Below are 72,089 nucleotides of genomic sequence, written 5' to 3'. Positions count from 1 at the left end.
TTGAATTTTGAAGTGAATCAGTTAAAGTGTTCCACTTTCCAGGTGGGTTCACAATGTCAGATGACAAGTGCTTCTGGGTATGAAGGGTTGTGAAACTTCCTGGGTGAGACTGCTCAGCTGCTTGGTGCCTGTCCTTTTCTCCTAAGAACAAGGCAGGTGGTTTAGACTAGGGAGAGTTTCTATTCTCAGCCAGAGAAAAAACATTTAGCTCCACCACTACAAGGTATCTTTAAACACAGAAGGCAGATTTTGATGAAAAACTGAAATGCCTGATGTTTAAGAATGTTCTTCTGGGTGCTTTTCCAGAGACCAAAGTCCAACCAAAAAAATGAGATCCAGTCCTCGGTGCAGGTCTGCCCCCTATGGGCTAGATTCTTAATTTATGAGGGTCACTAAGTCAGCCTTCAGAATTTTCCACAGCTTGTTGTGATCCACACAGTCAAAGGCATTAGTCAATGAAGCAGATGCTTGTCTGGAATTCTCTTGCTTTTTCTATGATCCAACCGATGTTGGCAATTTGATCTCTGGTCCCTCTGCCTTTCCTAAATTCAGCTTGTACTGGTTCAATTTTTGGTTTCCCAAAATTGGGAAAGGAGTTCGTCAAGGCCGTATATTGTCTCCCTGTTTATTTAACTTATCTGCAGAGGACATCATATGAAATGTCGGGCTGGAATCAAGATTGCCGGGAGAAATATCAATAACCTCAGACCTGCAGATGATACCACAGTAATGGTGGAAAGTGAAGAGGAACTAAAGAGATGATGAAAGTGAAAGAGGAGAGTGAAAAGCTGGCTTAAAACTCAACATTCAAAAAACAAATATCATGGCATCCGGTCCCATCACTTCATGGCAAATAGATGGGGAAACAATGGGACTAGTGACAGACTTTATCTTCTCTCCAAAATCACTGTGGATGGTGACTGCAGCCATGAAATTAAAAGATGCTTGTTCTTTGGAAGAAAAACTATGACAAACCTAGGCAGCATATTAAAAAGCAGAGACATCACTTTGCAGGCAAAGGTGCATATAGTTAAAGCTATGGTTTTTCCAGTAGTCATGTACAGATGTGAGAGCTGGGATCATAAAGAAGGCCGAGCGCTAAAGAATGGACACTTTCAAACTATGGTGCTGGAGAAGACTCTTGAGAGTCCCTTGGACAGCAAGGATATCAAACCAGTCAATCCTAAAGGAAGTCAATCCTGAATATTCACTGGAAGGACTGATGCTGAAGCTGAAGGTGATACTTTGGCCACCTGATGTGAAGAACTGACTCACTGTAACAAATGCTGATGCTGGGAAAGATTGAAGGTGGGAGGAGAAGGGGATGACAGAGGATGAGATGGTTGGATGGCATCACTGACTCTATGGACATGAGTTTGAGCCAACTCCAGGAGATGGTGATGAACAGGGAAGCCTGGCGTGCTGCAGTCCACGGGGTCACAAAAAGTCGGACACAACTGAGCGACTGAACAACAACAAAGTGATGTTGTTTAGTTGCTAAGTCGTGTCTGACTCCTTTGAGACCCTACGGACTGTAGCCCACCAGGTTCCTCTGTCCATGTGATTTCCCAGGCAAGAATACTGGAGTGGGTTGCTATTTACTTTTCCAGGGGACCTTCCACACCCAGGGATGGAACCTGTGTCTCCTGCATTGGCAAGCGGATTCTTTACTACCGAGCCACCAAGGAAGCCCTACTCAGATGGGTCTTTTAAAATTCCCAGGTTCCTGGAGTAAAAATTGCGACGAGCTGTAGCCATGTGAAGGCTTCTAAAGGACTTCCTTCCTTTGCTGGTCCAGGTCTCGGGGATGGCTGGTGCTGGGCTCAGATTGTGGGTTGATGACTGGATAGCTGACCCGGAGTTGCAGCAGGGACTTTAGACTATGAAAGGGGAAGTTTCACCGAGTGTTTTCCTTTCTCCTTCCTGGGGAGCAGGGCCTGTTTCTAGCAAAAGTACTGACACATGGGTTAGCAGTTTCCATTTTTGTCACGTTGGAATCAAACGTGATGAGCAAACTGGGGGATGTCCAGCGGTGAATTTCACGCAGTGGGGAAATCATCGCCTTGCACCAGCTCTGCCTGTAGATGTCCACACTTGGATGTTTGGCATTGGCCAGAGTCCAAGACACGTAACGTAAAAGACCTGTTATCATGATTCCTTAGGAAGTGACCCATGTGTTGCCAACTCGACTCCTGACTGGAAACTGGCACCTCTCTTACCACAACCTGGCACAGGGCAGGAGGGCACTTTAGGTGAAAGGCATCTGTGCTTTGATGCTCCCTTTAAGTGGGTAGCTTCAGGTCTCCTGCTATAAGGCAAGCTTGCAGGTACTAAGACATGTTTAAGGCAAGATGGAGAATGCTGAAGGGGGCGTTATCTTTAAGGTATGCATTCACATTTACTAAGCACTTACTAAGTGCCAGGCACCACATTAAATGTTTTACGTGCATCATCTTATTCATCTCCTCCCAGCAATTCTGTGATGTCAGCATTCGTATCATCCTGCACAAGCTGGGGAGAAGGGACTCGGGGTGGATGAGTGACCTGCGGATGACCACATCCCCCGTGAGCTCAGAGCCAGGACTCCAAGCCAGGACTCCAAGCCAGGCCGTCTGCCTCCAGGTCTGCGCTCCTCACCTCACCCACTCCAGCCACTCGTCTGTGGCACTAAAGGCTGATGAACAGGGCCAAGGCGAGGAGGGTCACGGAGCCCCTTCGCTGAGGACACGGTGCTGAGCCACATGCATACCTGCGTCATCTATGCCTTTACAGGTGGGGCCATACAAATTTTTTCCGTCTCATTTTTTGGGTTTATTATTGGACCATGGATATTTCAGAATAAACGTGCTGTCGATTAAATGTCTAAACATCTGCCATAGAAGCTGAGTGGAAAGAAGCCCAAGTGGTCTTCAGGGCATAGCCTGCTGTGGAATGAAACCAAGAGAAGGGACTGGGAAGGTTCCAGATGCTGAGACTGAAGACACTTATAAGAGGATATGCCTCCGTCCGCTGGGAAAAAATTTTGTTTAAACCTCTACCCCTTAGAAAAACGTAAAAATAAAACACAATATTCTTTGAGAGCAAATCTTTCATAATTTCCCCTACACGTCAATTTAAAAAGAAAAATCTTGAATGTATGTATGAATCTTTAAAAAAATTTGTAATGTATATTTTAAAAAAATATTTTAATTGAAGGATAATTACAATATTGTGATGGTTCTTGCCATACATGGACATGAACTGACCACAGGTATACCTATGCTTCCCCCTCCTGCCTCCCTCCCCACCCCATCCCCCTGGCTTGTCCCAGGGCACTGGCTTCGGGTGCCCTGCTTCATGCGTAGGACTTGCCCTGGTCATCTATATTTTGTATGGCAATGCACATGTTTCAGTGCCATTCTCTCAAGACATCCCGCCCTTGCCTTCTCCCACTGAGTCCAAAAGTCTGGGTTTCTTTGCTGCCCTGCATGTAGGATCGTCAGTACTGTCTTTCTAGACTCCATAATATGTGTTAATATACGGTATTTGTCTTTCTCTTTCTGACTTACTTCACTCTGTATAATAGGCTCCAGGTTCATCCACCTCATTAGAACTGACTCAAATGCATTCCTTTTTATAGCTGAGTAATATTTCATTGTGTATATGTACATCATCTTCCTTTTCCATTCATCTACCAATGGACATGTTGGTTGCGTCCATGTCCTAGCTATTGTAAATGGTGCTGAGATGAACACTGGGGTGCGTGTGTCTCCTTCAATTCTGGTTTCCTCAGGGTGTATATCCAGCCGTGGGATTGCTGGATTGTATGGCAGTTCTATTTATTCCCAGTTTTTTTAAGAATCTCCACACTGTTCTCCATAGTGGCTGTTGTATGTATGAATCCTGAAAGTACATCAAATTTCTCTATTGACTTAAAATTGTCTTTCATGCACATTCTAGAGTCCTATTTTCTGCCTAATATTATTAGTGCGGGCTGCTGTTTGCAATGGAAGATGGTGCCAGTGACTCACTTTCTGGGGGGCTACATCTCTGAGATGCTTCTTTTAGTGGCAAAGGATTTGCATGGTCCAAATTTGGAGGTTGCTGTTCTTTTCTGTATGAAGGCGAATGAGTTATTATGAGGCTCAAGCCTCAGACTCAGCACTGACCCCACGCTGTTTCTAGGTACTAATGGAAACACTGATGACAGTACACTCTGAACCCTAAATGAAATTAGTAGTTTAAAACGCTTACATCATGAAAAGAGATTCATGAAGATTTAATCCTGGGACATTAAAAATCACTTAGTATAGCCTCATATAAAAATATTGGCAGTGACAGCTTTTAGCAAATAAATTTTTTTTTTAAACAGGTGATGATACTAAAGACCAAAGAGGAGTGTGATGTGCTGAAGGTCATTATCACTACTAGGAGATTATCAACTCAGGCCTCACGCTGAAATAACTGGGAGTTTTTTGTTTTAAATACTGATGCTTGGCCCTTAACTTCAAGACAAATTAATCAGTTTCTGGGCCTAGGGCCAGGCCCTGACACTTTTTAAAGCTCACCAGGCAACTCAACTGAAGCCGAAGTTGAGAACCACTGCACCAGACAAGAATCAGGGCCCTAATATTCCAGGGTTATCAAATTCAGGGCAGGCTCTCATTCCTCACCCCCGAGCCCTTGAGAGATTTAACTGATGGAATCTGGAGCTCTTTCTCACTGCATCTAACCTGGCCTCCTTCTCATTAGAGTCTACCACCTGTTCTTCAGCACTGGGAGACAACCTGAAGCCTAGTACACCTGCTTCCTCTAAACAAAGTCATGGAAATGTCTTCAAGTATTATTTTGGTAAAGCCGGGATTGCATATTTTTACAGTCCAGTGTATTTATCAGTTAGTCCACCAGGGCTCTGCTGGGGAATACCAGGGTGAAAGCCCTGGTTACACAACTGAGGTTGCAGCTCATCTTGCAGAAAGCAACTTTTCCTTTCCCTTACACACAGATGCAGAGTGGAGTGGACCAAGGTTCAGATCCTACCCTGCTATTTACAACCTAAGTGATCTGGGGCCAGTTCTTTGTGCCTCGGTTTCCTCATCTGTAAATAAGAATGATGAAACGATCTCTAGAGTCCAGCCTCCTTGCCTCTCCTCTGGTATTGATCTCCAGCAAAACTGAAGCCTAGGCCAGCAGCCTTTCCCAGTCTTCTTTATCTGTTCGAATCTCAATCCTCTCAGGCCCCTGACAACAATTTATTTGGACGAACAAATCCTTGAGGAGAAAGGCCTCGCTCACTAATATTCAGAGTTCCTCTAAACGGTCTTCTGAAGACAATGACTACATTACAACACCTCTTTTCATGGGTACTTTGTACTCTTCTAGCCAGACATGAACTCTGTCGTCCCCTAACAGTGGATTTTATCAGAATCAGTTCTATTCAAATCTAAGAGTAAAGGGTGTAGGCTGCTGACCGGATGCAAGAACAGCAGTCCAGCGGCCTGGGTCATCATCTGAGCCCTGAGCCTATGTCATGCACAGAAACCATCTGGCTTCTAGTTGGAACCAGAGTCGGTTAGATCTGTGAGGCCAGCCAACCCCCAGAGCTCTCTCCCTGTAGTTTTTTTGGGTAGAATATAAGTTCCTTCCAGGCTCTCATCTCAACACTGCTCAACATCTCTAGCCATCCCCTGCTGCCCCACCTCCCAACTACTCTTGCCTCTTGGCCAGCTCCATTTCCCGTGCCTTCTGGAACGTCCATTTTGTGGTGAACTCCACATGCCCTGATACCCTCTTAACAAACATGGCTTTCTTGGGATGCCTCCCTGAGGTCCTTTCATTCTACAAGTTTGAGATGCCATTCTTTTCTGCCTGAGTTCAGATGAGGACGTGCAGTCTTCTGGAGGGACAGGAAAGAGGAATTGTGAACAAAAGCACCACATACAAAGCGTGTGCCACCTGGAAAAAGAGTTCGTCATCTTCTCCCTCAACTGCTGCTTCCAACTGGTACCATTTCTGTCCCATGGGACTACATGGGGCAGGCTCTGAATTCAATCCTACCTCCCCGGTGCAGCCTCAGCTGTTACTACCATTCTCCCACACTTACAGTATAAAGCAAGCCAAGGAAATTTACTTCTAGTTTTTTAAAGGCCACTTAAGAATCATCTACAAGAAGGAAGAGCCTCCTTCCCTCCCACTTGGATTTCAACGCCTGTGCTCTGTAAGAACCCCGACTACTTTTCTCTGAGAGCACTCTAGGTCTCAGCAGTTGGTGGTTCACTTCTTTCCACCACTGACTGAAAGCTCCAAGAGGATTCAGATCATGTGTTTCTGAAACCCCACATCCCTGACCCCAGAATGTGGGCTCTTCCCCACAACACAAACCCCATCTCCCAAAGCATGGCTAGCACAGCACTGTATTCGGAGAGGAACAGGATTCAAGTATCTCAAGTTGGAAGGAAACTCCTGTCAGTCAATGCAACTCTCATTTTAAATCTGAAGCCCAAGACACAGTGGCTTACCTACGGTGCTCCAGGAAGTCAGTGGAACAATGGTCCAGACAGTTTTCCCTGAACTGCTAGGAGTTCCTTTAAAGCCATAAAGAGCTTGAGATAAAATCTCCAAGATGGATACACAACAAGCACACAAAGAATTAAAATACAAGGCATTACATGAGGAATGAAAGCTTGAGAGACGGTGGGAGGGGGAGCAATCACACCGGTAGCCTGGCGTGAGGTGCGGGAAGGGAGGTGATCAAGAGTGTGCATAGCTCTCAACCTGTTTGGTCTCAGGACCCTTTTCCTGCTTTAAAGATGATTGCAAACCCTGAAGAGCTTGTTCTATTTGTGGTTATATCTATTGATATTTATCATATTAGAAGTTAAAACTGAGAACATGAAAAACTTTTTAGTTAACTTAGATCCATTACAAATCACTTGTTCAAGTCACTACTAGTTTCATCTGGAAAGTCATATGCTCAGAGTGGTAGATCCAAGTTTCCCAAAATTCTAATTTTTGCTTAAAGACTTAACATTTTATCATCGGTAACAAATACTGCCAGTTATTTTCCTGGAGGTGACTCACTCTGTTAATTTTTGAGAAAATGTGCACTAAAAAGTCTGAATTTTAGTTTGTCAGTTGTTCAGGCAAAAATGGATTCCATGAAAAAAGTGGTTTGTTCAGCTCACAACTCAACTGCACAAGTGCTTTCTGTGTACCCCCTCCCACTTCAGTCCAGTTGCTCAGTTGTGTCTGACTCCCTGTGACACCATGGACTCCACCATGTCAGGCTTCCCTGTCCATCACCAAATCCCAGAGTCTGCTTAAACTCATGTCCATCGAGTTAGTGATGCCATCCAACCATCTCACCCTCTGTTGTCCCCTTCTCTTACTCTCTTCAGTCTTTCCCAGCATCAGGGTCTTTTCTAATGAGTCAGTTCTTCCCATCAGGTGGCCAAAGTATGGGAGCTTCAGCTTCAGCATCAGTACTTCCAATGAATACTCAGGGCTGATTTTATTTAGGACTGACTGGTTTGACTCCTTGTGGTGTCTCCAACACCACAGTTCAAAAGCATAAATTCTTCGGTGCTCAGCTTTCTTTATGGTCCAACTCTCACTTCCATATATGACTACTGGAAAAAACCACAGCCTTGACTAAACAGACCTTTGTTGGAAAAGTAATGTCTCTGCTTTTTAATATGCTGTCTAGCTTGGTCATAACTTTTCTTCCAAGGAACAAATGTTTTTTTAAATTTCATGGCTGCAGTCACCATCTGCAGTGATTTTGGAGCCCAAGAAAAGAGTCTGTCACTGTTTCCCCATCTATTTGCCATGCAGTGATGGGATAGAATGTCATGATCTCGGTTTTTTGAATGTTGAGTTTTAAGTCAGCTTTTTTACTCTCCTCTTTTACTTTCATCAAGAGGCTCTTTAGTTCTTCTTTGCTTTCTGCCATAAGGGTGCATATCTGAGGTTATTGATATTTCTTCTGGCAATTTTGATTCCAGCTTGTGCTTCATCCAGCTTGGCATTTTGCATGATGTATTCTGCATATAAGTTAAACAAGCAGGGTGACAATATACAGCCTTGATGTACTCCTTTCCCAATTTGGAACCAGTCCGTTGTTCCATGTTGGGTTCTAACTGTTGCTTCTTGACCAGCATACAGGTTTCTCAGGAAGCAGGTAAGGTGGTCTGGTATTCCCATTTCTTGGAAGAATTTTCCACAGTTTGTTGTGATCCACAGTCAAAGGCTTTGGCATAGTCAATAAAGCAGAAGCAGATGTTTTTCTGGAACTCTTTTGCTTTTTCTATGATCCAACGAATGTTGGCAGTTTGATCTCTGGTTCCTCTGCCTCTCCACCACGGTATTAAATGTCAACAAAGTGAAAATGTGAAAAAGCACTAATGTCTTAAGTGTTACAAAAATAGGTCTGACCATGTGGACCCCCTGAAAGACTCCAGGGGACTTCTCTGAGAATGGAAAACACCATGAAAACCACTGACATACAAAATACAGACTTTAAGAAATGAGTCGAATTTTGATAGAATTAGATGAGGGTGAGCAGGAACATTAAGACAGCAAAACATGCAGTAGTCTAAGGAACAGTGGGTGCGCTGTAGCTCTAGTTGGAAGAGGAGGGAGGCAGAAGAAGCCAAAAAGATGCTGTGAAAGGCCTGGGAGGCCTTTATGATGCTCAAATAGGTTTAAAGTAGGAAGAGAAGGCTACAGTGAGTGGGTGTTTTTGAAAGTTATTTCAACTTACATGAAAATAAAGCTAGACATGTTTATATTTACTAAAAATAAGATAAAATGACAGCAGAGTAGGTTTTCACAGATTCAATGTTAGGGAATGAATAAACATGTGATCAAATGCTTTAGTGTAAGAAACATGTGGTACCAATTAATTTAGATAGAAGGAAGAAGAGTGAGAGCATTTATTAAGCACTTATTCTGAACTAAACGCCATACTATGTCATATCATTTTCATATAGTATATAATTTAATCTTCACAACAAGCTTACAAAAGGGATACCATCATGCACAAAGATGAGGCAATAAAGCCCCAAGGTTAAGTAGCTTTCCAAGGGACATGACTTTCAACTCTGATTTTGTAACACTTCATATTGTCACTCATTTGGGGGAAAGTCTGAAAACAAATTTAATTATCAACCATACCTATATATTCCATGTCATACTTTGAAATAGGGTACATTTGGTGTTACAAACCCAAATAAATGTGATATAATATAAAACCTGAAAAGAGATTGTATATTTTGAAATTTTTCATTCCTTTCAGAATTACCTTAATACATAAAGCTAGTATGGTGGCTGATAGAGATTTCGTTAAAAACCTAACATCTGGAAAAAAAATCAGCATTTGAGTTACTATTAAGCTTCATTACAATACTTATTAGATATAAGACCCTTCCTGCCTGCATTTAAAAATATCAGGTAAGAAAAGGAGGGAAAACCATTAAAAATCACAGTTTGATGCATTTCTTTGGCCCAAGGAAAGAAAGGTGTTAAGTGTATGGACATCATCATACGGGTCTGGATGGACACCAACCACTGTATCAACAGGCTCCTTCCTACACGCAGACCTGCCCCTTTAGCTGCCACACTTTCTTACATGTGCACGTACACATACATGCTTACACAGGCACTGAAACTTATGGCATGCTTCTCTTCCTCAATGCAAATAAACACATTCTCTGTTCAATGGGATGGCTCAAAACTTTGTTGACATTTTAAAGGAAATTATCAAAATTATATCACATTAATCCCCATATGAATATTTTATTATAAAACAAAAAAAATACACCTAAATACAGAGTAAAGCTATTTATTATTTATTTACTTTTGGGCAAGATAAAGGTATGAGAGTACAACAAAGTTGCTACCTGGCTTGATTAAAAAACAGACACTTTGGAGTATTACTCAGCCGTTAAAAAGAATTCATTTGATTCAGTTCTGATGAGATGGATCAAACTGGAGCCGATTATACAGAGTGAAGTAAGCCAGAAAGAAAACCACCAATACAGTATACTAACACATATATATGGAATTTAGAAAGATGGCAATGACGACCCTGTATGCAAGACAGGAAAAAAGACACAGCTGTGTATAACGGACTTTTGGACTCAAGAGGGAGAGGGAGAGGGTGGGATGATTTGGGAGAATGGCATTCTATCATGTATACTATCATGTAAGAATTGAATCGCCAGTCTATGTCTGATGCAGGATACAGCATGCTTGGGGCTGGTGCATGGGGATGACCCACAGAGATGTTATGGGGAGGGAGGTGGGAGGGGGGGTTCATGTTTGGGAACACATGTAAGAATTAAAGATTTTAAAATTAAAAAAAATAAAATTAAATTAAAAAAAAAATAAAATAAAAAACAGACACTTGCTGGGACCTTCTTGATGGTCCAGCAGTTAAGAATTCATGCAATGCAGGAGACTCAGGCTTGATCCCTGATCCAGAAACTAAGAGCCCCCATGTTGCCAAGCAACTAAGCCTGTGCACCACAACTACCGAGCCAGCACTAGGGCTCTACAACTAGATAAACAAGTGGGTTTGTTACATACTGTGTTTCAATAAAACTTTAATTAAAAAAAATAAGATACTTGAAGGTAGTAGAAAATTATTATAAATATTGAAAACAAATGGGCAAAACATCTTGAAAGCTTTATAGACTTTGCATTTAAAAATTATAATTGATTACAAGCTACACTCTTCTTCTACATTGACAGTAAAGTAGCTGTGTTTTGGCTAATAAGTTACAACTGGTACTAGTCTACTCATTTGTATATAAACATATACTTTCTACATTTTAGATTAAAAATTATACAATATTAAAAAGCTTATAAGGTAAATTACCAACAAAAATATGAACTCATTTACACATTTCTGACACTGGGGAATTAATTATTATACCTATTATGTTATGGACTGCTACACATGGGCACTATATCTAAGTTACAGAATAGTTATAATGAAATAATAAAAGCAAAAAATTCAAATCCATAATTTAGCAAATTTGCTCATTAAAAAAAAAAAATCACCATTATGACTAAATGTGCCAAATTCCATGAGGTCCTGAATGTGTGGATCTTGCTGCTCTGCTATTTTTCGCAATAGGCAATTCAACCCAGATCCTCCTATGTTTTTGGTAAAATTTTAGGGGATAAAACACTTTTATTGAAAGATAAGATCTGTAAACATATCCTTAATATAAAAATGTGAGCATCTACCAGTGAGATGTATCCTGTTAGAATACTAGACTTACTTACTAGAGCAAGTTACACACGTATGCAAAAGTGTCACGGTTAGCAGAAGGATTTGAATGACCAGATCTTTCTTTGCTTGAGTAAAATGGCTGGAACAGATTCAGTATAAGACTAAACAGATCACAACTGTGTTTGGTTACTCCCTTTAAGGAAGCCTTGTGTCACATATCTGAACTGCATAATAGACACATGCGGTGAAGAGCATCTGGCAAACTGGAATCTCCTGATGAGGCTGGGAGCTGGTAATTTTGAGGTAACCACTTTTCCAAATGTGCTGCTTTGTAGGATTCCTCAAGTCTTAGTCATATTAAGGAGCCCAACAGGTTACCTGCTGGTTCAGCTATGCTTTATTTCTCTTTTCACGTAGTTATCTAATGAACAGCATGTCAACCTGATCCTACCAGAAAAATCAACAGGCTGCCTAAGAAAATATCTTACTTCCTGTTCTCTTTACTTAATGGAGTTTTAGGGCATTAAAGGCAAGAAGGTACTTGGAAAATCCAGCAATGATCTGTATCAGGATTTTTCCTTCTAGTTTTAGGTGCATCAAAAAAACCTTTTTAATATAGAAATGAATATTTGCTAAAATACAAAACTAGATACCTTTTGATATCTAAATGAACAAAAGAAGGAGAAATAAGTTAAAACTGCTAATATATACTTACTATTGTGCATAGAATTGCTTTGAATTTGTGAAGTAAGATCAGATACAGGCAGTGTTTTCACCTACAATTCACCCGCACTCTTGAAAACCCTTTCCTCAGTCACTGACTATGGATTCTGATGTGTCTAAATTATTATTTTTGCTAACAGCAGATCTGACCGGAGCAGGTGATATGTACCCCCCTCAGTGACCTCTCTGCAGGGCCAGCTTTATCCCCTTTAACTGCTATAAAGAGGAATGCTCATGTAAGTGTATTAGCAGTCAGGAGTATGGCAATTATTAGTGAATGGCTATATATCTGTATGAAACTCCAGGAGACAACCTAGCAAAGAAGTATCTGGATAACCTGTTACCTTACTAAGTGAAATGCTCATATATCAGAAAGGAATAATTTCAAAATGTTAAAGCACATTATCTTCCCAAGTCCATTTAGTCCTTGAAAATTTGTACAGCCATTAAATGAAATTTTGTCTTTTCCAAAGGGCACGATACTATGTACCTTTACCTAAACACTGTGACAATGAATAGAGACTGCGCTCATGAGTGCAGCTGTCTGAACGTAGGAAGTCTGGATCCTTAGTGTTTGCCACAAACCCAGCGAAGCTGATGGTCGGTCTGAAGGTCAGTCAGTTCTTCAACAGCTCTCCAGCTGCACTGGCAGGCATATGCTCGTGTTCCTTTCTTCTTTACCAGCTTTGTTTTTAATTTGTGGAATTCTGGCATATTGTTCCTGTTGGTAAAACAAGAAGGTTATAGTATAATAGCTTTGTTCAGTGCTTAATGACTTAAAAAAAAAAAAATCCTCATTGCTTTATTTTCCAATCTTTACAGCCAAACACTAAACTACTCGGTGTTTTCCCATGCAAAACAGAAGAAGCGCTTTGGTGTTCTCTTTCTGAGGGTTTCAATATTTTAAAATGGTAATCCTCTACGTCTGTTTACTAGGGCTGCTGTAGAACACAGTGACGTAAGGAGCTGAAGAATCACTGATTCGTCCCATCAGAGGCAACATGAAGTAAGAACAGAGTGGAAAAGACGGCGGTTCATCTCCAACCTCAAACACTCACCCGTGCCATACTGTAAAAGCTTGCACATGGAGGGCATGTAAGAGGCATAAAGTTAACAGGCTTCTGATATGTTAACTACAGAAATTTTTCATTAATAGAGAAAAAGTGCTTGTTATTTCTATGTGTTGAATTCATATTGTATCTCATTTGATTCAATTTGTTCTTATTCACTTATAGTATCAGGAAAAAAAGAAAGCCTCTCCTGAAATAAGTGTCAATAATTTTAACATAATTGAGTCAATGGGCAGAACTCATGAAAAATGATAACCATCTGACTTGGTGCTATTATAAAAAAGACTACAGAAGTTAATTCATAGAAATTAACAGAAAATCAACTATGATTTTCACAGTTCATGTACTGAATTTATGTAACTATTCCATGGCAAAAGAAGATGAAAAAATTCCAAGTGGAATGCTGAAAAATACATAGTAAAAATGCAATACAGTACAAATTAAAAAAAAAAAAGACAGTGCTGTTATTTGATGTTTGCAACGGAAAGCAGGGTACGAAGTGCCCTCTGGCGGCCAGTGGGCACCACACACAGCACCGCACAAAATTCAGGGACAAGTTTGACACCAACAAAAACCTGAGAGGCTTTCCAAGGCCAAGGGTCTGACTTCAGGAAACAGACTTTGACCAGCTCAACGACTCAGCTAAGGTTACAGTGAGACAGGGGAAGGAAGGAATAAGTTTTATGGGAAAGAGAACAGCCGAATAAAACTAAATATGTTTGATTAAAACTAAATGGCTACAAAAAAAAAAAAAATCTAAATGGCTACGTGAAGAAGTGTCCTTTATTCAATCTGTAATATATTTTGACAAACTTAACATCTGACACTTGATCAGACTGAATCCTTACAGATTTCAGGAACAGGAATCACAAAGGCCAAGGAACTAATTAATTAATACATTTCAAGTAGTGCATTATTTTAAAAGCTTCAAAAGAAAATATCATTATTTTCCATAAAGGAAATACAATTTAATAGAAAAATAAGAGCATTTTATTTAGCTATTGGTGGCTCACACGGTAAAGCGTCTGCCTGCAATGTGGGTTCGATTCCTGGGTCGGGAAGATACCCTGGAGAAGGAAATGGCGATCCACTCCAGCACTCTTGCCTGGAAAATCCCACGGACAGAGAAGCCTGATAGGCTACAGTCCATGGGGTTGCAAAGAGTCGGACATGACTAAGCAACTTCACTTTCACTATTTAGCTATTACAGCAGGGTGATCAAGTATAGCTTACACTTCTTTTAGAAAGTTCTAGAACTTGTCAAAGCTAGGCTACACTTACTCCCCTCACTTGTAAGATAAGGACAATGAAACAACTACAACGGTTTTTACTGTATAACCAACACGCAGATTGGTACCACTAAAAACGAATGGCTCCCAATGTCCTGCTGGGCATTCAGGGATACTCTTAGAACTTTTACATTGCCTTTGGTCATCACCTACTTCTGGTTTCCCCAGTGATCATTTCCCATCCTCCTCAAGTGTTTCATCTCCCCTCTACTTCTCTACTTTCAAGCAGATCACATCTTCATTCACAAAAGCAGGCAATGAGATGTGAAAAGGCTTCCGTTTCCTAACTTTCCCCCCGAACACATCAGCATATGACCACCTTCTACCCAGGCACAGAGGAGGCCTCTTCCTACCCACAGCTCACTTCCATCAGCACTCTGCACCAAAGCCTCTAGGACCTTGCTACTCATATAACCTCCCCTTCCAATGTCTTCCCTCCCCTCTGCAATATCAACATCAAAGCATCTCCTATCTTAACTAAATGAGCCCTTAACTGCATTCAGTGACAGGTTTCCAAGTTACCTTTCTGGGTAACATCTTCCAGTCTCATGGTTCTGACTACCACTGTACAGACATTTCTTATCTGAGCTTCTGAGCCACAGGTTCATCAGCTCCCATAATGAACGTATAGACTTCTTCAAAACTGTTCTTAAATTCTATCAATGGACTGTATCATGGCCCATGTTAGTAAACCAAGACAGAAATCTAGGACCCATCCTGGGTGACATTTGTCTCTCATCTTCCAGTCAGGATTACCTCTAAAACAGCACTAGAATCCATCTCTAGTCTAACTCAGATCCTCATTTCCTTCCCACTGGATTACCACAATATCTGCAATCAGTTCAGTTCAGTTGCTCAGTCATGTCCGACTCTTTGCGACCCCATGAATTGCAGCATGCCAGGCCTCCCTGTCCATCACCAACTCCTGGAGTTCACCCAAACTCATGTCCATCGAGTCGGTGATGCCATCCAGCCATCTCAGCCTCTGTCGTCCCCTCTTACCCCTGCCCCTAATCCCTCCCAGCATCTGGGTCTTTTCCAATGAGTCAACTCTTCACATGAGGTGGCCAAAGTACTGGAGTTTCAGCTTCAGCATCATTCCTTCCAAAGAAATCCCAGGGCTGATCTCCTTCAGAATGGACTGGTTGGATCTCCTTGCAGTCCAAGGGACTCTCAAGAGTCTTCTCCAACACCACAGTTCAAAAGCATCAATTCTTTGGTGCTCAGCTTTCTTCACAGTCCAACTCTCACACCCATACATGACCACTGGAAAAACCATAGCCTTGACCAGATGGACCTTTGTTGGCAAAGTAATATCTCTGCTTTTGAATATGCTATCTAGGTTGGTCATAACTTTCCTTCCAAGGAGTAAGTGTCTTTTAATTTTATGGCTGCAATCACCATCTGCAGTGATTTTGGAGCCCCCAAAAATAAAGTCTGACACTGTTTCCACTGTTTCCCCATGTATTTCCCATGAAGTGATGGGACCAGATGCCATGATCTCAGGAATCACTAATTCCTGTGATTCTAAACTGGTCTGGTTCCCATAAATAGTGAGCAATCTTTTATAAATTCAAATATTCAGATCTCTTCCCTGATTAAAAACCTTCAGTGGTTATCCACTGCCTAAAAAAATTAAGTCCAAATTCCTCAGCACTTCCTCTATGCCTCTGCTCTTTTTGATCTCTTGTTCCTACTTCACCTCTTGCCAAGTTCTGCTCTTATATCCAAAACTCCGCATAGTCCAAACTGCTTGGAAGTTGCCAGACATACCATGCGGTTTCACCTGGGTCTTTAAAAATATCCCCTAAAAGAACACCAGTGTCCATCTGGCTTGCCAGGCAAACTCCTGGTTATCTTCCAAGGCTCTGAGGCTTTTTCTGATACCTCAGGGTGGAATGCATCCACCTTGCCCCGTGAAACTCCTCTTTCACATTTATCATGTGATGTTGTAACAGTGTCTCTCCTTCCCAAAACTGAGCATTGCTTGAGAGCAGGCACTGTGTCCTATTCATCTTGTGAGCCTGGTATTTAACAACGCTACAGGCTAGGTCCTAAAGAAAGCCTGATAAAAAGAAATGCTAGTAAGCTCTACAAAATATATCAATGATCTATATCCTGATGGGGATTCACAGCCTCTCCTTTATTTGTTCCATTCTCTTACCTCCCAAACATACTCCCAAGCATCCTGAGGCCTGAGATGGTATTTTCTACTGATTTCAATAACTACTCATCATTCTTATTTTAAACACTGTATTCAGTATGCTGTGTAAAAATAATTCACAATAAACATCATCTATTTTTAATAGTGTAATGAATCTTCTAGCTCTATCTAGAAGTCTGTAGTGTTTAAAAACCAGGTTGCTCATAGCTATGGGCTTCCTAGGTGGTGCTCGTGGCAAAGAACCTGCCTGTCGATGTAGGAGATGCAAGAACTGTGGGTCCGATTCCTGGCTTGGGATGATCTCCTGGAGTAAGGAATAGCAACTTGCTGCAGCATTCTTGCCTGGAAAATTCCGTGGACAGAGGAGCCTGGCAGGCTGCAGTCTATGGGGTCACAAAGAGTAGGACGTGACTGAGCGAGTAAGCACAACAGCAACGAGCAGATCTACAGTAAACCAACTGCGCTTGCTCTCGATGACTCAGAGACACTCTAAGTTCCTCAAGGACAACTAAATCACCAATAAGCTTCCTTTATGCCTGTGCTCACTGACGTTTTGATGGTATATGCATTCTATTATACTAGTTTTATAAAAACTGATGGTTCAGCTTAGCGAAATATGTGGACTATTCCCCGTGCACTGCGTCAACTAGAAGAAAGCATGGAGCAGAGGGCTTAGATAAGTCAGAAAAGATGAAACGAATCTGAAATTAAGAGCTAACTTTTCCAACAATGGGATTAAAAAGTGGACTAACACAAATCCAGGTCAGGAATAAGGGCTCCTGACCTGGATCTGGGGATTACACTAGGCTTTTTTGGGGTTGGGGACCATGAAATCTCTCAAATTGTAATTTTTCTATATATTTACATATTTGAGTTTTTCTTTGCATATATGGAGAGGATTCAAAGTTTTCACAAGATTTTCAGAACATTTCTTGATGTGAAAAGTTTAAAAACTCTTACATTAACCCTAGAGGAGACTTCTATAGATTTACATGAGAACCGCTACCAGAAAGGTGTGAAGAAAGCCATGCACCCGTTTCCTATGCTACAGAAGAGTGCTGTAATAATTCTGATTACTTGTTTCTGAGAATATAGTCTTTGTTTAGGCATAGGTTTGGGGGCCCCAAAATGCATGATATATGTACTTTACTAATTTTTAGCCCTTAATTTTTATTTGAAAATGTGAAGGTATAGCTCAAATATATATATATATATATTTTTTTTCAAATATATTTTTATAACTTAAAAGTATTAGGCATTCATGGGACTTCCCTGGTGGTCCTGTGGTTAAGACTCTGAGCTCCTAATGCAGGAGGCTCGGGTTTGATCCCTGGTCAGGGAACTAGATCCCACATGTCACAAAGTACAGCCAAAAAAAAAATATTAGGCATTCAGTAAGTATTACAAAAACATGAGTAAGACATTATCTCAACCACAAGGAGGGAGGCAGACATATATAAACCTAAGAGCTTTTCAACCTTTTATTACAGTTAAGTACTGTAACAGGTACAAAGTGCTGTGGACACATGAAAAAGGATGAGTTTAATTCCAAGCTGAGAGAGTGGTACGGGAATCATGGAAAATGAGCAATGAATTGTACCAAGGGACATGTAGGGTTTAGGTAGATAAAACGGTGGGAAGGTACCCCAAGAGGCGGAGAGTTTACCCCAAGTCACAGGGAATGGGAGCACTGAGTGCTCTGATGTAGCTATAATCTTGAAAAGGTGAAGACTATATGGTGGAAAGACAAACAAAGCTGGGTGATAGACAGATGGGGACTGACTCGTGGAGGGTCTCATATGCCATGCTAAGGAATTTGGACACTATTCTGTAAGCAGAGGGGTTTGGGGCAAGAGAATGGCATACTCAGAGTTATGCTTTATTTCTCGGCAAGTGAAGGGTGGTCTGGAAAAAGAGACTATGCTCAGGAAAAACAGTGAGGAGGCTACTTCTGCACTCCTGTCCAGAACTAACATGTCCTTAATTAGGCTGACAGCACAGATGGAAAGAAGATGACGTGAGAAATATCAAAGAGTGCAGGTCACACAATCTGGCCAAGGCCACCAAGAGGCATCATAGCACAATAAGAAATATAAAGTTGCATTAAGTACATTTTTCACAGAGTGAAGTTTTTAGAAACATACCTGAAAAACAGGTAATCACATGATTTGTCCCACTTATAGTCATCGTAGCTTTCTACCCAGAAATCACAGGCTGTACAACGCAGATGGTCACATGCTCTGTTCAGAGAAAAAGAACTGTACATTAGAAATGATTGGTAAATTTAAATTTGAAGAGTTTAAATCTGGGACCTCCCTGGTGGTCCAGTGGCTAAGACTCCATGCTCCCAATACAGGGGGCCCAGGTTCCATTTCTGGTCAGGGAACTAGATCCCACATGCTGCAGCTAAGACCTGATGCAGCCAAATAAATAAAATATTTTAAAAATGTGAAAATCTGCTGCATTTATTCATAGACTATACCATACATTACAGATTACTGAGTAAACAACAGAAACACAAAGATGAATCTGATTATAAATTTTTATACTAATGGACTGATTACCTATTTGAATTTTTAGGTTAAATTTCTGCATAAACCTACCTATTTTACTAAGATCTTACATACTGATATATATATATACACATATATATTTACAGATTTAAAGAAAAAAACTGATGTGTAGACCTTTTAGTTTTTAAATTGCACCTAAGCAGATCTTCACTTAAGATAACTTTTTAAGTGTTTCCCTTCCTAATGAAAATTTCAGGGTTGCCACACTGTAATGAAATGAATCTGTCTCTCCTGTAAGTGCTGGGACAATATCTTATTTGCTTCTGTTTTCCCACTACTTTGTATTAATGTATTCATTCATTCACTTAAAAAATATTTACTGAAAGCCTACTATGTGCTGGTGAGATTCCGTCCTCATATAGCATAGATTCTAATTCGAGAATAAACAATACTTAGAATAACTAAATTATATACTATGTTAGATGATAAAAATGCTTTAAATAAAATAAAAAGTAGAGTCGAGTCAATAAAACTGGAAGCACTGGGAGGAACTGTACTGTAATTTTAAATACAGTGGTCTGCATAGGTTTCACTGGGAAGGTATGTCTACATAAGCAGTTTCTTTAGATGAAGTGGTAGTTGCAAAGGAAGTGGGACTAGGAAATGGTTATATTTTAAAAAGATGGAAAAAGAGCAGGCTTGTATGTTGATGGCAGAGATGCAGTAAAGGGCCAAATGCTGCTGATGAAAGAGGACAGGAATGCTAAAATGATACTTAGCACATAACAGGTAGTCAGTGACAACCTGAAGAACTGAAATGCCACGCAAATCTCAAAATTCATGTACTATACGGTAACATCAGGAGTAAAACGATAACACACAATGAGAATTATTAATTGCTGCTGCAAACAATTTGACTTGTATAGTAATTGTGATTTAAAGAAATCTCCATTGTTTGAAGTATTTTAAAACTAGAATCAATATACATTTGATCATCTAAAAATTATAAGGAAATAAGGGTTTTCTAAGATACCAAAAACAAAGTGAAAAGACCAGTAATAGAGTGAAAGAAAACATCTTTAACACATAATCAAATACTTACACTGACAAACAGTGCTTAAAAACGACAAAAATGAAAAAAACCTAAAATATACTCTCACTAATATAGGTAGCATAGATGAGCGGTTAAGAGTGTAGACAGGATTGCCTAGGTTCAAATGCTGATTCCCCAGCTATGTAATTATAGTCAAGTAACTTAACTTCTCTGTGACTCAGTTTCCTTATCTCTTAAATGGTGATAATACTTACACACTCACAAATAGGAGGAGCTAACCAAGCTAATACTGATAATGCTTATAACAGTGGTTGGCACATAGCATTTGTTAAAGTTAAAACACTATATAAAGAATTAAAATCTAAAGCAACTATGGAATATATATTTAAACCAATTATGTTAGCAAAAATTAGCACTCTCAGACATTTCTGGTGGGTATGTAAACTTATAACCTTTTGGGGAAAATCTTAGTATAATTTTAAAATTAAAATTATACCTAGCTGTTGTGCCAGCAATCCCGTTTTGGGGAATCTACAAATAAAAGTACCAGAATATAGGCATATATCTCAAGAATTTCTACTGCATTATTGTTGAGATGGCAGAAAAACAGGATATCACCTGTATAGCTATCCAAGAGGGAAAAGATTGAATAACATTTATACTATGGAATATCAGGTAGTTGATAAAGGGAGACAGATAATTACATTTACTTATTGACCTAAAGGTGCACAAAACTAGGTGCACAATAACATATATAGTGTGATGGTGTTTTTGTAAAATCTACTGCCCAGATTTTCCTGTATAGGTGTTTATAAAAACATTTTGCTGTTGTTCAGTCACTCAGTCCTGTCTGACTCTTTGTGACCCCATGGATTGCAGCATGCCAGGTCCCCCTGTCCTTCACCATCTCCAAGACTTTGTCCAAACTCATGTCCATTGAGTCAGTGATGCCATCCAACCATCTCGTCCTCTGTTGTCTCCTCCTGCCTTCAATCTTTCCCAGCATCAGGGTCTTTTCTAATGAGTCGGCTCTTTGCAACAGGTGGCCAAAGTATTAAAGCTTCAGTTTCAGAATCAGTCCTTTCAATGAATAGTTAGGGTTGATTTCCTTTAGGATTGACTGGTTTGATCTCCTTGCTGTCCAAGGGACTCTCAGGAGTCTTCTTTAGCACTACAGTTGGAAAGCATCAATTTCTTGGCACTCAGCCTTCTTTATGGTTCAATTTTCACATCTGTATGTGACTACTGGAAAAACCATAGCTTTGATTATATGAACTTCTGTTGACAAAGGGATGTCTCTGCTTTTTAATATCCTGTCTAGGTTTGGAAGGAGATTGTTATCTTTCTCCTTATACACTTTGACTTTTGTTTTTATTTTTTTCAATAAACATATAATACTTCTGAAATTAAAAAATAAAGTCCATCATTATATTTTTTTCATTTTATTTCCCTCTAAAATTCAGATATGTCAACTTCAAAACTGCAAATATATTTTAGCCTGAAAGTTTGATAATGCTTTATATTTCTAAAAATATTAATTATAACAATAACTAAACATTCAAAATCTATACAAGCTTGGAAAACAATTCCATATTTTCTTTTGAACTGTTAGAAACCTATGAAATTGAATTTGTACATATGGAAATTCAACACACTTATATTTGTACACATCTGAACTTGGATTTTGAATGTACAGGTCAGGAAAATGCAAAATGATGGTTCCCAAAGCTGCTATAACTGGCTTTCTTATGCACATGTAGTTTATTACATGACTGCACAGAGTGTTAACTTTAATGCCTTAATACATATGTGCAATTTGGCTGAATTACTGCTGTTGTGGGAACTATAATTTAGAATTTCCTGACATTTTGTATGTGTAAAATTTCAACCATAATGTTAAATACAGCTTTTTAATTTAAAATTTAGTAGTTTATTCAAATCTATTCACACTACCACATTTTCCTACAAACACTGTCCTCTGAGAAACATAAAACTAACCTGCAGCTAAGAAATCATTCTGCTGCTACGATTCACTCTATTAGATCATAATTAGTACCAGTCTATGGAATACTCCACGTTTGCAAGTAGTTTAAAAAATGAGCAGGGCAAAATTCAGTTTGGCTTGAAAATAACGCTTTGGTTTTATCTATACCTTATCAATGCCACCACGCTTTGCTATTACTCTTCCTCCTTCCCACCAGCTGGGTAAAAGACTCAAATCTTTACACTCTAAAATCATTCAGGATTACTCTCAAACTTGAGCTTTATCCAAAATCAAACAGATCTAACAGGTAGAGCAGACCTTCCTTTATACCCTCAGCATGTACATCAGTGCTTATTTTCAGAGCTTAACTATATTTTTCTTTCCTAACTATATATAAAAGAATATCTAACACAAACTCATGGTTCCAATTAAAGATACCTGTCAGGTCTTTCCTCTAAAATGTGAGGAAATACAAACATGAAGGTGTCACCAATGGCTTTGTCCTTTTATCTGGCTAGTAAGTAAAAAGATGTTAGCGGTGGGAATGTCCATAACATAGCCCAAGGCCGTCTTCTGCACAGACTCTGTGGTTCTCAGTCAGATCTACACTGTGCACTGGGGAGTCCTGCTGTTTGGGCAGTTGGAAAATAACGGTTACAGTAGCAGAAGAGCTTCCTTCTTGCATACATTATATAATCAACTGGTATACTAGAAAGCATAATGGACTAGGAATCAAATTACACAGTTGAGTCCTTGCCTTGGGCAAGGAACAGCACTTGGGAGTCATTTTTGACAACTTTCTCTCTGACCTCCAACAGCCATTTAATCACTGAATTCTGTCATTTATGTACTTTAAATATCTCAAGTGACAGCCCTTTCCCTACAGCCACTGCCAGCACTTAGGTCACCGCGGCCATCACTGTCTCTTTCCTGGACCACTGCTAACTGCAGCTTGTTGACTGGTCTTCCAGTGTTCCCTCCTGTCTTGTCCTTCCAAGTTCCAATCCATTTTCTACTCTAGAACCAAAATTTCTTTAGAAACACAGATATGATTATGTCACCTTTATTTGCTTAAAACAAAACAAAAAACAAACCTAACAACCCAATGGCTTCCACTGCCCTAGGACTTATGTTTCTAAAATCCTCCTCAGGGCCCCAAACCAAACATCCTTTGACGGCCAGCTCCTTCCAGAGCCACCCTTTCCCCCACTCAACACACTCCAGCTCACCTGGCTGCTCCCTTCCTCCAGAACCTCTGGCTTCTCAAGCTCAGGATGACCTAGCATGGTGTGCCCATCTAATGCGGTGTGTCTTCATTTAACAGGGTGGTGCCAATGGTCCCCTCTCTTTGCTTAACTCCTACTTATCGCATCACAGTGTGATTAAATATTATTAGCTTAGGAAAGCATTCCCTAACCTTTCATATTAGTTAGAATGCCAATTATCTATGTGTATAGTATTCTGCACTTATCTTTTATATTACATACTATGTGGAAATTAAATAGTTATTTGTAGAATTAAAGTCTCTTAAGACTAAAAGCTCACTGAGGGAAGGGAAGTGTCCATTTATTTGTTTGCCACAAGGTATTCACTTAAAACCTAGGACTTAGCAAGAACATGATGAATTAGTACATGTTTAATGAAAATAACACCAGTGCTTCCTCATTTATAAAATGGGGTTAAAAATTCTTGTTCTATCTGCATCTTGGTTTTTTACCGTGAGCTGATGAACCAATACACGTATACAAAAAAAGTACTCTGGACAGTATAAAGCACTTCACACATGTAATGATTTACATGCACATGAATATGTATGTGCTTATCTTTCTGTGGGTGCTGATCTGTGTCATGAAGAGGGTGGTCAATGATTAATATCTTTGTGGTGGGTGAAGAAGATCTGTGAATATAAACATTTACCTGTGCATATACATGCAAATTGCATGTTGTAAGTATGTTTTTCATTCTAGACAGGGAATAAATGTAAAAATACTCAAAGGCAGAAAAATGTTAAGTGGAAAGTATTAATAGAAGCATAACAAGTGTTCTACTGGAAGTAGAGTATCTGACCTAAGCGTCAACTGGAGGTAAAAGAACTGAAAAAAGAAGAGGAAGAACAAGGACAACAATTTAGTAAAGCAAACAATGAGTTTAGAGTTAATATGAGACAGATGTCAGCTCTCATTTTGCTTCTGAACAGGGGAGAGGTGCTCAAGACTGTATGTGAGGGATCTTTTCTTTAATGCTCTATGTGGGTGAGACTACAGGAGATAGAAGTGGATGGTAACTAGGAGACCTTCGCTGTATAGTTCACGGGTGACTTGAGAGAAGCCTGGATCCAAAGCAGAGTGGTCTGGCAATGGCTGAGACAAGTCCAACTGGGCTGACACAGGTAAGTCGGGACTGATAGCAACCAGACAGAATTCTTCTCTAAGGGCAGTCTGTCTCTCTAATTCTTTGTACAGACAGTCCTCAACGCAGGATGAGTCAGGTGCTATCAACACTTATTTACAGCCCTCACAGCAAGCATCATTCCTGTGGGCTGCTGCAGCCTGTCCACGGCCTGGTCTTCCTGGTCTAGGCTGCCTCAGATCCCAAATTTCCCTCTGGTCCCACAGCCCTTTTTTCTGGGCCTCCAAGGTCTAGGCCAGCTGCACCCTCCAACAATGTCTTTTTGGATCCCACTTTTATTATTCAATACAATGATTCTCTCTCCTGAAGTGTGATTGTGCAGTCATATAGCACAGTCTTCCATTTCTTAAAAAATTACCAGAAAAAGCGTTTTAGAAATAATTAGACAAAACATAGTAATTTAGTTAAGTAGGCTTCTGTAAAAGTAGAATCAAATTTATCAGGACAGTAAAATGATTTGCTGAACTATTTAATAATAAACACCACATGGAAACAACCTAAATGTCTATTGACAGATGAATGGATGAAGATGTGGTACATAAACACAATGGACTTCCCTGGTGGCTTGGATGGTAAAGCATCTGCCTACAATGTGGGAGACCCAGGTTCGATCCCTGGGTAAGGAAATGGCAACCCACTCCAGTACTCTTGCCTGGAAAATAACATGGATGGAGGAGCCTGGTAGGCTACAGTCCACAGGGCTGCAAACAGTCGGAGATGACTGAGTGACATCACTTCACCTCACATATGCACAACGGAATACTACTCAGCCACAATAAAGAACGAAATAAGGCCATTTGCAGTAACATGGATGGGCCTAGAGATTATCATACTAAATGAAATAAGTTAGAAACAGAAAAACAATTACCGTATGATATCACTTATATGTGGAATCTAAAATATGACACAAATGAACTGATCTCGGTAACAGACAGACTCACAGACAAGAGAACAGCCTTGGTGTCAAGGAGAAGGGGTGGGAGTCTGGGACTAGCACACGCCAACTATTATACATAAAACGGATGAACAACAAGGTACTCCTACTGTATAGCATAGGGAACTATATTCAGTACTCTGTGATAAACCGTAATAGAAAAGAATATGAAAAAGAATGCATATATACGTACAATTGAATCACTTTGCTGGATAGGAGAAATTAACATTGTAAACGACTATACTTCAATAAAAAAAGATTTACTAAAGATCAGTCCGTTTCCCCACTTTACGACAAATGACAGTGGAGTAGCCTGGGAGTCTGAGGGGGCTTGGGACAGGCAGTACCGTGACTGTTAAGACCACCCTGAACAAGGTCCTGAGTGAGACAATGGGTAAAAGGTGGGCTGGGGAAGAGACGCCAAAAGGAGGGCTTCTGCTTTTGAAATATGTAAAATCAAGAGACTATGCTTAAGAACTCTTTGGTACTCCAGGCCTGCAGCTTCTCACGCTGCTTGACCCAGGCAGGGTGTATAACACACCATAAAGTGCGTGGCTGCGTTCCCCTGTCTACTCACTGGCCTCCAGCGCCTGGAGGGAAACAGGGCAAAGCAGAGGCTCAGCTCCCGGTGTCCTGTGGAAACCAAGCTGGGACGGAAGTGACCCAGCCACTTTGAGTGGATCTCAGAGAAGGTGTCAACACAATGAACACCACATACCCAACATCACAGCTTTCACAACTATCACCTACGCGTAATATGCATTTCAGGAAAGTGTCCTCAGACTGGCTAACAAAACATACCTCTTATGATGAAACAGACTCATGCCAAGATGATAAGAACTATGTTTCAACAGGGTATCAATGTGGAAAGACCTAATTAATGTGTACTCTATTTCTGACATCTCACCTCTGTGAAGTATTTGTCCCAATCCCACACGGAACGGCGCTTCCGCCGATGTACACTGGGCTGCAGCTAGACGTGTTCAACAGAGGGGAGAAAAATAAAGCCAAAACATAAAAGAGGGATGAGAAGTTAATGGCCTCATTGACTCTATATTCTTGAAATCAAATTGTATATTTTCCTGAGCAAGTCAACTATTATAAGGAAGAGGTATTCATTCCAGGGTCAGTGCTTTATTGGATAAAACCTGTACATTCAGGACCACTCAAAGAGTTAAAATGAGTCAGAGGAAAATGTGTTTGCCAAATAATGTAAGGGACAAAGTAAATACTGAAGAGTATAACAGCACATTAATTCTGAGAAACTGTTCACACTTTTTTTCACACAGCAGAAAATTATTTACAATAGCAATAACCTCCCATTCAAGTTCCTTTGCACTAAGGAGTCACAGACCATTAGAGCACCGAAAACGCTGCGATTCAGTCTTTCCCCTGAAAACTAACCAGTGCTTTGTTGCTCAATGTTGTTAAATGGCAACAAAATCTACTAGACCATGCTTAGCATTGGGTGTAATTTACTGAAGCAATCCCGACTTACCTTTTACCGAGGCCTTGAATGGAAGCTCTGACAGATGTGTTACCTGAAGATTTAGATTTTAATTTCTGTTAAAAAAACCAAAATAATAAAAGACCACAGGTAACTTAGATAATTGTAACATGAAAACTAATATTTGTTATAACAAAAATATTTAAAAATGGCTTAAATAAAAATTTCCTATGATTTTAAAGTTTCAGAAATAAAAACAATGATCAAAACCTTTGAAAAGCAAAAGGGAAGTAGACCTCCCTGAGGAATTTACAAATTACTATGCTAACATTTAGTCTAGAAAATTGACATACTGCCATTATTAGCAAGCTAAGATTTAGAGTCACTTTATAACTCTTCAGTTAATACTAGACTTCAGTGATTTAATATGAAGGGTCTGCTATTTAAAACTTCATCCTGGAAAAATGCAATTGAGGAAAAAAACCTCAGACTCATTTTAAAGGCTGTGAATGGTACTCACCTGAACTAAAAATAAATTAACCAAACTCCTGGGTAACTTCAGGAATATTAGTTTTGATCAAACGGAATGGTATCAACCATTATATATTCAATGAAAATGTAGAGCTACCTAGTCACAACCATACAGTAGTTCCTATACAGTTACATAACATCATCATTAGCAAGCATTTATTAAGTGTTAACTGGTATAAGGTACCAAACAACATATGCCAACCACATACTAGGACCACCGCCAAGGAGAGGAAATGAGAAGGAGAAAAGGCAGTTTAAACTATGCAGAGACATGCCATCATTTTACCTAGTAGGTGAGGAAATTTAATGGAGGCAAAATACTTTGTTTTACTATTTTCTCTTAACTCTTTTATTTGTTAAATAAACAGAACTGGAAACATTTTTGGTGCATATCTGAAAAATACTAATGTGCCTGAGTCTCTTTCTTTTTGTCTTTGGAAGCATGCTCCATGTGTCATCCTGGCTCACGTTTATGACTCAAAGCTGGCACACTGGGACATCTGCAGCTGTTTCTGGGCTTTCTTGGGTGAGTCTGAAAATGGTTAATGAACAAAATAAGTGGCAAGTAACATAATATTGTAAGTCAACTATGAGTGAGTGAGTGAAGTCGCTCAGTCGTGTCTGACTCTTTGCGACCCCGTGGACTGTAGCCTACCAGGCTTCTCCGTCCATGGGATTCTCCAGGCAAGAATACTGGAGTGGGTTACCATTTACTTTAACTTAAAAAAAAAAAAAGAAAGAAAAACACAGCACAATGGGTGAGCAATGGGGGAGGGAGTATTGTTCTCAGGAGCATGATCTGGCCTCTTAGGATATGCTGGGCACGGACTGGCAATTCACACTTCTTTTCTCATCCAGTCAATGTTTGACATCAATCTGCTTTTCTCCAGAAGTTTACTTGGGTTGCTTTCTCTCCTGCAGGTTGGAAAACTGAATGTAATAACTAACTTCAAAAAGGGAACATACAAGGACTTCCCTGGTGGTCCAGTGGTTAAGACTCCAAGTTCTGAATGCAGGGGGTATGGGTTCAACCCCTTGTCGGGGAACTAAGATTCTGCATGCTGCAATGTGCAGCCAAATAAGTAAATAAAATCTGTTTCCTCACCCTCAAAAAAAAGGGAGTACACAGAAGAAATGTATAAAAGTATATTTCTTCATGATTATAAAAGCTATTTTTGTTTCAAATTATCTTCTCTAATACTTCTTTAGAAAAGTATTCTCTTCTCTTTCCGAAATGCCTTGATCCAAAGATATATAGCTTCTGGTAGTTCAGTGGCACTTTCACTACTTTGGCCCGGGTTCACTTCCCAGTGGGGGAACTAAAGTTCTGCAAGCCACGCAGCGTGAGCAAAAAAAAAAAAAACCAAACGAGTAAATCTGGCAAAATGTTAGGGTATATTCAGTATGAGTAGTAAATATACAGGTGGCTGTTACATTATTTTACAAGCTTTTATAAAGTTGTCATAGATACACAAGTATTTAAAAAATTAAAATATTACCAACTAACTCATTAGTTCAGGGATGAGAGCAATGGCAAAGCATCTGAGATGCTAAGCACATTCCTATAATGCAAGCTGATTTTAATCTTTTAGAGGAGTGCTCTTAGAGTCTACAAATAAATACAAGTAATCAACTTCATCTGTAAGTTGCATTTTGTTCAACAGCTTTTCTAATTTATCATTCTTGATAAGGAATAAACAGCAAAACACACAGTTTCTAATACTTCTTTCCTGTATAAATTAAGTGGAATAATTTCTTTAAACAATTTTGCTTTTCATAATTCAGGACTATAGATACTTGTAAATTCTATAAGTTTTCAGATTATTCTAAACATGTCTTGAGATAATGAAAGAACTGCTGTTACCTTTACGACATTTTACTTACAAAGTGTTTTTTGTCGAAGTGGGGCTCTTCAAATATTTCATTAATAAGACTGTCAAGATCATCTTCTTTTTCAAATGTTTCTGCTGATCTGAAAAAACAAACAACAACAACAAAAAAAACCAAGAAAACATTTGAAGCTTCAGTGCAGATAGTCAGTCAAGAATCCGAAGAGTTTTGTTTCAATAAAGTCTATTATTAGAGTTGATAACAAAAGGACAAATGTGATGTAATTTTTTTTGTACTATGGGCATAGCCCAAGTTTCTTGAGAAAAAGATGTAGTTTATTGAGTACAAATTCACATGTGTACTTTTACATACTTAAAATATAACATTTAAAGCCATATGATATATAAGAGAAAGGTAGGTATGTACTTTTCCAAATTACATCAACCACTTATTTAAGAATAAAAAATATGTACAATTATAAGTAAAACCTGAGAATTATAAACAAAGATAATTTTCACATGTCTAATTTTCCCCTAAGGGTTCCATTGTAAGTCAAATAATAGTCTCTTTACTACATGAGCCAAAGGCTGTATAACCAAACGATCAATTACAAACCCACACAGAACAGTGTTAGTTGCTTGACGGAGTACCTCAACCACCTCTTTATCTTCTGCAGGTAAAGCCATCACAGGATTACTGAGAAACTGTTACTGCATGGGACTTCTATTTAACAGCTAACATTTACTAAATGTTGGAGAAGGAAATGTCAACCCACTCCAGTATTCTTGCCTAGAGAATACCGTGGACAGAGGAGCCTGGTGGGCTGCTGTCCATGGGGTCACACAGAGTCGGCCACAACTAAAGCGACTTAACATGCATGCGTGCATTGGAGAAGGACATGGCAACCCACTCCGGTATTCTTGCCTGGAGAATCTCAGGCATGGAGAGCCTGGTGGGCTGCCATCTATGGGGTTGCACAGAGTCGGACACGACTTAGTGACTAAACCACCACCATGCTGGCTTCTTGCCAAGGATGCTTTCCCACCATACTGGTTTCTTGCCAAGGATGCTTTCCTCTTCACAGAAGCACTCCAAAAACCCTCTGGAAGCTGCCACCCTCTCTTATCACTACTGAAGAGTAGTTTTTATCCATTATTCTACCTCCTTACAAGTATTAATATACTGGATTGAGCATCAGCTGGTGACCTGGCTGAGGGCTTCTCCACCTTAGAAATACTGACATTTGGACCAGATCATTCTTTGACGTGTGTGTCACAGCGGCAGGCTTGTGCACAGTAGTATGTTTCATAGCATCCCTGACTTCTACCCACTAGATGCCAGTAGCACACCCTTCTCCAGTTGTGATAATCAAAAAATGCCATTGTCAAATGCCCCGTGAGTGGTAAAGTCATCAACAGTTGAGAACTATCCACCTAGTTTAAATTAAGCTTATGGAATTTAAGCTTAAATTAAATTTCCATAAGCTGTTGTGGAAAAACCCAAAAGAACTTTTCGGCCAACCCAATATTTAATCTCTCTGAATCGCCTGCAACGCAAGAGACCACGGTTCGATTCCTGCGTTGGGAATTTCCCCTGGAGAAGGGATTGGTACCCATGCCACTATTCTTGGCTTCCCTGGTGGCTCAGAGGGTAAAGGGTTTGTTTCTTGGGCTCCCCTGGTAGCTCAGAAGGTAAAAAGAATCTGCCTGCAATGTGGGAGACCTGGGTTCCATCCCTGGGTTGGGAAGATGCCCTGGAGGAGGGCTTGGCAACCTATTCCAGTATTCTTACCTGGAGAATCTTCGTGGACAGAGGAGGCTGGAGGCCTACAGTCCATCGAGTCTCCAAGAGTCAGACATGACTAAGTGACTAAGCACACAGAACCTCAGACATTTTGTGTGTAACAAGCAGATCTAGACAACTATTTAAAACTTCTTCCAGGTGTAATATTCCGTCTCTGGTCTCTATATCCCTCAACTACAATGAAGCTCCCTTTTTGCCCCCAAAGTCTCTACTGCCCAAATCATTACATTCAATGGCCTTTCTCAGTAACAATCCTTTTTAATCTTTCAGAAGCACCTGACACTTGGGTACTAGTTCCTTCAATTTCTATTGTGACAGCAGGTTGCTAAAATTCTCCCTGAGAAATCCTCTCCTTTGGTTTTCAGAGTGTTCTCTCTGGATTCCCCTCTCCCCTGCAGTTTCACAATTTCAAGAATCAGATGCATTCAAATGTTATCAGTCTACTCAGTACTGTTAGGGGTTCGAACTGCCAGCTTACATTAAGACTCTGGTCTGTTATCAGAGTACACAATTTTATGATGTCTATGCTTGCCTATGTTTTCCTATAGAAGTGGGAAAAAAATGCCATCATTTCACTGAGAAAGCATATACATTTTAAAGAATGGTATAATGTTTGGTTTTTTGATGCTACAATACAATAATCTTTATCAAAGGTTAATAAATAGCTATTGGTTCTCTGACTTTGCTTCTTATATTGAATCTTGATTTAAAATATAGTTTCTGTCAAAAATAAAATACATATTCTACATAATACAGACAATTGGGGTTTAACACTTGAGCCACAATTAAATGTGAAAGGTATACAAAAAAGCTTTTATCTAGGTGTACAATGTCCTGGTAGACTTGGAAATATGAACTTGGGCAAGTAACTATTTTCCTAAGTCTTTGTTTGGCCAGTAAAATGAGTGTAATAATAGCATTCACTTCATAAGGATTTGGAAATTAAATAACACACATAAGGCTCTTAGTATACAGAAAGGATTCAATAAATGTTGGTTATTATTATACCTATTATCAGGAGATTATGATATTATCTGTAAATATTAGCAGCTGTTCCTGATATCCAGATGTGGCATAGTCATGTATTAGTTGCAGAATTGTCATTTTAAAGACACAGTTCCAGTATTTTAACTCTTTTAAGAAAAAGAGATACAAGTAAATCACTATACAATTGGCAGGTAGTCTCCTATTAATAAGTTCATAATATAAGTAGGTTCCTAACTTTCTGGTATCAATTTTGGCTCAGGACAAAATTTAATGTTTGTCATTATATACTGCATTTATATTTAAGTTTAGGGTCTTTGTTGGTGCTTTCTGTGCAATTTACCTTTAAAAATATACTGCCAAGTGAAAAGTTTTAACGTGAATAACAGTAGTACTGGCTTGCTACAGCTTCTGTAAATGTACTATTGAAGAATTTGACTTAGTATGGTGGGATGGGGTGCGAGGATTACGGATGGATTTTAGAGAGAGAGAGAGGCATAAAAGGACCTGTGCTTGGAAAGGATCTGTCCATCTTACTAATCCTTACCATTTTCAGCAGCCAGCTCCAAGTCATCCTATCCCTCTGTGCTAGTTCTCCTAAGATGAATAGGCTCTGGAAGGCTCTTTGATAAATTCTCTCCACCCTCAAAGGAGTGAATAAAAAGAACAAAGAAACTGCAAGGTAACACTGCTGTAGGACAGGAATGGTAGATCTGCTGGAAATCAGTACAGAAGGATGTCCAGCCTTCAAGATAACAATATACAAATTAATGAGAGTGATATTTACATATACAGTCAAGTTAGCCTTAGCCCATTCAAAGCAGTCATTTTAGTTGGCTCAACATTTATTTCTTAGAATGCTGCCCAGCACTCAACTAATTTTTAGAACTTCTGTTTCTGAACTTTAGACTCTGGAACGTTTTTATTGTGACAGTGAGTTTTTAAACAAACATATGTCATCAGAGGTAAATCCAGTAAATTGGGAAGCAAAGGTGCTGGGCTCTGGGAAATCACACAGAGGTACACAAAAACAAAACCAAACCCACAGATGCAACCATCAATGAACAAGACTGACTCTCTTAGTTTGCTCCAAAGCTGCCTCCGTGTAATTTCTTTTTTTTTTTTTTCTCCGTGTAATTTCACAAGAGTTCCCAAGAGATTCAAGCAAGAGTTATTGCACAGCCTCTCAAGTTATCACTTTGAAGGCCTCTACTCACTCTGGCAAAAATGGAACTGAGGGGAAGTGGAGATAAGAAGAAAGTCACTGCTATTTAATTATTACACAGCAAAGAAAAAAAAGACTGACAAATATGAAAGATATTTTCTGGATCAAAAACCAAGACTTTAAGAAATTTCCCCAAATTTCAATTTGGATGCCTGAGATCCTCTGGGACCCTTAGTTGGGGCCCTGGGTAGAAGGATGGCGGTGGGATTAATGGAGTGTGACCAGTAACTAAACCTTTTATCTGAAATGCAACCTCATTCAGTTCTGAGCTTCAAAGGGAAAAACAACGACAAATGATGGACTAGAATGCAAACGTTTTCTCCAGCAACTGGCCCAAGGATTGTTCTGCCTGGGGCATGGGGTCCCCGCACCTGAAAAGGGGACGAGAATCACTCACGCAGCCGTAGGCCCGGGTCACCGGGACCCCCTTGGGGTTCTAGAGCAGGGGCCTAGGCTGCACCCTCTCTGCCCCACTGACAGCCCCGGGGACGCGTCCGGGTGGAACAGACCTGGGGAAGCCGCGGGCTTTCAGAGGCGGGGCCTGCTCGGGGGCGGAGTCGGGCCTCGGGGAGTGATGCTAAGATCCTCGAGGACGAGGCGCGGGAGTACGTGCGGCCCCGGAGAGTGAGGAACTGAGGGTCTGGGCCGGAACGCGGAGAGGAGCTGGAGGTCGCGGGCGGGGGTGAGTGGGTGGGCGTACGTTTCTTTCGGTCTGGCGGCGGAGGGGTGGCCTTAGGGCCTGGAGCAGGCTTCACCACAACAGCCCACCCCTCCCGCCTGTTAACCTGAGATTCTCTTTCGCCTCGGCTCGGTTCTGGTCGTTGCCGAAGAAGCCGCCGCCGCCGCCTCTGGGCCGCTCGACCGTACCCAGTCTCAGTGGGTCTGGTCGGCAAAACTTGGACTCCACCTCATCCAAGAGCTCGTCTAGGTCCTCCGCCATCTTGTATTCTCACGTCTTGCCCCCGGGTCGCTCCGGCACCCGGTGGTTTCCAGGGGCAACGCGAGGACCGCCCCCCCATCCCCTCCCGAGGCGCGCTCCTCGTCGCCCCCGCGCATGCGCGCGCCGTTTCCGAGCCTCGCGAGGCTTGGTTGCTGACAGGCTCGAGCGAAAAGACTCGGTGGGGTCGCGAGGCCCCCGGGCCGCGCGAACGTTCCGGCGCCGGGGCGGGAGGTCGGCGTTGTCCGTTTCTGCGCTACTGGCTTTCCTGTTTCCGATTGTCTGAAGTGTTTTGTCCCGTCTCCCTTTCCTCCTGGACTCAGGTTGTAACGACAATCGACCGACTCCCTAGCTCTGTCATCGCCTCCTCGTCCAGCCCCCTTGGGGTCCCAGTCGTATCCCAGACGTTCATAAATTACTTAAATGTCTGCAGAGAAGCCTGCAAAAGAGAAATAAGCACCTGTGTCAAAATGTCAACTTCCCGTAGTCGGCAGGATTCGAACCTGCGCGGGGAGACCCCAATGGATTTCTAGTCCATCGCCTTAACCACTCGGCCACGACTACTGCTGGTGATGGTTTTGGCAGTGAGATCTATGTAGAGCTTGCACACAAGTGTCTAGTAACAGGTATGTTTGCATCACGAGGAAAACACTACAAAGCTTTTCTGTCAGATTAAGCGCACATTTGAATGTTTTAGTTCTTAATAGTTTTAGTTTCTCAGAGGGGATCTTGAGAGTATCGCCAATCAGAAAAAACGGAATTTTAGTAAAATCGCTAGTTAGTCAGAAAACAAGAGAGAGGGAAGAAAGGTTCGTACTGCTGTACACTGGCTTGCAGAGGTCTGCATTTTTCCGGAGATAACTGGGAATCTTAGGGCCCCGGATCAGCCTCCCGGCCTCCTTGCGTGATCAGCTCCACTCCCCCGCCGCTGTCTAAGCACAAACAGCTCCAGGACTCTTTTTACCCACTACGCACTAAAATAGTGTTCCCCACTGATTCAAATTCACTATGCAGGGCTAGAATGTCCCACAGTGTCTTAAAGACACTGTTCGGAAAAGTATGATGTGTGATACACCTGCAAGATATTGTCTCTCCTGTAAATACTATGTATGCACACTGAAACCAGAACTTTTGAGTATTTCTGAAAGGGAATTGCATAGAGGTTGGCAACCTTGGAAACTCTGAAGATACTTCGATCGAAATGAATTAGTAGCTTCATTTACTTGGGTTTTTTGTTGTCCAGAATATCTATTAAAGATATTCTGATAGATATTCTGAACAGACAACCTATGATGGAGCAAATGTAGAGCCAACCTTTCAATATTCATGACTTTTGGGAGCCAGTTGTTAAATGCAACCACTATTAAAAAATTAAATTATGTAAACTTACAGTTAAATTAACTATATTAAAAAAACAAAAACAGTAGTCAAAATTCACCACGGTCTGATTATTACCCTACATTTTATTATAATTTATGTTTGAGGTTATTTACATCTGTTGTATCTGAAATAGTATACAGTGGTCTATTGTTGTGAACCTCTTCCTAACTTCCCATTCAGCGATGTCACTTGGGTAGCTTGAAATTTGGCTTCCTGGGTGTATTTACACCACGGATATTGCAAATGGTACAAAATACTTTTCTTGCTAGAGCTAGTTGTCAGGCACTTATCAGCATGTCACTAATGTTTACCACCAAGCAAATCTTGAATATTCCAGCAAGGCAGGCTTCCCTGGTTGTTACTGTAACTATCAGAATCTTGTTGCATCGTATGACATCCCACTCAGTATATTGATATTTTGTTTTGTTTTTCCCCAACTTGCCTTGCTGGGTGATTTCTACTCAGAACTGACCTCCAGCAGAAAGATAGGAATAAACCACTCGATACTGAAATTACCCTTGCAATATGGTTCCAGGGGGAGTTATGCATAGTTGGCATACAGTTTAATACACTTAAGTTAATAATTTGATTTTTCTTTATAAAAGATGAAATCTGAGGTATACCATGAGTAGTTGAAAGACTTAGCATGTAGATTTGCATGAAGGACTATGAAAGATAAAAGGAAGTGTTTCTAATTTTGTGTTTTGTTTATATGAATATTAGAAAAAAAGAAGCTTATTTCCTTCTTCCTTCACTCCCACCCCCATTTTAGTGTGTAGATATCATGTGTAGATCATCCAGAGGTAGGTGTTTTGAGAATTTCACTTACAGCTTATCCACTTTTCTTCGGAACTTCTGACTTCAGTTGTGTGGTCTTTCTGGCTTTAGAGAAAGTCAAGTTCAATGTCTGCAGTGAGAAATGCCATGTCCAAATATGTGGTTGGCTGTGTGATAAACTGGAAAATGAAAGCACACTACTAAAAATCTCCAGGGACTTCCCTGGTGGCCTAGTGGTTAACATTCCAGACTTCACTGTTGTGGCCCAAGTTCAAGCCCTGGTGGAGGAACTGAAATCCTGCAAGCCACACAGCGTGGCCAAAAAAAAAAAAAGAAAAACTCCGGATGTCAGGAGCAACACCAGGTGCACTTCAGTGGACTCTAAGCAATGGAGGTGGTTGTACCTGGTGAATGTATACATGGCTTTGGAAAATTCATGCAAATCATATTAGAAAACAATTTAAAAAACCATATTTTTTCATTTTTTTCCAAAATAAAGAGAATTTCACTTACAGCTTGAAATTTGGCTTCCTGGGTGTATTTACACCACGGATATTGCAAATGGTACAAAATACTTTTCTTGCTAGAGCTAGTTGTCAGGCACTTATCAGCATGTCACTAATGTTTACCACCAAGCAAATCTTGAATATTCCAGCAAGGCAGGCTTCCCTGGTTGTTACTGTAACTATCAGAATCTTGTTGCATCGTATGACATCCCACTCAGTATATTGATATTTTGTTTTGTTTTTCCCCAACTTGCCTTGCTGGGTGATTTCTACTCAGAACTGACCTCCAGCAGAAAGATAGGAATAAACCACTCGATACTGAAATTACCCTTGCAATATGGTTCCAGGGGGAGTTATGCATAGTTGGCATACAGTTTAATACACTTAAGTTAATAATTTGATTTTTCTTTATAAAAGATGAAATCTGAGGTATACCATGAGTAGTTGAAAGACTTAGCATGTAGATTTGCATGAAGGACTATGAAAGATAAAAGGAAGTGTTTCTAATTTTGTGTTTTGTTTATATGAATATTAGAAAAAAAGAAGCTTATTTCCTTCTTCCTTCACTCCCACCCCCATTTTAGTGTGTAGATATCATGTGTAGATCATCCAGAGGTAGGTGTTTTGAGAATTTCACTTACAGCTTATCCACTTTTCTTTGGAACTTCTGACTTCAGTTGTGTGGTCTTTCTGGCTTTAGAGAAAGTCAAGTTCAATGTCTGCAGTGAGAAATGCCATATCCAAATATGTGGTTGGCTGTGTGATAAACTGGAAAATGAAAGCACACTACTAAAAATCTCCAGGGACTTCCCTGGTGGCCTAGTGGTTAACATTCCAGACTTCACTGTTGTGGCCCAAGTTCAAGCCCTGGTGGAGGAACTGAAATCCTGCAAGCCACACAGCGTGGCCAAAAAAAAAAAAAGAAAAACTCCGGATGTCAGGAGCAACACCAGGTGCACTTCAGTGGACTCTAAGCAATGGAGGTGGTTGTACCTGGTGAATGTATACATGGCTTTGGAAAATTCATGCAAATCATATTAGAAAACAATTTAAAAAACCATATTTTTTCATTTTTTTCCAAAATAAAGAGTCTTGTTTATTATCTCTGTAATTGTTAATATGTGTCGACAGTGGTGTGAATACTTGTCCCCTAACTCTTTCCCAGTCTTGGAAAGCGTGCCAAGTGTCAGATGTTTCATAAAGGAGTATAGCCAAGAGTCTTCAGACAATACAGTTATTAAACATGGTAAAAGTGGCGTGCTGTGTATTATTACATTTACTTAGCATTCCAAGGAAGTATTTTAGGGAAAAGGTGTCCAACATAAGAAAACAAAGCCCTGCTGACTTTGCCAAGTAACTGAAGACTGCTCGGAACCTGCCTTCTTGCTAGCACTGATCTAAATGAGTTAGAGGTGGCAATACAACTGGTTCTGTTCTCACACACAGTCCAGGCCAACCTCTTGAGTTACAAGGTGTTTTATAGTCATCCTAGCTGTTCACATCATGAATTGCAAGGCCTCTTTGGATTCCCATATATTAATAGGGATTCCCTGGTGGCTCAGATGGCAAAGAGTCTGCCTGCAATGCAGGAGACCCAGGTTCAATCCCTGGGTTGGGAAGATGCCCTGGAGAAGGAAATAGCAACCCACTCCAGTATTCTTGCCTGGAAAATCCCATGGACTGAGGAACTTGGCAGGCTACAGTCCGTTGGGTCGATGTATTAATGCTTTTCTCCCCCTACACCAAAAATAGATACTCACTGCTGGGCAGTGACAGCGTCGTGGGTGTGAGGGGAGGCATCTTCGAAGAACAGTTGCCAGCCTCCCAGCTGCTAATGCTGGAGATGGAATAGCACTGGGGCAGCTCTGATTCTTTTAAGTGGTCCCCGGGTTAGGCCTCAGTGCCCCATAAGTAAATTCAGTCCAGAACACGCAGAATCTTTATTGGAATTTGTACACTCGTCTCTCACAGCTGTGGAGAGTTTAGACTAATCACAACTCTCACTGGGATCCTATCATCTTTGTAATTTGAAAAAGGATCAGGAGCCTGCAGACTTGGAACATCTTGAGAAAACTCTGGCTCTGAAATACATCATCACACGTGGGGGACACCACTTGCGGCATCATCGCAGAGAGCTGAAGAATGTTGAAATCGAGTATTTCTCTGGCGTGATTTTCAAATGGCCTGAGGAATCCGAGAACTTTTTTTTTTTTTTTAACTGCAAAAAGATTCTTTCCTCTTCCATCAACCCTGTTGCTGTCAAAGTGTCCCATGTTAGGTGCCAGAAATGAGCATAGCCTTTTAATGATAGCAATGCCAAGGTTAACATAGCTCCCGGCGCTCTCTCAAGAATCTGTTAGGATGTATTTTGATCCACAGACACATTCCAAAGGTGTGCATTTCCTTCGTCTTTCTAGTTTCAGTACATTTCTCTTCAGCAGTCTGGACAAACCCTGTCACTTTTTGTCAAAACTTCTCATGCTTTCCGGCCCCTCGAACACTATTTTTCATGGACCCCCATGAGTCCATATGGTAGGGCTAGGCTCAAAGTTGGTATTTGGGAAGCAGCCTCTGACAGCACAGAGACCTAGTGAACTACAGTCATTTGTTCAAAAGGCCAGTATTCACAGATGTGCTCTAAGAGGGTAATACAATTTTTGATCCCACCCAAATGGATATTTTATCACCAATCCACATAGCAACCAACAAACAGATCAACCCAAAGAGGCAAGTGCTAATTCCTGTGGCTCAAACCCATCAACCCCCTGAGGAGTCAGTAGTCCAGCCTTTGTTTGAGGCTTTGATGTTAAAAAAAAAAAAAAAAAAAAAAAAAAAAATATATATATATATATATATATATATATATATATATATATATTCACTTCTATCATTCTGTGAGTCCAGCTCCCTCTTCCCTCCTCCTTGTTTCAAATAAATTTTTGCTTTATGATTTTTAGCCTTCAGAAGGTTAAACCTGATTCAAAAAAAAGAAAGGATCAGTTGGGGAGCTATGTGGGGGAGTAAAAGTTTGAGCTAGGCGTTATAATGAAGGCAAAGAAAGAAAGTGAAGTAGCTCAATCGTGTCTGACTGTAGCCTACTATGCTCCTCCATCCATGGGATTTTCCAGGCAAGAATACTGGAGTGGGCTGCCATTTCCTTTTCCAGGAGATCTTCCTGACCCAGGGATTGAACCCAGATCTCCTGCATTGTAGGCGGATGCTTTACCGTCTGAGCCACCAGGAAAAGTAAGAACCAAATGGATGGAGGCCATTAGAAATGTCTCGCAGGCCAGGGCTTAGGTTTAGTGCCCAGTGGCCTTCCTGGTCCCCAGTTGGCCACAGTGCCTCTTAGGGAGGAACCCAGCATTTTAGGCTGACCAGTTTGCTCTAGTTCCTCAGCCATACTTCCACATATCAACCAATCTTTATAGCTTAAAGATTCTTACAGCTTTCTGAAAATCCTAAAGCTCCCCCTACTTGAAGACCTCACAGAAGTCCCTAAGGATAAAGCCAACAAAAGTATCTCCCTTAAAATGAGTTGCCCAAGGAATATAAGGGGACTGGAAAGGACTTTAGTGATTGTGTATAAAACTCATTTTACAGATGAAGGCCAGATAAGTGAAACAATTTAGAAATTAATTATTAAGAGATCTTCATCGCAACTGTTAGATTATCTTATTTCATTATCAGGCTGGTTATTCTGGATAAGACTTTCTAGTGGTTATAAGGTTAAAGATATGCATTTAATATTAGGTTTTCACATTTTGGAATCCTTTCATGCCTGGATTGATGTATCAATAAAACCTGTCTTATCCCCCCTAGTTCTTTGTCTCTGATTGTCTGTGTCATTTGAAGGTGCCTACTGCAGGAGACCCAGGAAGATCCCCTGGAGAAGGAAATGGCAACCCATCCTAGTATTCTTGCCTGGATAATCCCATGGACAGAGGAGCCTGGCAGGCTACAGTCTAAAGGGTCACAAGAGTCGGACACGAATTAGTGACAGATACCACTGCTCTATAGTTTTAGTGATTACGGCTGCTGCTGCTGCTGCTATCACTTCAGTCGTGTCCGACCCTGTGTGACCCCATAGACGGCAGCCCACCAGGCTCTGCCATCCCTGGGATTCTCCAGGCAAGAACACTGGAGTGGGTTGCCATTTCCTTCTCCAATGCAGGAAAGTGAAAGTGAAAGTGAAGTTGCTCAGTGTGTCTGACTCTTCGCGACCCCATGGAGTGCAGCCTACCAGGCTCCTCCGTCCATGGATTTTCCAGGCCAGAGTACTGGAGTGGGGTGCCATTGCCTTCTCCAGATTATGGCTAGTCCTCATATTATGTGTGAGGACACGAACTCTTGAGGGACAGGGACTGGAACTGATGCATAGTTGTTTGTCCTATATTGCCTAGGAAGGTGGGGAAGAAGAGCGCCTTTTGAGAGCATCTAAATTGAAATCCTTTTATGTGACATTTAGGGACTAGGAAATCCCCATTGTATGTTAACAGTAAGGCTGGTTCTCTGACGACTTGTGAGTTAGAAGCTTGTAGAGATGGTTAGGTCTTCCTTTCCCCAATTCCTGCTAACACAGGTGCGGAATGGTCCGTTCAAGCCTCAGAAGCTCTCGGCTGAAGGAGAATGGATCTTCTGAGCCTGCAGGGAGGTCTCAGCTCCAGGAGGGGCTGTGAGGGCTACTGAGGAGTGTCAAAGCAGACCTCGCGCTTACCTCCACACCCCTGCACTGGCATGTGCCTGCCCTTGAATGAGGGCACAGATGCCTTCCGTAGAAGGAGCAGCGTATTTTCTGGTCTTTTTTTTTTTTTTCCTGAAAATGGACATCATCTCAGACTGCATGCAGCCAGGTTCTCCCAGATATGACTGGCAGAACATCTCTGATTGCTCTGTCAGTTCCTGCTTGCCCTGCTTGGTACTGAAAAGCCCTACCTGCATGAGGGACGAGCCCCTGTCCCTGCCCCGCCCCGCCCCCGCTCCCTCCCCTCCCCTCCCCCCGCCCCGGCCACACACACACACACACCAAGTCCCTGAGTCACTCCAGGACCTACTCACTCTTCTCGATCATGGCTAGATTTGGAATTGGTCTGGGATGGCCTATGTCTAATGGGGCTTCCCAGCTCGCGCTGGTGGTAAAGAACCCCCCTGTCAATGCAGGAGATGTAAGAGGCACCAGTTTGATCCCTGGGTTGGGAAGATCCCCTGGAGGAGGGCAGGGAAACCCACTTCAGTGTTCTTTCCTGGAGAATCCTATGGACAGAGGAGCCTGTCGGGCTACAGTCAACAGGGTTACAAAGAGCAGGTTATGACTAAAATGACTTGGCATGCCTGGCTGCCCTATGAACCAGTGAGTGATGGATTTCTTTTACTTCCTTAAAATTTATTTAAAATTTTTCTGTATTTATTTTGGGCTGTGCTAAGTCTTCATTGCTGAGTGTGGACTTCCTCTAGTTGTGGTGAGCAGGGGCTACTCTTTGTTGTGGTGCACGGCCTTCTCATTGTGGTAGCTTCTCTTGTTGCAGGGCACGACCTCTAGAGCACGGACTTCAGTAGTTGTGACCTATGGGCTTAATTGCCCTGCGGCATGTGGGATCTTCCCTGACCAAGGATTGAACCTGTGTCCCCTGAATTGGCATTCCCTCTATTCTACTTTTTGGGCTTCCCTGGTAGTTCAGAGGTTAAAGCATCTGCCTGCAATGCGGGAGACCCGGGTTCGATCCCTGGGTTGGGAAGATCCCCTGGAGAAGGAAATGGCAACCCACTCCAGTATTCTTGCCTGGAGAATCCCATGGGCAGAGAAGCCTGGTGGGCTACAGTCCATGGGGTCACAAAGAGTCGGACATGACTGAGCGACTTCACTTCACTTCACTTTCTATTCTACTTTTAGATAGAACTCCCATTTCTATTCTGAGGCTGAAGTTTTGTCCAAAGCCCAAACCCTTGTCCAGGGCTGTAGTTGTTTCCTAGGGCTTCCAAAGATACATCACACAAACTTGGCACCTTAAAACAACAGAAATTTATTCTCTCAATACTGAAGGCCAGAAGTCTGAAATCAAGATGTGGCGGGACCACACTCTCTCTGATGGTTTCAAGGGACAATTGGTTCCTTGCCTCTTCCATCTTCTGGTAGCTATTAGCATTCCTTGACATGTAGGCTCATCACTCTAGTCACTGCCTCTGTCTTCACATTGCCTTCTGTGTGTCTTATTTTATGAGGATCCATCTAATTGCCTTTGAGACTCACCCAAATTACCCAGGGTAAGCTCTTCCTTTCAAGATTCTTAAGTTAATCACATTGGTAAAGCTCCCTTTTCAGATATTCCTGGACAATTTGGGTGAGTCCTAAAGAGAATTAGACTCTAGGGATTTGACATGGATATCTTTTTTTAGGGAGGAAGAAGTCATTACTCAGTTTACAAAGGTTCTGATATCTCTGGGCCTGTGTTGGCTCTTCTTCCTGGGTGATGAGCCCTTTGTCTTTCTTATTTCTGGCTAAGGTAAAGAGTCAACATGAATATGTTCATGTATACACAACTCAGTATACACATCTCTCTGCTATCAATCTCTCTATTCATCCATCTAATCTACCTCTTCATGTTATCTGTCTAAAATGAGACAAAAGTTTTACGAAATTATATTTTAATCGACGTAAGATGTATTCTGGTATTTCCTATTCTATTTGATTCCATTCCATTCTATTCTATCGTTTTATTTGGAAAAAAGTGCTAGTCAAAACCTACTTCAATTGATTCATAATAAGTAGTGACCTATAGTTTGCTGTATTCTGTTCTTAGAGCACTGCTCTGATTATATCCTGTTTCTTACTAACTCTTTTTTAAATCTGTTTTTTTGTATTTATTTATAGCTGTGCTGGGTCTCCACTGCTGCAAGAGGGCTTTCTCCAGTTGCTGAGAGCAGTGACTGCTTCGTGGGCTCTAGGACACACAGGTGGCGCAGGCCCAGCTGCCGTGCAGCATGAGGGATCTTCCGGGACCAGAGATTGAACCACAGTTCCCTGAATTGGCAGGCGGATTCTTAACTGATGGACCACCAGGGAAGCCCCTTTGACTAGCTCTCTGATGGTCTTATGTTGCTTTCCATGTGAAGTCCAAGGTCCTCAGCCTGGAAGTCTCCTAGTTCCCCCTCAGATCCATTATCCCTGGCAGGAGGCAGCAGACTGGGGGCTTTGGACCTGAAGGCTGGCCTGTGGCACTTGGAAGTGCTGTGGCCTTAGACAAGTTAACTTCATTTTTTTCTGTCCCTGTCCCTTCACTTGTAAAAGAGGGTCAAGGTGCCTTCCTGGGCTGCTGTGAGGGTCAGATGAGAGAACACACACTTGGTGCTCAGTAAACATTAGTGGGGAGGTTTTCTGCCCAAGACATGCTCTGGTTCCCAACATACTCCACTTTTGGCTGTTTTCCAGAAGAATTTGGTGCCCTCCTGTATCTGTACATTTGTTCATTCTATTACCCCTTCCTGACCCAACTGCCCTTTTTGGAGAAACCAGTCTTTCTTGACTTCGTCAAATGTCACCATTTTAGTCTCCTCCTGTTGATGAGCGGGAAGTGGCCCGGTCTCCCCTGTGAGTCTGTGGCCTTATAACCGAGCTTCGGTGCTTCTTGTCTGTCATAGTTCTAGGGTCCTTTACAAGAACGTGAGAGACTTTTTGGATGGGGAATGTGTTCACCCCATGCATACTTTCCCCATGCATCCCCTCAAAACACTTAGAACAAATCATATAATATATTGGGTGATTTAGTGTGTAAAACTACCACTTGCTGTAGGAAGCTGGGATAAGTATGACTCTTAAGTTTTCCAGTTAATATAGAATGTTTGATAACTGTGTATGTAACTGAGGATGTCTTGCCTATCTTATGTTTTTAATTCCATCAGAAATAAAAAAAAAATCCTTGGTTTATCTGAACTTTTCATATATACACACAGCTTGTATATATGAACGTGACCAGCTGGTATATAAGTAATAAGTAGTAATATATAAGTAGTAACATGTACAAGTAAAAATGCTTGTATATAAATAAGTGATCAGCTTATAGCTGGTTTTATATCAATGATATCAAAGAAGTTATCAATCATTCCTAGGGTTATCTTATATGCATGTGTATGTGTGTGCTTTAATCATTGTATCAGGGCATGGTAAAGGAAAATTGTTAGTGAAATAAAAGAATGGTATAGTTCTAGAAGAAATCTCAGCTTAACAGTATAGATTGAAGGTTATGAGCACAGGCTCTGGACCTAAAACTCTTGAATTTAAACCCTATTTATTATAAATAAAGTTCATTCATTTACTGGTTGTGCTATTTAATCTATGTCTTTATGTCCTCATCTGTATAAATTGGGGCTAATACTAGTATCTGCGTCTTGGGGACTCCTGTGAGCATTGAACTAGTTGGTACATGTGAAGCACTTACACAGCATCTGGACAGCATCTTCCAGTAGAACGCTGTGCACGCACCATATTCCACTTCAGGCACACATCCAGTAGACACGAGTGCAGGTATTTACCAAGGGACATTTACTGGAATGTTCGCAGCAGCATGGTTTATAATAGCCCCAACTAGAAGCTACCCAAATGCCCATCAATAGTACAATGGAGAAATAAATTCCATTTTTTGTATATAATAGAATATCATAACATGTAACAACATGGATGAATCTCACAAACGTAGTAAAGAGTGAAGGTCACCAGATGTGAAAAGGGAAATAGTGTATGATTCCATTCATGTAAAGATCAAAACCAGGCAAAACTAGAAAATAGGATAACGATTGCATGAGTTGGGGAGAATGACTAGAAAGTAACATGAGGAGAGTGTCTGGGGGTGCTGGATATGCTGGCTTTTATGTTGTGGGTACTGACTATGTGGATGTACTCAGTTTGTGAAAATTCACCAAGCTGTGCACTTGTGATTTCTGTACTTTCCTGTATGTAAATTATATTTTAAAAGTTTTTAAAAACAGTGTTGACCTGAAATGAATAGACTGCTAGATATTTTTCCAGCAAAGATGGGTTTATTCAGGATTGGCAGAGAGTTGTGATTTTGGCACTGCAGCCATGACAAGCCATGCAGATCTCTACATGACAAGAGAAGGAGAATGCTTTTATAGGGGGAGAAGGAAGCTGGGAGGGCTGTTGTAAACAAAGTCCATGGCTTCTCATTGACTGAGTCTTGTCAGGAAAAAAGGAGAGTCATTCTTGTTCCTGTTGAGCTCTGCTATCGTTGCAGGACCTGGGAGCTCCCTCTTCTGGTCTCCTTAATCTATTTAACTGAGGTTTCTGTTTATCAAGTTTTTATATTTTCCCTTTTTGATCAAGATCTTTCTCTGAAAGCATCCCTGATCAAGAGTCAAATTTTCAAGTTTTAGTGGCTTTTTGTCTCTCAGTGTTAAGAAAGATGTGTCAAGTTGGAGGGAAAGTGAACAGATTGGAAACTTATTAAGGTCACATTTAAGTAACAAGGAGGTAGGTGGGTGAATGCTCAGGCACTTTTTATCTAAAGTCCATATGTTATCAAGAGGAGCTTTCCAGATGGCACTAGGGGCAAAGAACCCGTCAATGACATGAGACATGGGCTCAATCCCTGGGTTGAAACTGAACCAGGGTCTCCTGCTTTGCAGGCAGATTCTTTACCAACTGAGCTATCAGGGAATTTCTAGAAAGGCAATGCCAAAGAATCCTCATACTACTGTACAGTTGTGCTCATTTCACATGTTAGCAAGGTTATGCTCAAAATCCTTCAAGCTAGGCTTTAGCAGTACATGAACTGAAAACTTCCAGATGTACAAGCTCAGTTTAGAAAACAGAGGAACCAGAGATCAAATTGCCAACATTCATTGGATCATAGAGAAAGCAAGGGAATTCAGAAAACATCTGCTTCATTGACTATGCGAAAGCCTTTGACTGTGTGGATCACAACAAACTGGAAAATTCTTAAAGAGATGGGAATACCAGATCACCTTACTTGCCTCCTGAGAAACCTGTATGCAGATCAAGAAGCAGCAGTTAGAACTGAAGAGGTACCAACTGACCAAATCAAAATTGGGAAAGGAGTATGACAAGGCTCTATATTGTCGCCCTGCTTATTTAACTTCTATGCAGTGTACGTCATGTGAAATGCCATGCTGGATAAATCACAAGCTGGAATCAAGATTACCAGGAGAAATATCAATAAACTCACATATGTAGATGATACCACTGTAATGGCAGAAAGGGAAGATGAACTAAAGAACCTCTTGATGAGGGTGAAAGAGGAGAGTGAAAAAGCTGGCTTAAAACTTAACATTTAAAAAACTAAGTTCATGGCATCAGGTTCCATCACTTCATGGCAAATACTAATAGAAGGGGAAAAGTGGAAACAATGACAGATTTTCTTTTCTTGGGCTCCAAGATCACTATGGACAGTGACCGCAGCCATGAAACTGAAAGATGCTTGCTCCTTGGAAGGAAAGCTATGACAAACCTAGACAGCATATTAAATAGGAGAGACATCATTTTGCCAACAAAGTTCTGTCTACTCAAAGCTATGGTTTTTCCAGTAGTCATGTATAGATGTGAGATTTTTTGGACCATAAAGAAGGCTGAGAGCTGAAAAATTGATACTTTCAAACTGTGGTGCTGGAGAAGACTCTCGAGTGTCCCTTGGACTGCAAGGAGACTGAACCAGTCCATCCTAAAGGAGACCAGTCCTGAATATTCATTGGAAGGACTGGTGTTGAAGCTGAAACTCTGATACTTTGGCCACCTGATGCGAAGAACTGACTCACTGTAAAAGACCCTGATGCTGGGAAAGATTGAAGGCAAAAGGAGACGAGGGCTGTATAGGATGAGATGGTTAGATAGTACAAACTTAATGGACCTGAATTTGGGCAAACTCTGGGAGATAGTGAAGGAGAGGGAAGCCTGGCGTGCTGCCGTCCATGGGGTCACAAAGAGTGGGACACGGCTTAGTGACTGAACAGCAACAACAATGGCAATGCTTTTGACCAAGGTACTTCGAGGGCCTTTACAAATTTTGCAAATTCAGTCTTAAAAAAATGTGGTTTTGGCTGTGGTGGGTCTTTGCTGCTACTCTTTGTTGCAGTGCCTGGGCTTCTCACTGTTCTCATTGTGGTGGCCTCTTCTGTTGTGGAGCACAGGCTCTGGGGCGCTTGGGCTTCGGTTGTTGTGGCACACAGGTTCAATAGTTGGACCTTGCGGACTCTAGAGGGTTCGAGCTTCGGTAGTTATGGTGTACAGGCTTTGTTGCTCTGTGGCATGTGGAATCTTCCTGGACTAGGGATCAAACCTATGTATGCTCACTGGCAGGTGAATTCTTATCCTCAGTTACAGGGAAGTCCCCAGTTGAGTCTTTTATTTTTTCCAATTGAGTCTTAATAATGCCATTAGTATGTTTGAAAAACCTGAGGATTGGAAGTGATAAGGATAACAAAAGTGTTATTGAACCAGAAAAAACAGTGCAGACTCTTTGAAGTATGTGGCCAATAAAATGGATTTGTCAATCACTATCTTAGAGGAATTTTAGAGGAGTTCCCCAGGTAGGGGTAATCTTTTCTAAAGGACTTTAGCCACAGGAGAGGCAGTGGTCTGAAAGAAAAGGCTTTAGTCCAGTATGAAACATACAGACCTTGACTCAAATATATTTATATAAATCCATTAGACAGACATCTGTGCACATCTCTGCCAATTGCACAGTTTTGTTCATTTTTATGGCTGAGTAATATTCTTTGGAAGGAATGATGCTAAAGCTGAAACTCCAGTACTTTGGCCACCTCATGTGAAGAGTTGACTCATTGGAAAAGACTCTGATGCTGGGAGGGATTGGGGGCAGGAGGAAAAGGGGATAACAGAGGATGAGATGGCTGGATGGCATCACCGACTCGATGGACGTGAGTTTGAGTGAACTCTGGGAGATGGTGATGGACAGGGAGGCCTGGCGTGCTGCAATTCATGGGGTCACAAAGAGTCGGACACGACTGAGCGACTGAACTGAACTGAACTGATATTCCATTGTTTTTCTGCACATCTTCGGTATCCATTCTTCTGTTGATGGACATTTAGGTTGCTTCCATATCATTGCTATTGTAAACAGTGCTGCAGTGAAAATTGGGGTACATGTGTATTTTTGAATTATGGTTTTCCCTGGATATATGCCCAGGAGTGGAGTGCTAGGTCATTTAGTAATTCTGTTTTCAGCTTTTTAGAGAACCTACATACTGTTATCCATAGTGACTGTATTAATCTACATTCCCACCAATAGTGTAAGAGGGTTCCCTTTTTTCCACACCCTCTCCAGCGTTTATCGTTTGTGCATTTTTTGATGATGGCCATTCTGTCCAGTGTGACATCGTTGTAGTTTTGATTTGCTTTTCCTTAATAATTAGTGATGCTGAGCATCTTTTCACATGCCTCTTGGCCATCTATATGTCTTCTTTGGAGAAATGTCTATTTAGGTCTTCTGCCCAGGTTTTGATTGAATTCTTTTTTTTTTATTGAGCTCTATGAGTTATTTGTATATTTTGGAGATTAATTGCTTGTCATTAGACAGAGAAAGTTGTATGAAATTCATTTGCCAGACCTCGAATGGGTGATCCATTAGGCTATGTTAAAAGTGAGGAAGCAACATGAACAGGCTTCCCTGGTTTGTACTTCAGACAAGTGGAACAAGTAAGGCACTTTCTTGGTTCAACAAAAATCTGTGTTTTTAGGTGAGTACACCAATGGCGCCTCCTTCCTTTCCATATGCAAAAAAGGAAAAAGGGCGTTTGATAATTGAGATACTCCAGGGCAGGTAAGTTCATCAAACTCTTCCTTAAGGCACTGAAAGCTATGTCTCTCCTTATTCCCATAAAATTGGGTCTGGATTGTTATTTTTCAGTAAAGTATATAATGGTTTGGCTGTAAGAGAGAAATTTGAAATCTAATTTCAGTAATAACCAACTAGCCCAAGAAAACCATGTAGTTCTTTCTAAGTTGGCACTTTTGAGTTTTGGGAAACTTAGGAATCCATTAAGTCTATCTGGCTCCAGGTATAACCCTCGTTCTAATATCAGATCCCCTAAATATTGAATCTGGGTTTGGGCAAACTGAAATTTTTCCTTGTTGACCTTAAGTCCCTTTAAGGTGAAAAGCTTTCTCAAGTGGATGCCGTTTTCCTGTAAGGAGGCTTAAGAAGGGGAGCAAAGAAGCAAATCGTCCACATATTGCAACAAAGAAGGACGCTCTCGGGGACTTAATATCAACCAGATCAGCCTTAAGGATTTGCAAGAAATAAAGACTTCATAAAAGCCTGAGGCATTACTGTCCAGGTGAATTCTTCTCCTTCCCAAGTGAAGGCAAGAAGGTATTGGTTTGCTTCATCAACTGAAATAGCTTCCCTTGCAGGTCAGTCAGTGAAGAATCTGCCTGCAGTGCAGGAGACCGAGGTTTGATTCCTGGGTCGGGAAGATTCCCTGAAGGAGATGGCAACCCACTCCAGTATTCTGGCTTAGAGAATCCCATGGACAGAGGAGCCTGGCGGACTATAGTCCATGAAGTCACAAGAGTCAGATACAACTTAGTGACTAAACCATCAAAGAATGCACTGCATAAATAACAGGAAAGAGTTTGCCTCTGGTGGGAATGGATGTTAGTAGTGAATGAGGGTTAGGAACAACAAGGTGTCCAGGGATAACAATGTTGTTTATTGCTTGGAGGTCCTAGACAAACCTCCCTTTGGCCCTTAGATTTTCTCACCGGTAAAATGGGAGTGTTACAGGGACCAATACAAGGGATAATGAAGTTTTGAGCCTTGTAATCTTCTAAAATGGGTTTTATGCCTTGAAGTTCTCTTTTACTTACAGTTGTTTGGTTGTTAAATCATGTCCGACTCTTTGTGACCCCATGGACTGTGGCCTGGAAGGCTCCTCTGTCCATGGGATTTCCCAGGCTAGAATACTGGAGTGGGTTGCCATTTCCTTCTCCAGGGGATCTTCCCAATCCAGGGATCGAACTCACATCTCTTGTCTTCACAGGCAGATTCTTTACCACTGCTTCACCTGGAAAGAGTACTGGTTAGTTCTAGAGAGATTTGAATCTTGATGGGAGGTACACGGTGAATTTTGCCAATGTCACTTAGAGATTTTGTCCATAAGGAAAGTGGTAACTGATTCAATGGGGACAGATGATCAGTGTTTCTGAAATCAGTTCTAATATCATCAGAGATTAAGGAAATACAATCTCAAAGGGTCATTTAAGTCACCTACCATGGTTACACTGATGACTGCTATGAAATCCTAGAATTACTTACCCCTTTGGGAGAACGAAATTCCAGCATGATACCTCTCTGAGATGTCTTGGTCTAATAAATGGATAGGAGAGGAGGAACTAAGGAGGAAAAGGTGTGTATTTCACAAGGGCCCAGACAAAAGGAAATAGGTTCAAAGAGAGGAACCTCTTGAGGTTCATTGGAGATTGCTGCAATTTGCAATGTTTAGTACTCTAAGGCCAGGGCTGTTTAACAGTAGTGGGTTGAGTACCAAGAATGTGGCTCCAGTGTCAGTTAGGACTAGAAGAGATTCATCCCCAGTCTAGAGAAATGTTTCTCCAAGCTGACTAGAAGGGAGGATTGGGAAGACCTCTGTAATTCCTTGGAGGCCTGACATTGAGAATTGGGAGGATATTGGAAAGGCTGGTTAAAGGGCCGAAAATGCCTTAAGTGCTTAAGTGTGTAAAGATCTGTTTTCAATACCCTAGGTCTTTGCATAACAGCAGAAACAAGGCGAGTTTGGTTTCATTTAGGAGCCTGCATTTGCTAAGGTGAAGATTAAGAATTTCAGCAATCTTCTTTTGAGGTGACTCATTTAGGATTCGAGAGAGCTGGTTTACCAGATTAACTAAATCTGCAGTGGAGGTAGTTTCCTATTCCAACCTGGTCTTTTTTTTACCAGAAGGGAAAGGTCTCAGTTTGGTCCATCAATAAAAATAGAGCAAAAACTTGCCATGTGGACTCAGCAGCTGAAGGGAAGACCATAATTTTCCTTAAAAATAAGCTGAAGTCAAGTGTAATAATTATGAAAAGGAATTTTTCATCGGATTTTTGTGTGAAAGCCTGAATTTTATCCAATCAATAGGTTTTAGACAAGCCCTAGGAATTGCTCAATGAAGTCACTTAGTAATTGTGAATCCCCTGACCATATAATAAACAGGCTGGTCTCCCAGTATTAATTCTAGAGTCCTTTTAGGACTTTCCCAATTAGCAGTTTCCATCCAGTGTTGAGTCTGGCCTTTACCAACAAGCATATGAATTCATCATTCAGTTGTGTCTGACTCTTTGCAACCCTATGGACTTTAGCCTGCCAGGCTCCTCCGTCCATGGGATTTTCCAGGCAAGAATACTGGAATGGGTTGCCATTTCCTTCTCCAGGGGATCGTCCTGACCCAGGGATCGAACCAGGGTCTCCTGCACTTCAGACAGACTCTTTACCATCTAAGCCACCAGGGAAGCCCAGAAAGAAAGTGAAGTCATGACCTAGAGTCAGACATCCTGGAATGTGAAGTCAAGTGGGCCTTAGGAAGCATCACTACAAACAAAGCTAGTGGAGGTGATGAAATCCCAGCTGAGCTGTTTCAAATCCTAAAAGATGATGCTGAGAAAGTGCTGCACTCAATATGCCAGCAAATTTGGAAAACTCAGCAGTGGCCACAGGACTGGAAAAGGTCAGTTTTCATTCCAATCCCAAAGAAAGGCAATGCCAAAGAACGCTCAAACTACCACACAATTGTACTCCTCTTACACGCTAATAAAGTAATGCTCAAAATTCTCCAAGCCAGACTTAAAAAATACGTGAACTGTGAATTTCCAGATATTCAAGCTGGTTTTAGAAAAGCCAGAGGAACCAGAGATCAAATTGCCATCTGCTGGATCATGGAAAAAGCAAGAGAGTTCCAGAAAAATATCTACTTCTGCTTTACAGACTATGCCAAAGCCTTTGGCTGTGTGGATCACAATAAACTGTGGAAAATTCTTCAAGAGATGGGAATACCAGACTACCTGACTGGCCTCCTGAGAAATCTGTATGCAGGTCTAGAAGCAACAGTTAAACTGGACATGGAACAACAGACTGGTTCCAAATAGGAAAAGGAGTATGTCAAGGCTGTATATTGTCACCCTGCTTATTTAATTTATATGCAGAGTACATCATGAGAAATGCTGGACTGGATGAAGCACAAGCTGAAATCAAGATTGCCAAGAGAAATATCAATAACCTCAGATATGCAGATGACACCACCCTTATGGCAGAAAGTGAAGAACTAAACAGCCTGTTGATGAAAGTGAAAGGAGAGAGTGAAAAAGTTGGCTTAAAGCTCAACATTCATAAACTAAAGATCATGGCATCTGGTCCCATCACTTCATGGGAAATAGATGGAGAAACAGTGGAAACAATGACAGACTTTATTTTCTTGGGCTCCAAAATCATTGCAGATGGTGACTGCAAGCATGAAATTAAAAGACACTTGCTCCTTGGAAGAAAAGTTATGACCAACCCCAACAGCATATTAAAAAACGGAGACATTACTTTGCCAACAAAGGTCCATATAGTCAAAGCTATGGTTTTTCCAGTAGTCATGTGAGAGTTGGACTATGAAGAAAGCTGAGCGCCAAAGAATTGATGCTTTTGAACTGTGGCATTGGAGAAGACTCTTGAGCGTCCCTTGGACTGCAAGGAGATCCAACCAGTCTGTCCTAAAGGAAATCAGTCCTGAATATTCACTGGAAGGATTGATGCTGAAGCTGAAACTCCAATACTTTGGCCACCTGATGCGAAGAGCTGACTCATTGGAAAAGACCCTGATGCTGGGAAAGATTGAAGGTGGGAGGAGAAGGGTTTGACAGAGGATGAGATGGTTGGATGGCATCACCAACTTAGTGGACATGAGGTTGGGTAAACTCAGGGAGTTGGTGATGGGCAGGGAGGCCTGGAGTGCTGCCGTCCATGCGGTCGCAAAGAGTCGGACATGACTGAGTGACTGAACTGATCATATGGATTTGGTGATAGAAGTCAGGGACACCAGGCTGTGAAGTTTGAATGACTCTGTGCATTTCTCAGCAAATCTGTGAAGATCTTTGGTTGCTATGAGAAAGTCTGACTATTGCTTGCAGTTCAGCTTTAGTCTAGGGAGTATAAGAAATTAAAGGCTCAGCTTCTTGACCCCTAGGAGGCTTAATTTTAAAGGGACAGTTTCTGATTGGTTCAGCGGAAAAGGGAGTGGGGAGAATTTCAGAGAAAGGGAACTTGGTGAGAGAATTAATACAGCAGAACTGAAGTAGAAAAGGTGTTGGCAGTGTAGATGGTAAGAAGGAAGATGGCACTGGAGGCAGAGTCTGGATGTGAACAGCAGAAGGAAGACAGACAAGGTGGCTCTGGAAGCAGAGCCTCAGCCATCAGGAACCATTTTATTTCTCTTAAATCAATTGTTTGCCTCAGTTAGTCTTAAAAGTTCATTTTGCAGAGAGGCAATTTTTAGATTCCTGATTACATTGGGAAACCTCAAAATACCAATTGAAATAAGCATTCCACTCAGTTCTGGAAAATTCTGAGCTATTGTAGTCCAATTTGGTTTTAAGGAAATTAAATTTGAAGGATTTCAAAAAGCTCCCCATGATGGCCTTTGGTACTCTAGATTGCCTTTGGTCAGATTGGCCCTTTTAGTTACAAATGGGCAGGAGGAAAGGACATAAAAGTGGCTGCATTTATTGTATAGGGGGGCACCCTCAAAATATTTAGAACTGGAAACCCATTTCTCAGAGTTTTTCTCTAATGTAAAAGGACAGTTTTCAAATGGTTCAAATAGCTTACAAGTCAAGTCAAACAGCTTGCAAGTCTGAATATCAGCCAATTCAAAAGAAACAGCGTGGTCCTGGAGAAGTGGCCAGGCCAGTGGCTTTTCCAGCCAATTTCCAGAAGATAGTCCCTTCCTGAGAAATAGGCTGAAGGCTGAATGGCCACAGTTTTATTTGAAGCAGCTTTCTCCTGAAGGATGAGCCAAAGGCACTTTAAACCATTCTGGCTGAAATATCAATAGTTTGACCTCAAGATGAGACCAGAGTGCTAAATGAGTTCAGTTCAGTTCAGTCACTCAGCCATGTCTGACTCTTTGCAACCCCATGGACTGCAGCATGCCAGGCCTCCCTGTCCATCACCAAATCCCGGAGTTAACTCAAACTCATGTCTGTTGAGTTGGTGATGCCATCCAACCATCCTATCCTCTGTTGAACCCTTCTCCAGCCTTCCATCTTTCCCAGCATCAGGGTCTTTTCCAATCAGTCAGCTCTTCACATCAGGTGGCCAATGTATTGGAGCTTCTGCTTCAGCATCAGCCCTTCCATCGAATATTCAGGACTGATTTCCTTTAGGATGGACTGGTTGGATCTCCTTGCAGTCCAAGGGACGCTCAAGAGTCTTCTCCAACACCACAGTTCAAAAGCATCAATTCTTCAGTGCTCAGCTTTCTTCACAGTCCAACTCTCGCATCCATACATGACCACTGGAAAAACCATTGCTTTGACTAGATGGATCTTTGTTGGTAAAGTAATGTCTGCTTTTTAATAAGCTGTCTAAGTTGGTCATAACTTTTCTTCCAAGGAGCAGGTGTCTTTTAGTTTCATGGTTGCAATCACCATCTGCAGTGATTTTGGAGCCCCCCCAAAATAAAGTCTCTCACGGTTTCCATTGTTTCCCCATCTATTTGCCATGAAGTGATGGGAACAGATGCCATGATCTTCGTTTTCTGAATGTTGAATTTTAAGCCAACTTTTTCACTCTCTTCTTTCCCTTCCATCAATAGGCTTTTTGTTTCTCTTCGCTTTCTGCCATAAGGGTGGTGTCATCTGCACATCTGAGGTTATTGATATTTCTCTTGGCAATCTTGATTCCAGCTTGTGCTTCATCCAGCCCAGCATTTCTCATGATGTACTCTGCATATAAGTTAAATAAGCAGGGTGACAATATACAGCCTTGACATATTCCTTTCCTGATTTGGAACCAGTCTGTTGTTCCATGTCCAGTTTTAACTGTTGCTTCTAGACCTGCATACAGATTTCTCAGGAGGCTGGTCAGGTGGTCTGGTATTCCCATCTCTCTCAGAATTTTCCACAGTTTGTGGTGATCCACACAGTCAAAGGCTTTGGCATAGTCTGTAAAGCAGAAGTAGATATTTTTCTGGAACTCTCTTGCTTTTTCCATGATCCAGCGGATGTTGGCAATTTGATCTCTGGTTCCTCTGGCTTTTCTAAAACCAGCTTGAACATCTGGAAGTTCACAGTTCACGTACTGTTGAAGCCTGGCTTGGAGAATTTTGAGCATTACTTTATTAGCGTGTGAGATGAGTGCAATTGTGTGGTAGTTTGAGCCTTTCTTTGGGATCGGAATTAAAACTGACGTTTTCCAGTCCTGTGGCCACTGCTGAGTTTTCCAAATTTGCTGGCATACTGAGTGCAGCACTTTCACAGCATCATCTTTCAGGATTTGAAATAGCTCAACTGGAATTCCATCACCTCCTCTAGCTTTGTTTGTAGTGATGCTTCCTAAGGCCCACTTCACTTTGCATTCCAGGATGTCTGGCTCTAAGTGAGTGATCACACTGTTGTGATTATCTGGGTCGTGAAGATCTTTTTTGTAGAGTTTTTCTGCATTTTCTCGACACCTCTCTTAATGTCTTCTGCTTCTGGTAGGTCCGTAGTGTTTCTGTCCTTTATTGAGCCCATCTTCGCATGATAATTTCCCTTGGTATCTCTAATTTTCTTGAAGAGATCTCTAATCTTTCCCATTCTATTGTTTTTGCCTGTTTCTTTATATTGATCAGTGAGGAAGGCTTTCTTCTCTCTCCTTGCTATTCTTTGAAACTCTGCATTCAAATGCATTTATTTTTCCTTTTTTCCTTTGCTTTTCGCTCCTCTTCTTTTCTCAGCTGTTTTTAAGGCTTCCTCAGAGAAGCATTTGGCCTTTTTGCATTTCTCTTTCTTGGGGATGGTCTTGATCCCTGCCTCCTTCCTGTACAATGTCACAAACCTCTGTCCATAGTTCTTCAGGCACTGTGTATCAGATCTAATACTGTGTATCTAATCCACTGAATCTATTTCTCACTTCCAGTGTAATCATGAGGGATTTGATTTAGGTCACACCTGAATGGTCTTGAGGTTTTCCTTACTTTCTTCAATTTAAGTCTGAGTTTGGCCATAGAAGTTCATGATCTGAGCCACAGTCAGCTCCCTGTCTTGTTTTATCTGACTGTATAGAGCTTCTCCATCTTTGGCTGCAAAGAATATAATCAGTCTGATTTCTGTATTGACAGTCTGGTGATGTCCATATGTAGAGTGGTCTCTTGTGTTGTTGGAAGAGGGTGTTTGCTATGACTAGTGCATTCTTTTGGAAAAACTCTATTAGCCTTCGCCCTGCTTCATTCTGTACTCCAAGGCCACATTTGCCTGTTACCCCAGGTGTTTCTTGACTTCCTACTTTTGCATCCAGTCCCCTGTAATGAAAAGGACATCTTTTTCGGGTGTTAGTTCTAGAAGGTCTTGTAGGTCTTCGTAGAACCGTTCAACTTTAGCTTCTTCAGCATTATTGGTCACGGCATAGACTTGGATTACCATAATATTGAATGATTTGCCTTGGAAACGAACAGAGATCATTCTGTCGTTTTTGAGATTGCATCCAAGTACTGCATTTTGGACTCTTTTGTTTACTATGATTGCTACTCCATTTCTTCTAAGCGATTCTTGCCCACAGTAGTAGATATAATGGTCATCTGAGTTAAATTCACGCATTCGTCCATTTTAGTTCCCTGATTCCTAAAATGTCAGTGTTCACTCTTGCCAATTCCTTTTTGACCACTTCCAATTCACCTTGATTTATGGACCCTAACGTTCCAGGTTCCTATGCAATATTGCTCTTTGCAGTAATGGACTTTATTTCCATCACAAGTCACATCCACAACTGGGTGTTGTTTTTGCTTTGGCTCTGCCTCTTCATTCTTTCTGGAGTTAGTTCTCCACTGATCTGCAGTAGCATATTGGACACTTATCTGCCTGGGGAGTTCAAAAAGATAGTGTCCTATCTTTTTGCCTTTTTATACCATTCATGGGGTTCTCAAGGAAAGAATACTGAAGTGGTTTGCCATTCTCTTCTCCAGTGGACCACATTTTGTCAGAACTCTCCACCATGACCTGTCCGTCTGTGGTGGCCCTATATGCCATGGCTCATAGTTTCATTGAGTTAGAGATCCTGAGTTAGAGACCATGGTCCATGTGATCAGATTTGTTAGTTTTTGTGATTGTGGTTTTCAGTCTGTCTGCCCTCTGATGGAGAAGGATAAGTGGCTTATGGAAGCTTCCTGATGAGAGAGACTGACTGAGTCTAAATGAATATTCATATACAAAACAGGGCCTTAACCAGAAAGATGAAACTTTAAAATAGATCCCAAGTAAAACCTGGAAATCTTTAAATGCAAAAAGGGAAAGCGTTTGCACTGAGGATCAAGGAATACTTTAAACTGCAGGGTTGGTGAGAAAAAGAGTGACAATGGATTCAATTTTGAGTATTACACCTGTTTGCTCATTAGACCCACTGTTGTCAGGGGTCTTCTCTGGTTCCCATATGGGCCACTAGAATATTGACCTGAAATAGGCTGCCAGATATTTCTCCAGAAAGGAGTTTTATTCATGATCAGCAAAGAATTGCAATTTGGGGACTACCATGATCGTGAGCAACACGCAGGTCCCTGCACAGCAAGGAAAGAACACTTTTATGGAGGGGAAAAGGAAGTTGGGAGGGCTAGCGAGAATGAAGAGTCAATGGCTTTTCATTGTCTGAGTCCTTGCCAGGAAAGCAGATGAGTTATCTAGACAAAACTAGATATCCCAACATCCTTTGAATTAGATGTGGTCCTGTGGCTAAATTCAGAAAAGAAACACTGTGTAGGACTTCTGGCCTTAGGCCTCAGGATAATAGGTTTTCTTCCAGTTTTCTCTTTCCTTGCTGCAGGTTGCAGCCTGGACTGGTCCAGCTTTGACCAGGTAGATGTTAATGCCCTAGGGGCCACAGAGCAACAGAAAGGAAAGAACCTGGATCCCAGTTGACTGTGTGGAGTCGTCTTCCCTGCTATCCTGGACTTTTAGCCTTGTAACTGTTCCGGGAGGAGAAAGAAGCTTTTTTGTCATCTAAGCTTATATTTCTCAAACTTCAGTAGTCCTTGAATGGGGGCTTGAGTGGGGTTTGAGAATTTGCATTTCTAACAAATTTCTGCTGCTACTGCTAAGTCACTTCAGTCATGTCCAACTCTGTGCTACCCCATAGATGGCAGCCCACCAGGCTCCTCCGTCCCTGGGATTCTCCAAGTGACGTTAATGGTGTTGCTTCAGGATCTCTAATTTAAGTCCTTCCCCAGGAATTTTGATTTAATTGCTTGCAATGGAGTTCTGGGACAGCTGGAAGAAACAAAACAAAATAGACAAACAAACAAAAAAACAACACTACTCAGGTGATTCCAATATACAGCTAGGGTTGAGATTCACTGCATGGGAGGAACATTTTCTGGGAATGCATGAATCCTTTCCTGGTGCCCTTCAGCAGAGGAGGCAATTCCTTCTAGCTGTTCTAAACAGACTTGTCATCCTATCTTATTATTTATTAACCACTTATGGATAATGCTTCTGGTTGCTTGTCTGCACTGCTGGGAGTACTTGTCTTCCTAAACTTCCTTTCAACCAGAAACTTCTTTTTTTGACTTCTTCTTGTTTGACATCTTATTTTGGATGCTGAGCTTTGTCTTTGAACAAAACAATTCAAGATGATGATGTATAGAGAAACCGATTGTTGGTTTTCCCCAAAATCTGCCTTTAGGGACCACATATCGAACATTTGATCTTCAGCACTGCAACAGCGGTCTAACTTGAGCTTTCAGTCCTGAGACAGACAGACGCTCGCCATTACTGAGATGGATGATGTAATAATTAAACTACTATTTTGTGCAATCAGTTTCACTTGAAGGTTCCAAAGTCTTAAGAACATCTGGTGGCAATTTGTAGTTAACACAACATTATTTTGCATTTATTAAGTGTTGATAATGCAATAGGAGTTGTACAGAATACAATCTCTGTTCAGAGGTCAAGAGAGGGCAAATATGTCCCTAAAGGAAGAATGTTACAGATTTTTCCTAAAAACCCCACCTGTCTAGGTTAGTTGAAACTTTATAATTTTGGAAAAAACTGTCATTTGTATACATTTTCTGCAGTTTATAAAGTCTTTTTACATAGATCTATCTTTAGCATTGTTGCATTGTGATTTAGTCAGTAGCAAGCAACTGAAAACCTGACTCAAACGGCATCAAACAATAAGAAAACTTATGATTGGCTTAAGTCCAAATCCAGAGGTATCATGGTTTGGGTTTGTTAATCCAGTAGTGATGAGGACTTAGGTACTGTTAGGGGGAGCACACTGACTGAAACTGCCCACCCTGGCCAGGCACCATAGTAACCATTGGCACAAGTGTTTTTTAGGACAGGAGGTCCCGGTAAGGAACACAGAACTAATAAGCCGCCACCAACTGGAAGAGTGTGGGAAAGGTCAAAAGGAGATGCCCTGTGTTCTTCTACCTCCCAGAATCCTTCTCGTTGGCATCCATCTTGCCTGAGCACTGCATGCACGACCAGGAGGGACCCTGAGTCAGAATGATTGGCCAAGGACAACCTGGAAACTGATCCCATTGCCCTAAAAGCCGAGACTTTGAGCCACATGGGTTTCCTTACCCTCCTGCTCTCTGCCTGGGCCCTCCTTCCCAATAAAGTCTTTTGCTTTGTAAGCATGTTTGTCTCCTCAGACAATTCATTTCTAAATGTTAGACCAGAGCCTCCTTTTGGGCCCTGAAAGGGGTCCCCCTTTCTGCAACACTTCTCCTCTCTCTCTTTCATGCTGTTAGCCAGGGCATCATCAGCTCAAGACCACTTTCCCTTATGGTAGTTAAGAACCATCTCAGTAGCAACTGGGGCTACCCATCTCATTATTCTAGCTCAAAAGAAGAAAAATCTCTCACCCAAGCATGGAAGAGAAATCCTCTTATCCTGAATAGTCAGATTAGACAATGTGTCTATCCCATGGTAGGGGGGTCGATGAGGTGGGGTGGTGACCTACAATGACTGCTTTGGGTTCCTGGACCAATTACTGGCAAGGAATTGTGTCTGACTCTTGTGATCCCATGGACTGTAGTCTGCCAGGCTCCTCTGTCCATGGGATTCTCCAGGCAAAAATACTGGAGTGGGTGGCCATTTTCTTTTCCAGGGGATCTTCCCAACCCAGGGATTGAACCCTGGCCTCCTGTGTTGCAGGTGGATTCTTGAACATCTGAGCCACCTGGGAAGCCCTACTGGCAAGGAAGGGTGGCGTTACTGGGATTGGCATAGGCCAGTCAGGATTCTTCCCTGGAGTTGGACAGGGAGTCTGTTTCCCCTGGGTGACATGGAAGGGGTGGATGAACAAAGTCTAGTCTCTCTTAGGAAATAAGCAGAAGGGAATGGATACTGGTAGCACTCAACAGGGTTTACTGCCAGTATTTGGTGCTAATTTACAGAGGAAAGGGCTTCCATGGTGGCTCAGATGGTAAAGCATCTGTCTGCAGTGCAGGAGACCTGGGTTTGATCCCTGGGTCAGGAAGATCCCCTGGGAAAGGAAATGGCAACTCCAGTACTCTTGCCTAGAAAATTCCATGGATGGAGGAGCCTGGTAGGCTACAGTCCATGTGGTTGCAAAGAATCAGACACAACTGAATGACTTCACTTACAGAGGAAAAAACAGGGTTATGGAAGTTGAAGGACGCCCAAGATCGCACAGTTCAGCGGTGGTGCAATTGACGCTTCCAGTTGTCGAACTGCTGTGCACTTTAGCAGTGAAACCAACCCAAGACAATACTCAAAGCAGAAGTTTGTCTGCAGCACCTCCCCCTCCTCCGCCCTTCCTCTGCCCCTCCCCGCTTCCTTGCTCATCCTCTTTCCTTCACAATTTAGAAAACAGTACTCACTGGCCTTGTTTTGGGGTTCTAGCTTATTGATGGTGATGCTCTCTGTTGGAATGCCTGAGGCACTTGGCAGGCCTGGCCAGCATTACTTGGAGGGAACTCCCCTTGCCCCAACCCCAGACATTCCCTGACCCCAGGCCAGTGCTGTGGCTGGAGCAACCCTAGAGGTTCTTCCTGTCCTTGCAGGACGCACTTCAGTCAAGACACCAGGGAACTTTGCTGATCAAGACTTATTACTTAGGAGTCCTGGAGGGTCCATGGCACACCTGAAGACTACACAGCCCAGAAGAGGGGAAGAGAGGGAGAAAGAGGGAACCTGGGGCTCTGCCTTCATTAGGGCCCAGAGGTGGGAAGTCTAAGGTTTGTAGGCTCACTATTGACCACTTTAAAGGGTAACAGGGAGAACTGGGGCACAAGAAGGGAGAAGTGAAGTCACTCAAGCTGTCAGCTGTCTAGGTGACCCAGGGCTTTCTGAAAGAGGGACCTGCATAGGTGAGGTCAGTCTAACTTACCTGATTTTTTGCTAGTAGCTATGTCAGACAACCGGTAATATATTTATTACAGATGGATGTCTTTGAAATGGATGCCTCAGCAATCAAAAGCTTAATGTCAGGCATTTTGACCTTACAGTAAGGAAGATGCCATTTCTGCCTTGTCCTGAACCCTGGAGCCTTGGGCACCTTATTTTGCTTCTTTGGGCTTCTATTCTTCAAGGAAGGCATTAGAACTATCATGGAATTTGCTAAGAACTCCATTCTCATGAATTTTACAACTCTTTTTCTCCCTCGTCCCCTATTTCTCCTGGAGCTTCTGCTTATCAGTGGTTTCAAACTTTTTTGGTAAATATACATGGTAAGATGTGGATTTTATAAAACAACTCAGTGTACAAACACAAATACACACACACCGTGAATTAAAAGTTTCATTGAATAGGGACTTCCCTGGTGGTCCAGTGGCTAATCCTCTGGGCTCTCAATCCAGGGTTTGATCCCTAGTTGGGGAACTAGAGCCCGCATGCTGCAACTGCAAGTTCGAATACTGCAACCAGAGATAACACATGCCCCAACAGAGATCAAAGATCCCCCCCCCGTGCTGTAAGTACAACCTGGCGCAGGCAAAATAAGTAAATAAAATAATAAATAATACTAAAAAAGCTTCATTGAATAATATTTATCCCAGTACAGAAGGTGATGCCCTCGTCTAGTATAATCTGCTGTAGTCTATATCCTGTTCTGAGCTCAGCCACTTCAGTCGTGTCTGACTCTGTGCGACTCTATGGACTGCAGCCCGCCAGGCTCCTCTGTCCGTGGGACTCTCCTGGCAACAATACTGGAGCGGGTTGCCGTGCCCTCCTCCAGAGCATCTTCCTGACCCAGGAATTGAACTCACATCTCTTCTGTCTCCTGCATTGGCAGCTGGTTTCTTTACTGCCAGCGCCACTTGGGAAGCCCTCCATGGACCTCAACCCTTAGTAAAGCTTAAGAGTCAGCATTCAACTGACTCGCTGGGGCTTAACTTGGCAAGTCTTCATTCTCCCTATCCACTCCCCAACTCCCAGTAAGATTTCTCTACTTTACATCTCATCTCCCTGGGATCCTGGCTCCTATCATTACTTAGATATTCTGACATGTAGCTCAGCTGTGTGCTAACAGTATATTCTGCCCAGCCTTCTCTGGTCCAAGCAGCTATGAAATCCTCTGGTTAGATCCGATGACCTGTACAACCTGATTTCTGTACAATCAAATTCTCTTCTCTTTCACCCTCTCCCTCCCTCCCATATTTTCTTCTCCTCAGAGTGTGGTGCTCAAGTCAAGACTTAGTCGTGGTGTGTTCACTTATACACTAACCCCGTTCACCTCAACTGTTTGATGTTAGCTCAGCCTGTACAACTGTAGCTCTGCCCAGAGTCCCCGCAGAAATGCTGGATTCGTGCAGGTTCACCAGCAACTTCCACCCCCAGAAATCAAGTCCAGTCTAGCTATTCATAAGTACATAAATCATTTTAGGGAAGGTGAAAGTTCATCTGGCCCAATATTTCTCCTCTGTTTTTGGTTTATCTTAATCCCGTTTTGCTATTTTTTCACCACGCCCTCAATCTTCTCTGTCTCCAAAAGAAGCAAAGCCGCCCCTCCTCAACTTTTAAAAATTCTGTAAGAGCCACTTTCTTCAATAACTTATTCCATATGTTGCAGACACAAGCTCCATCAGGATCCTTCCTCCCCCCGCCGCTTCATCATTTTTGTCTGGCATCCCTCAGTGTTTGAATCATTGCAAGTAAAAGGAGAGAATACTCTCCAATCCCAGCCCAGTGGGGCCTTTCTTGGTGCGTCCTGTGTGTTGCATCATTTCAAAGGTTTTATGGGAGTTTAACCCAGTGAGAAATGGCTGCTCTGCCTCTCCACGCCCATCTTCTCTTGAAAGCCCCTCATGGCTTAGATGATATAGCCCTTCTCTGCTCAGAACACCAGGCTTCCTGGGATAAAGGCACAAAAAGCCCTCCGTCTTCCTTGTGTGTGTGCTAAGTCGCTTCAGGAGTGTCTGACTCTTTGCGACCCCATGGGCTGTAGCCTGCCAGGCTCCTCTGTCCATGGGAGTCTCCAGGCAAGGGTTGCCATTTCTTTCTTCAGGGGATCTTTCCAACCCCAGGATTGAACCTGCGTGCTCTATACCCTGCACTGGCAGGCAGGTTCTTTATTGCTGGCACCACTTGGGAAGCCCCCCATCTTCCTTAGTGGGGTCCAATAAGAACTCTGAGCAAACAGAGGATGCTTCTCTGGTTTTCCAGTCAATTCCCTCTGCAAACATACTCTCCGATTTCAGCTGTTTTTAACTCCAGGTGGGCATAGAGCCTTTGATTTTTTAAAATAGATTTTTTTTTTTCTTTCTGTAAATAACTCCATTTAACCCATTCTGATTCTTTTTCTGGTCTGTGCCCAGGTTTGACGGTTCCATGAGAGACATACTTAGTGTTTGGTTCTCTGCTTTCAGACTATTTCACTTTTCACTGATACCAATTACTTTTATCTTTGTAGACCTGAAATAAATTTCTTCAGCAAAGATGGGTTTATTCAGGATCGGCAAAGAATCGTGAGTCAGAGTCTGCAAACATGGTGAGCCACAGGCAGGTCCCTGCATAGTGAGGAAAGGAGAACACTTCTATAGAAGGGAAAAGGAAGTTGGGAGGGCTGGAGGAAATGAAGAGTTCATGGCTCTTCACTGGTTGAGTCCTCGATGGAGAGAAAAGTCGTCTTCTCCATTGGGCTCTGCTATCGTTACAGGGTGTGGGAATTTCCCCTCCTCTTTAATTAAGGTTTCTGGTTATTAATATTTTTACACCTTTCGGGTGGATATAGCTTTTCTTTGAGATAAGATCTTTTCTGTGCACCAACAGGCTTTGTCACCTTTTCCTTTTCCTCAAATCTCTCTGAAACAGGAGGAAGGGCCTTGCCCAACTGGCCCTGGGCCCGACAAGTTCTAGGACCTGCAAACAGTTCACAGGGCCTGGCAGGGCTGCGGGTGGGGAGCTGCACTTCGTTATTGTCCATTTGTAACGCTGAACTTTGTTGCAAAGATGAGCTGCCAGGAAGCCGCTTTAGAGCAGCTGCCCGCCCCACAGGCATGGAATGCTGTGGATGTGGTCAGCCTGTAGAGGGGGCTGCCAAGGTTCAAGAAAGTGAGCGATGCAAGCTAAGTGTTTTTTCACAGAACCAATTTCTTCCCTGACCCTCATTTTTCTAGTTCTTTAAAGATGTCATTGGGTTTGCGCCACAGCTCCAAAAGACTACCTCTTTGCAGAAATTGGCTTTATGTATGCTGACACCTACTGTTGGAGGTACTTCTAAGCCAAAGGGGACTTGATAGAGTTCTTTGTTTTGTGTGTGACCCCATAGTGCATATTTAAGGGGATTCTTTGGCTTTGAATATAATTCAAGCAAAGCAGTTCAGTTCAGTTCAGTTGCTCAGTCGTGTCTGACTCTTTGCGACCCCATGAATCGCAGCAAGCCAGGCCTCCTTGTTCATCACCATCTCCCGGAGTTCACTCAGACTCATGTCCATCGAGTCTGTGATGCCATCCAGCCATCTCATCCTCGGTCATCCCCTTCTCCTCCTGCCTCCAATCCCTCCAAGCATCAGAGTCTTTTCCAATGAGTCAACTCTTCTCATGAGGTGGCCAAAGTACTGGAGTTTCGTATATATATATATATATTCAGGCAGATAAATGAATATATATTCAGTCAAATAAATGCTGATGCCATACTGCCCAGATAAAATATTCTAGCTTTGCTACCTAATTGCTGTGGATCTTGAGGAAGTTACGTAATCTTTCTGTGCCTCGGTTTCCTCATCTGTAAAGTGGAGCTGAGAACGCTGCTCTCCTGAGAGTGAGATGAGCTATGCATGGGAATGCTTAAGAGGAGTGCCTAGCACACTGTAAGCACCCTAACTATACTGGCTTTTATGATTTGACACTTTCATGTTCTGGCTCCATTCTCCAAACCACCTCCCTTAGGAGCACTTCTGTGAATGGACATTGGTCCTTGGAACTGTATTCTTTTTTGAAAAATCTCTGGTTTTATTTTGCTAACTTCTGAGATCCTAGGTCTGTGCATAGTATGGGCATAGGATTTTTGCGTTTGGAGCTCTTCTGATGGGCACGGTGAGTCCCCACAGGGAAAACAAAAGAAGTTTTCAGCCTTGTCTATGTCTTTCCAGGAAAACAGCGGTATCACTTCCCTGGCTGCCTTGAGGGAATCAGTAGGAACCAGCTGCATCCAGTTGTCCCTTCCTAATTGCCTGGATTACCTGCTCTGATTTAGCTGTTTCTTTGGTATTTATTAATTATTCTGTGACTGGTCTTTAAGGTATGTTTTTGCTTATGCAGCTTAGCCAAAGTCACCTTTTGGGGGAACACTAATAATAGTAATACTGGCAGGCACTGTGACTTGGCTTTCTAAGCTCTTTCCATACCTAAGTTTTAGCTTGTCTTGGTAATTTTATGAAATGGGGTAAATCACTGTCTAACTCTCGTATCTTTCCCTGGGTGAACTTTCATTTTCATTTTTTTGGCAATGAGCTAAAGATAAAGGCTGCAATTACAATAAAAAATGTTTTAACACTTTGACCAAATTGAGCACAAAGTTAACCGAATCTTATACTAAACTGGCAAGTTAATTGAATTAATTTATTGAGATTATACCGAATCTTATACTAAACTGGCAAGTTAATTGAATTAATTTATTGAGATTATTTATTGGTTCCCTCGGCCAACTTTTCTTGAATAGTGGATCTGTTATTATATAGATAGAGCCTACAACAGTTTCACTTGCCCTAACCCTATGCAAACACAAGTATTAATTTGCTGTGGTTCTTTGTCAAGCAGTACTTGCTCTTAAAACCCTGCTACTGGGGATTCTTTCAGGTACCGTGACACGGGCTGTCTTTGCAACTCCTTTTGTTTAGTGTGTCAACTGGCTCAGCAGGATAGCAGATGTGTCTGAACTCCTAGATGGTTTCTCTGCCTTGTGTCACTTGCCAAATGGTTTTGACTTTATAGGGCAAAACTTAGCATTGGTTTGTGTCCTTTATCACCAGGCAGACCAATGACCAATTTTATAGGGCCTTGGAAGCAAGAGACATCTCAGAGGCTGTTTTATTTCTCAGCTTGGGTCTGCTAGTGTGTCAGTCCTTAGGAGTAACTCATTTCTTATAATTAGAGTCTGTCTCCTAAATTTAAAAACCTCAACATTTATTTTATCAATTTCCGGGCTGTAATAATAACTACTACAGAACTGTTATAGTGTGCGGGCATGGTTCTAAGTTGTTCCTGTTTAGCTGCTAAGGTGTGTCTGACCGTTTTTATGACCCCATGGACTGCAGCCCGTCAGGCTCCTCTGTTCATGAGATTTCCCAGGCAAGAATACTAGAGCAGGTTGCCATTTCCTTCTCCAAGAGATCTTCCCAAACCAGGGATCGAACCTGCGTCTCCTGCATTGGCAGGCAGATTCTTTCCCACCGAGTCTGCGGGGAAGCCTGTAGTTCTAAGTACTTTAGATATTTTACTTCATTTAATGCTTTGGCAGTTGTTATGAGCTAAGTTCTGTTATTACACCCACTTTACAAATGAGGAAACAAAAAGTGCTTCAGAGAGATGAGGTTCTTGCCTGAGGTCCCATAGCAAGTGAGTGGTAATGTCTGGGGTCCCAGAGCCGGTGAAGGTAAAGGATTTAAACTCAAGAAGCTGGTCCTGGAGTTCAGTTCAGTCGCTCAGTCATGTCCGACTCTTTGCGACCTCAAGGACAAGTTTCCCTGTCCATCACCAACTCCCGGACTTTGCTCAAACTCATGTCCATTGAGTCAGTGATGCCATCCAACCATCTCATCCTCTGTCATTCCCTTTTCCTCCTGCCTTCAGTCTTTCCCAGCATCAGGGTGTTTTCCAATGAATCAGTTCTGCACATCAGGTGGCTGAAATACTGGAGTTTCAGCTTCAGCATCAGTCCTTCCAATGAATATTCAGGACTAATTTCCTTTAGGACTGACTGGTTGGATCTCCTTGCAGTCCAAGGGACTCTCAAGAGTCTTCTCCAACATCACAGTTCAAAAGCATCCTGGAGTTATAGCTATTATATTCTGCTGAAGGATAGACTTAACTGTCGCTGAAACCAGAATGGAGATTGCCTTATTTATAATGAGAGATATAATAGCCATGATAATAAACATTGATTATTTTCTCTGGTCACTGAAGTGACCACTTAAGGGTGAAAATCCACTTAAATGTCCAAATTATGATCAACTATTGCTAGATGAGCATAAAACCAGAACAAAGAAATTTAAAAAGTTAATCAGATTGCATGATAGGGCACTAGGGAGCATTGCTGGTCCCTCTGGGCTTCAGATTGGGGCTTTCCTGGTGGCTCAGCTGGTAAAGAACCCACCTGTCAATGCAGGAGACACAAGAGACTCGGGTTCAATACCTGGATTGGGAAGACCCTTTGGAGAAGAAAATGGCAACCCACTCCAGTATTCTTGCCTGGAAAGTTTCATGGACAGGGGAGTCTAGAGAGCTGTAATCCATGGGAGTCAGACTCGACTGAACACTAACACACGTGCATGCTGGGCTCCAGGTTACACGGCCCCAGCTGTTGTTTTTGGAGACACATCAGTGTTAGGAACCATGAAGCGATGCCTAAATCTTGTTCCATGAAGTCTTAGGTTAGTGCTAAGTCTGGGGCACGGTCACCAGCTCTGCCCTGGGAAATAAGCAGAGAAGGAGCCAAGGTGAGATGCCAAGAGAACGAAGAACCATGTGTCTTGTGTGAAAAGGCCCTAAGCAAGCTATGGGGAGGCATTTTGGAAGAATTTCCTGAGACAGAGTCCAGTGTTTGCCATGGCTTGTTATGTGTACCTCTGGTGTGGGCATCCTGGGAAATGTTAAAATAGCTGCCAAAGAGGAGACTTCATTTCTAGGACTCTAGGAACCTGCTTGGATCGCCCTTCCTCCTTCTAGGGATGTGCTTAGAACTCTGACAGTGACCAGAAGCAGACCACCTTCCACTGGGTAGATCAGAGTCACCATAACATTCTTTACTCTCAGATTATTAATACTTAAAAAACTGTTTATTTTGAAATAATTACAGATTCATAGGAATTTGTAAAAATAGTGCAGAGCAGTCCCTCTAGTGGTACAGTTTCCCCTAGTGGTACTGTTACCTAACTAGAGCACAGTACCAAGCCAGGAAATTGACATTGATACAGTCCATTAGACCTTTTTCAGATTTCACCAGTTTTATATGTGCTTATTTTTGTGTGTGTGTGTGTGTGTGTGTGTGTGTGAATAGCTTTATGCAATTCTATCACATGTGTGCGTGTGTGCGTGCTAAGTTGCTTCAGTCGTTTTAGGCTCTGTGCGACCCCATGGACTGCAGCCCGCCAGGCTCCTCCATCCCTAGGATTCTCCAGGCAAGAACACTGGAGTGGGTTTCTAGGCCCACCTCCACAGTCACATATGTACATTTCTGTATTATGATACCACCATTCTCAAGAAACAGAACTCTTCCATCACCACAAAGATCCTCAAATTCTTTTTTTAAAGAAGAAAGCTCTACCTCTGAAAGAACTATTAGCTCATGTTGCTGCAATGCAATTGAGCATGTTAGAGTTTCCTTTATATCCTTTACATTTCATTACTATTTTTGTGTGAATACATCCTATTGGCCTTTAAGGACCTAACAACACTTGGATCTTTTGACTGGATCAGGAAGTTCTGTTGCTCCCATTTCCAACATGCCTTTTAGGTAAGCCACCTAAGGAGGTGGGAGATTGGTCTGTCACATTTACCACAGTCTGTCCAGCACCTCGAAGAAGGTCTAGCACACAGAAGTTACCCAATAAACATTTCTGAAATGAATTAACTCATTCTATCTTGATTCTTACTACTAATGCTGTTAGCTAGGGTGTCTCCCAGAACCCCAATCAGTTCTGAAGCAGCTTCTTGATTGACCTTAATTTGGAGTTTGATTCAATACCAGAACTTTTACTTCATTGCTATTTTAATGAATTTTTGTCATTACTGGACTAGCACGCATTTTTCACAAAGTTGAAAAAATTAAAACAGGACTTTCCTTGTGGTCCAGTGGCTAAGACTCTGCACCCCCAATGTAGGGGGCCCAGACACAGCCAAAATAAATAAATAAATAATTAAAACAATTTTTAAAAACAAACTTGCAGTTAAAAATTGTTTAGCTTCCAGTAAATGTGTTTGACAAACATACATGGGCAGTGCTCATGCCTACCCCCTCCCTTCTCATCTGTCTACTAGCCCATTTCTTCTTACAGCCATTTCACTGGGCTAAAACATCTTGCAACTGAATGACATTCATATCAACCACCCTCCTCTCCAGGTCCCGAATATAAGTTCTCATGAAAATCTCCTTAGCAGAGAGGTGGAGTAAATTACATTTTTTTCGGATCCTAACCATTCGAGTTTCTTTATACCTGCAGTGTGGCTCTTGTTAAGGTGATGTATGTCTAGTCACCAGCCACATGGATCAGAGCTTATTTTCATGATCAAACTAGGGTTATCTCATAGTTACTGAATGTCCCAGTCAGAGGGACTGCTGGCTGCAAAAGGAATACTGCAGGTGTAAGGTAATAGGAGTGGTGAGCGGTGGAAGGCCAGGATGGAAAATGACTAAGAAACTCATGAAGAGAGATTTTTTTTTTTGGACAACTGAGATAGATACCTGACTCCTCTCTCTGACACTGAAAATCCAGCCAGTCTGTTTTTGTGCCAATGAAGTACAGGACTCAGATGGACACTGGTTAAGCTGCCATTTGAACTAGCTTCTTTCCACTATTCTCAGTTTTGGCAGAGGTGTTACCTTTTTGCTGTTCTGTTAGTTGATATCTCGTTGGAATTCTTTATGTTTAGTATACTAATTCCCATTGGTCCTTCCTCTGTCTGACACAGTCTTCATCTAATATCTGGATTCTTAAAACTAAATCTCTCAATGCCATCCTGACTTTCAGAAACCACCCCTCTCTGCTTATACCCCTCTATCCATGCTGCCCATTATATTTAGTTGAACCTTTAAAAAAAAAAAACATGCTTTAATCAATATGGCTGCCCATTGGATCAATCAAGTCAAGCTCCTGTCATTTCACGGCTCTCCTCTTTAACCTGATTCCCTCCTCTGTGTCCTTAGGGTCCGCTCCGTTGATGGTCTCCTTTACATACTCCTGTTAATATATACAGTAAGGAGGTGTGCAATAGGTGGTGGTTTAAGTATAGTAATAATTTCCTAAGACTGCCCAGACTTGGAGGCTTAAACAACAGAAATTTATCCTCTCACATTTCTGGAGGTCAGATGTCTAGATGTCTAAAATCAAGGTGTCAGCAGGATTGCACTCCCTCCAAAGGTTCTAGGGGAGAAGTCTTCCTCACCTCTTTTGGTAGCTCCATGCATTCCTTCTGGAGGGGTTGGAAGATAGGAGTAGAAGCAAGGTTTATAGTAAGTGAGATGAGAAAAAAAAGAGAAAGCAGATGGGATCAACTGGGGAGAGGGAACACCCTGAGGACCTGCCTTGGTGGGACAGCGGGACTGTGAACTGTGTGGAGTCAGTGCTGTGTCATGAACAGACTCACCCCTTGAATCAATGCCTCTGGGTAAACACAGGTGGGGATACCAGGATGAAATTCTAAGGGACCAAAGCCTGGAGGATGCTGCCCTCCCCTGGGGTAGTGGGAGA

General features: G+C 41.8%; 1 protein-coding gene and 1 non-coding gene across 2 annotated transcripts; both read right to left on the bottom strand.

The window, feature by feature from the left end:
- Positions 1-12,508: 12,508 nt before the first annotated feature.
- CFAP418 (cilia and flagella associated protein 418) lies at positions 12,509-34,118 on the bottom strand. The gene is made up of 6 exons (XM_052651941.1): positions 33,964-34,118; positions 29,221-29,308; positions 26,857-26,921; positions 26,266-26,331; positions 18,609-18,704; positions 12,509-12,662 (listed from the first exon to the last, which is right to left on the bottom strand). The coding sequence occupies exons 1-6, from the start codon at positions 34,116-34,118 to the stop codon at positions 12,509-12,511; spliced, it is 624 nt and encodes a 207-aa protein (XP_052507901.1).
- A 479-nt stretch (positions 34,119-34,597) lies between these two features.
- On the bottom strand, positions 34,598-34,679 carry TRNAS-AGA (transfer RNA serine (anticodon AGA)). The gene has a single exon. It is a non-coding gene; the product is annotated as a tRNA-Ser (tRNA).
- Between the last annotated feature and the right edge of the window lie 37,410 nt (positions 34,680-72,089).

The sequence above is a fragment of the Budorcas taxicolor genome, chromosome 14, assembly GCF_023091745.1.
Source record: "Budorcas taxicolor isolate Tak-1 chromosome 14, Takin1.1, whole genome shotgun sequence".
NCBI classification, from domain to species: Eukaryota; Metazoa; Chordata; class Mammalia; order Artiodactyla; family Bovidae; genus Budorcas; species Budorcas taxicolor.
This window is presented reverse-complemented; position numbering and strand designations above follow the sequence as displayed.

Coding starts and splice junctions, on each gene's coding strand:
- CFAP418 (XM_052651941.1), bottom strand. CDS start 34,118: ATGGCGGAGGACCTAGACGAGCTCTTGGATGAGGTGGAGTCCAAGTTT. Junction 26,922..29,220: donor ACTTCGACAAAAAACACTTT/GTAAGTAAAATG, acceptor TTTTTTTAACAG/AAATTAAAATCTAAATCTTC. Junction 26,332..26,856: donor ATTCAAGGCCTCGGTAAAAG/GTAAGTCGGGAT, acceptor GAACACGTCTAG/CTGCAGCCCAGTGTACATCG.